Genomic DNA, 72,089 nt, shown 5'->3' with positions numbered 1-72,089 from the left:
ATTTCCTTTCCCTTTCTTTGTGCTATCGTCATCATGCAAATTATGTCTTTATATAGTCTGTGCCTATCAACAAAAATATATAATTATTACTTTATGCAGCTGTCATTTAAATCAAAATAGGAGGGGAAAAATGCTTTGCAAATGAAATATTTATAGTCTTTTTTATTTATTTACATAGTTACATTTACTGGTGCTTTCTATTTCTTCATGTGAATTCAAATTACTCACAAGTGTCTTTTCATTTATACCTGAAGGATTCTCTTTAGAGTTTAAAGTTTAAGTATTTCTTATAGGGCAGGTCAGCTAGCTACAAACTCTCAGCTTTTGTTTATCTATGCATGCCATAATTTCTCCTTTGTTTTTGAAAGATAGCTTTGTTCACAGTCTATTTCATTCAGCTTCCGTGTTTACTGATGAGAAGTTAGCTATCAATATTATTGACTATCCCTTGACCTTGATGAGTCAACTTTCTCTTCCTGTTTTCATGATTCTCTTGCTTTGTCTTTGTCATTTGAAAGTTTAACCCTGTGTGCATGTTGTCCAATTTTTCTACTTGGAGTTGATTGAGCTTCCTGGGTGTGTAGATTAATAGTTTTCATTAAATTGGGGAAGTTTTCAGCCACTACTTTTTTTTTTTTCCAAATATTCTTTCTGTCCCTTTCTTTTACTCTTCTCTTGGTATTCCATTACGTGTTTTTTGGTGTGTTTAAATGCATCCCACAGGCTTCTGAAGCTCTGTTCATTCTTTTTCATTCATTTACTTTCTGTTCCTCAGACTAGATACTCTCAATTGACCTATGTTTAAGTGTGTTATTTTCTTCTGCTGGCTCATGTCTCCTGCCTGCTCTTGAGCCTGTCCAGTGATTTTTTTTTCTAGTCATTGAGCTTTTCAGAATTTCAATTTGGTTCTTTTTTGTATCTCTATTGATATTTTCTATTTGGTCTAACATTGCTATCTTACTTTCCTTTAATTCTTTAGATACAATTTTCTTTAGTGCATTGAACTCATTTGTTCTGATTTTGAGTCTGTCTAGTAAGTCCAACATCTAGGATTCCTGAAGATAAAGTTTCTATTTATTGCTTATATTCTGGAATATTTTACATGCTTTTTCACTTCTTTATGTGTCTCATAACGTTTGTTAAAAGCTTGTCATTTAAAATAGTATAATGTGGAATTCTGGACATCAGATCCCATTCCCCAAAAGGATTTGTTGTTGTCACTCTTAGTTTATCTTGCTTTTGTTGTTTGTTTTAGTGACTTTTCTAAATTAATCTGCAAAGTCTGTATTCTTTGTTGTGTGTGGTCATGAAGTTTCTATATCATTAGCTTAGTGGTCAGCTAGTGATTTAAGAAAAGCTTCCTTCAATGCCTTGAATCAATAAATTCCCAGCCTTTGCCAAGGGGACTCTGTGTATATGTTGGGGCATGACTTCTATATTCTAGCAGTCATTTTATAAATCTGTGTTCACCTTCACTTCCTGCTTATGCAGAGACTCAAGTTCAGTTACAAATGAGAGATTAATGTTTCTCTTATATTTTCTGGGTATTTACATAACCCTGCACATGCTTTCTATATTCCCAGAAATATGTTTGATCTTTTCAAAGACTGCTCCAACTCTCTCATTCCCTAGATTTTCCTTTTATGTTTTTTGTTCAATCTCTTATTTGTTCCAACAGGTGTCATCACTTCAGGCAGCTAGAATGTTATACAGGTGTGGCTGATTGTTTTTAACAAATGTCCTAAGAATAGGACAATTTGCACTGGTCATGCTGTGAGTCCAGTCAAATTAAGACAAGTAATTTAAATGTGACTTTTTCAGGAACTACCAAACAGGTCGAATAGGGACAGTTCTTTATATGAGAGTATTTGGGGCCAGCTCCAAACTCTTTCTTCCTCCTTGAGTGACTGCTCAGTTGTTGGTTTTCACAGCTACTATAATTGTGAGGCTATTGAGTTTCCAGGTTACCACAAAACTGAGGAGAGGGGAGTGGGAAAAGGTCAAGATTAAACACTTCACAATTGTTATTTATAGAGATTTGGGTCTTTTTCTTGAATAAAGATTCCTTGGATTTTTGCAAGTCTTTAGTTAATTGCTATAGTTTCTAAAATGTTGATTTTGAATATTTTGTCAGTGTTCTCATTGCTTTTATAAAAAAGTTGATTATCCAAAGGTTTTTACCCTGTCATTCCAGAAGGACTTCCCTCAACCTAGAACACTTACTGAAAAAAAAAAAACAACAAAATATTTTTTCACAGATTATTTTTGTGTGAATGATAGCTAAACTTTTGATACCATATTTTTGAGTGAATAATGGTTTAATGCTACTTTTGTAAATAATAGTTTAATAGACTCTATTCTGTCCTATATAATCTGGGTTCCTTTTGTTGTTTTCTATTAAGTTTATTAAAATATTATTTCTACTGTAATAAGTTAATGGAATAACATTTATTCTCTCCATGTCTCTCTCTTCCTCTCCCCTCCTTCCTCCCTCTCCTCTTTATTTATAAAGAAAATACACAAATTATCATAAAACAAGAAGTATTTAGGTGACTTACTAGTATACTATTAATTTATGCATTAAAAAGTTGGCTGTAATTCAGGATAAAGGCTCCCCAATGACTCTACAACCTTGTCCAACTTTCTTGACCTTATTTTTGTACATTTGTTTCTCCAGTTGTAATAGGCAGATAATGAGACAATAAAATTTTACTAATTCTAGCTTGTTATTTTATCCTCCTACATTTTTCAAGCACTTCACAAAGATAGATAAAAAGCTCACTAGCCTAAGTTTTTATCCCATGCATTATATACTCTATTGTTATAAAAAAAATCGTGTTTTGAAATGTCTATGTTAATAATTTCCAAGAAACTAATATTCCTTCAATGCAACCATACAAAGGAGTCCAGTAGTCCTGGGCAAAGAGCACAGGATTTTTACAAGGTTTGCAACTGCATCACATATATCATTCAGCAAGTTGACCCTTTCTTACCCCTTATTTTGTGGAAAAACAAATAATTCCATCCCACCAATTGGCTATATCTGCATGATACCAACTGGAAGAATAATCATATTAGTTAATCAATTGTTTTGTTTCTGAAGCCAAACAAGCTCTTTGGAAAACTAACTCGATTGAAAGTGTAATAATTTGAAAGATAATATCAAGTTTTATACGTATTTCAGTGTCTACTTCTGTTAACAAAGAGTTTCCTTCATTTGATAAGGTTGTCTTTCCAGTCCAAGAAGTAGAAAAAAATGCCTTTTTTCCTCTACCCACCACATTTTCCTTCGCAGTAATCAAGTATATAGTTGCTATATATATATATATATATATGTATATGTATATATATATATATATACATATACATATATATATATATATATATATTCCAAATATTTATGTCCCCTCAGAATGCATATACTGAAATCCTAACCTCCAAAGTTGATATTAGAGGGGGGGGTACTTTGGAAGGTGGTTAAGTCTTGAGTATAGAATCCATATGAATGGGATTAATATCTTATTAAAGAGGCTCCAGAGAGATCCCTAGTCCCTTCCACCATGGAGGACATAGTGAAAAGTTACCAGCAATGAACAACAAAGAGGACCCTCACCAGACCATGCTGGTGCCTTCCTCTTAGACTTCCCAGCCTCCAGAACTGTGAGAAATAAATTGCTGTTGCTGAAAAGCTGAGGCATTTTGTTATAGCAGCCCAAATGAACTAAAACAGTAGTAATGGTTGCAGTGGTGATGACAGGGGCAGTGATAGCAGTTAATGTGTGATTGTCTACTGTGTCAAACACTGTTATACACTTTACATGCGTTATTACTCATTATTACATCACTGTTACTCAATTACTCATAATAACCTTGAGGTCGGTTTTATTATTATTCCTATTTTACAGATGAAGAAATGGTGAACTTAATCATAATTTCACAACCAGAAAATGACAAGTCCCAGATTCAACCTAGGGCTGTCTGTGTGCTTATGAAGCTTGAGCTTTTTCCATTTTTCCATTTCCATAGTGCATCTATAATCACCTAAATAAAGAAAAGGAAACAAATGAGGCAAAAATAATAAAAACAAAACCCAGGAAATTCACAAAAGGGAAGATAATAAACATAAAACCACCAGAGAAATTCCAATACATAATCACAATAATTCCCTATTCCTTGAGTTTCTGTACATGATATGGTAGCACGTATTCAACATGTCACTCTGGGAAAATCCAAGTAAGTGTATGTTCACATAGGCTGAAATCTTCTTCCAAATCACTCTGAAAATGTGATGTTCAGGGGCATGCATGTACAATGCTGGGGAGAGAGTAATGCAAGAGAGCTTCCATAATGGAAACATGAAAGGCTTTAATATTTGAGTGCATATACAAAGCCACATATAGGAAATGACTTTAAATTTAGCTGGTGAATTCTTTGCTACCAAAGGTTTTTTTATTTTCCTACCTAGTAACTGCCTTTGAGGGATAGGTGAGTGTGAGAGGAAGAAGTAATTTTCATCTGCATTGCAGACTTCATTATGAAAATCCTCTCTTCACAAGTTATCTACCAACAGAGCAATTGGGGCTGAATTTAGCCTGAAACATCAACTTGGACTATAAGGAAGTTATTTTCAATTTTTTCAGTGTATGTCACACACACATGCAGACACACACAAGCTTTAAACATTTTTAAAAAATCAATGTTGCATTTGCAGTGTGCATGAAAATAAAATGTTCAGAATTTTTAACTCTCCTATCATATTGCACATCGATATTTTTGAAATTATTCTTTAGTCTGGTAGCTTTAAGAATAAACTGAACATGATTTCTTTTTAGTCTATTGATTTCTCTGTGCATTTAAGTTTCTATTTGTGAGGCATATAAATAATGGAGATATCATCTCAATGGGCATTGTCATTGACCATCTATAAACTTTCCTTTTACATGTGTTATTGGCAATACTGTTATTATGGTATTGACAAAACATGGGGGAAGGGAGCTGCATTTATGGTTTACTGAATGTCTTCATTTCAAGATGTAGGCAATCTGGGGAAGGTTTAAAGTTCTATGCTAGACTATGTCTACACAATAGCAAGTAAATGCCTTTTCCTGAAATTGCTCAGTAAGTACAATTGTTCCATTTCTTTTCTATTGGATGTTATTTTCTGAAGGTGGAAATGTTCTAATTTGTCTCTCAGTCAAATTCTCACTTGGAGGTAATAGTATTACATGGCTCCCTAGATCTCTTCGAATAATTAAATTATTTATCCTTAAAGTATATTTGGGAATACTTGTTAAATTTGTCCACATAGACATGGCCTAAGCCTCTCCTTTTGACCAGTACTCAGAGCCTGGGCCCCTGTGGAGAAAGAAGAGCTAATAAAGCAATGATTCTGCAACCTTAGAAAGTCTCAGATCATCCAAGAGACATGATGCATACCTATCTGTGCTGATGGCTCCCTAGGACAGTGATTTGTAATGACAGTGCTGGGGAGACAATGATAACTTCATCTCCCCCACAGGTGACTTATTTGAATGGGGGAGGATGGTGTATAAATAGGAAATCCCAAGGAAACCATTCCTCTCTTAGGTTGCTAAAGGGAATATACATTTCTACAAATATTTTCAGAAATGGTCTATTAGGATCTATTAAACTGTAAAAACACCTAATTTTGGAGGGGGGGGCGCCTGGGTGGCTCAGTGGGGTAAAGCCTCTGCCTTCGGCTCAGGTCATAATCCCAGGGTCCTGGGATCAAGCTCCGCATCAGGCTCTCTGCTCAGTGGGGAGCCTGCCTCTCCCTCTCTCTCTGCCTGCCTCTACCTACTTGTGATCTGTCTGTCAAATAAATAAAATCTTAAAAAAAAAACACCTAATTTTTGACTTACCATTTCCACTATTGGGAATCTATCACACAGAAATAAACAAATAGTACATACACCTATGTCTAAGTGTGTTTTGTAGTGGCCAAAACACATATACACACAGAAGAAAATGAACAAAAACGACCTCCAAAAGAAATGAATTGGAGTTCCTGGGTGGCTCAGTCAGTTGAGCAGCCAACTATTGGTTTCAACTCAGGTCGTGATCTCAGTTGTGAGAGCAAGCCCCACATTGGGCTCCTCGCTCAATGGAGTCTGCTTGGGATTCTCTCTCTGTCTCTCCCCTGCCTCATACACGCTCTCTATCTCTCAAATAAATAAATACATAAATCTTTTAAAAATGAATTAGATATGTAGACATTAATTGGGATGAATGCCCTTGAAGTGTAATTGAGAGTACAGACTTCGTATAAGAAAAAGTTTCTTCCTGTACACACATACATAGATAAATGGACAGATGGAAGGACAGAAGGAAAGACAAAGAGATATCTTTATCTGTATGTAATCGTAGAGATAGTGTTTATAGTGAAAAGAAATGGGACTGTTTTTTTTTCTTTATGTATCTATGAATAGTTTAACTTGAGGTAAGAATATATTAATTTGAAATTGACAAGTAATTTAAAAGGAGGGTAGCCTCCATGGTATTCCTTTCTACCTCTTCTTCTAAACCTCTCATGCCCTATTGAGAATTACAGAAACAGAATGTGGTTGGAAAAGACTCCAAATGCTCAAAGGGCCTTTCACACAAGAATAGAGGATTTATCAGCACTACTACTGAAGGAAGGCTGAGAGGTGACTTCATGAAGTCCTCTTATTTTTCAGATGAGGATTTAGAGTTCTCTTTTTGGTCCAACAATCTCTATGATTTTTGAGGCATTCTCTCTCACATCTACTTTCAAGGCTTCTCTAGTGGCTATCTTCCAGTAGTATAAACATCCTGCCCATCCTTTTCCTCTGAGTTTTAGACTACTTTACAACTCCATTTATGTTACCTAGAAGACCTCAAAAGAGTTGTCTTTCTCTTCACAACTTCTTTCCTGATCCAAATCCTATTGGGTTTTTATTCTTCACAATACATGGAAGTTATTCCTTTTATGGTCACCAATGACTTCTTTAAACCCAATAGTCAGTTCTCAGGTCCCATTGTACTTGAGCAATGAGTAATATTTAGTTCAGTTTATCACTCTGTCCTCCTTGACATTTTCTTTTCCTCTACCTTTGATATGTTCATCTGTAGATAGCAGCTATCTTTTAACCACAACATTATTAACTACCACACGGAACATGACAGAACAGAAAAACAGAAAGAACTCTAGTCTTTATGATGTAGCTGAGTTGCTAAATATGTTAAATCTGAAACCGCTTATCTTTGAGCTTCCTGATGTATAAGAGAACTTCTGATTGTTAGAAATACTTTCAGTTGGCTCTTCTGTTAATGAGGCTGAAGTCACACCAATTGATAGATTCTCAAATATATACCTCTGGCCTAGACTTCTCTGCTATCATCTACAATCATACATTCTGCTGCTTCCTTGATATCTCTACTTGGATGTCTAATAAACATTTCCAATTTAATAAGTCCAAAGCTGAACTCCTATTTAACACAGGCTCTTTGAAACATGCTCCTCTGCCAGTTTCCCCAACTTAATAAATGGCACCAACCGTCACTTTGGTGTTATTGACTTCCTTCCTTTTTTTTTTTTTAATGTCCCACATGCAATTCATCAGCAATCCTGATGAATTTATTTTCATATTACATCCTGGGCCAACACATTTATCATTAGCATAATCTAATCAAAGTTACACCACTCTTACCTAGTCTACTGCAATGGTCTCCTGACTGGTTTTGCTTTCACCTTTTCCCTCTGCTATATATTCTTTGTACAGAAATGTGTGAATTATTTTTAAAAGTCAGTCAGATCATGTCACTCCTCTGCTAAAACCTCCCAATACCATTATAACAGAATAAACTCCCTAGTCCTTACCAAGTTGTGATAGATTAAGTATATTCCTTACTTCTCCCTGCATCCACATCCTTTCCATGGTCTCATTGTAGAAGGAGCTTATTTTCCAATTTCTTGGTTCTAAGCTTAAACCTGTGTCTTGCTCTATCCACTGGCATGTCGGTTGAAGTGCTAGTGTACCATTCTGAACACTCAACTTGAAGGGTCCTTCTATGCTTCTGCTCACCCTTTTGCTCATCTCGGAATGACTCCAGAAGAAAATGTCCAGTAATCCTGCAGGTCTCAGGCAAAAATGAGAAACTTGTGAAGTGGAGCCAATCATATGCCACAACCTAAAACAAAGCCACCCTGCCAGCCCACAGACCTGCCATCAAGAGCAGATCCATCTAGTTGAGACTAAACTCAATTGCATAGATGTGTGGGCAGTAGGAAATGAGTATAGGTGTAAATCACTGAATCTGAGGTGCTTTGTTGCTTGGTGCATTCGAGTTCTCCAGAGAAACAGAGCCAATAGGATATATGTCTATAGGTGGATCAATATGGATATAGATATAGGAATGCCATTATAGGAATTGACTCGTGGTTATGGAGGCTGAGAAGTCCCCCAATCTGCTGTCTGCAAGCTGGAGATCCAGGAAAGCCAGCAGTATAATTCAGTCTAAAGCCAAAGGCCTGTGAATTGAGGAGTCTGGGGGTTGATGGTATAAGTTCTGGTCCGAGAACCAGGAGACAAAAAGGGAAGGTGAACTGTTCATGTACTATATCCTATATACTACATTGGTATTCCAATGATAACATATAGGACACATTAAACAAGAGACATAAACACTAATTAGTCACTAACTAGTTTTGTGTAGTTTTGATAGTTTCTTACATCCTCTCCTTCCCTCCCCCAGACACACATATGTGTATACTGGTTTGGGGATAAAATAAGGAATTTGGTCAAGCAATCGCTTCTTCCCATAAACTTGCTGTACAGTTCCTAACTGGTTTTTGGATGTAATTGTTGCCTTCAGAATCCGTGAATGGCTGAATTTCTATTTTCCAAACTATCCTTTGCATGGGTAATCTCCATTTCACTTTAGTGATATTTTTTTGTGGCCATTTCTTCCTTTCTGAAAGTCACACCGTGTATCTCAGGGATTTTGTTGTTTTCTTTCCATTTTCCTTGCTACCCTTACAGTCCCTTGTCTAAAGCCCTGCACACAGTATATACTGTGTAAATGCCTGTTGCCTGTTAGTCAATGGCTAATGGTCTTTATTGCAAAGTAAGAGGGATAATGCAGTACACTGGCTAACAGCCCAGTCAGATCATCCCTTGGGAGTTGAGATGGCTTTATTCAGCAGACACATTGGCTCTGAAACTCTGTAGAGTCTTCTTGATAGGAGAATTACTTTGAATATGAGTTAAGATCTCAGGCACTGGAATCAGAGTCTTGAGTTTGAATGCTTGCTCTGACTCATAACTGGGTGAAATATGTCAACATACTGTGCCTCATTTTCCATATCTTTAAAATATGAATTACAACAAATAATAGCAACTATCTCTGAGGTTTCCTATAAGGATTGAAGGAAATAAGGCATATCAAGCATAACTTATCACGGTATCCAATGCATAATAAGAACTTATAAATAGTAGCTGTATTATTATTATTACATCTGAAATTAAAACTATTCTTACTTCCATGAGTCAACTAGTAGTTGTTGAGTGCTCTCCAAGAAGTCAGCATGGGAATTTTTTCTGACTTTATTTATTTATTTATTTATTTATCTTTTTTCTGTCTTTATTTAATTTTTTTAAAGTTTTTACTTAAATTCCAGTTAGTTACCTTACAACGTAATACTAGTTTCAGGTGTACAATATAGTGATTCAACATTTGCATACAACATCTGGTGCTCATCACAACAAATGTACTCCTTAATCCCCATCACTTATTTTACGCATCCCCCCATCCACCTCCCCTCTGGTAGCCAATAGTTTGTTCTCTATAGTTAAGACTCTGTTTCTCTCTCTCTCTCTCTCCCATCTCTCTCTCTTTCTCTCTCTTCCCTTTGCTTATCTGTTTTGTTTCTTAATTTCTGAATATGAGTGAAATCATATGGTATTTGTCTTTCTCTGACTGCCTTATTTCACTTAGCATAATACACTTTAGCTCTATCCATGTCATTGTAAATGACAAGATTCCATTCTTTTCGATGGCTAAGTAATATGTGTGTGTGTGTGTGTGTGTGTGTGTGTGTGTGTGTGTGTGTCTACCACATCTTCTTTATCCATTCGTCAGTTGATAAACCCTTGGACTGTTTCTGTAATTTGGCTATTGTAGATAATGCCGCCATAAACATGAGGGTGCATGTAGCCCTTTGAATTAGTATTTTTGTATGTGTTGGATAAATACCTAGTAGTGCAGTTGCTAGATCGTAGATCTATTTTTAACTTTCTGAGGAACCTCCATACTGTTTTCCACAGTGGGTGTACCTGTTTGCATTCCTATCAATCAAAGCAAAAGTGTTCCCCTTTCTCCACATCCTTGCCAACACTTCTAGTTTCCTGTGTCATTGATTTTAGCCATCCTGACAGATGTGAGGAGACATCTCATGGTAATTTTGATTTGTATTTCCCCAATGATGAGTGGTGTTGAGCATCTTTTCATGTGTCTATTGGTCATCTGGATGTCTTCTTTGGAAAAATGTCTGGTCATGTCTTCTGCCCATTTTTCAATTGGATTATTTGTTTTTTGAGTGTTGAGTTTTATAAGTTCTTCATGTATTTTTGATACTAACCCTTTATCAGATATATTATTTTCAAATATCTTCTCTCATTCCATATGTTGCCTTTTAGTTTTATTGATTGTTTCCTTTGCTATGCAGAAACTTTCATTTTTATGAAGTCCCAATAGTGTATTCTTGCTTTTGTTTCTCTTGCCCCAGGAGACATGTTTAGAAAGAAGTTGCTGTAGCCAATGTAAAAGAAGTTCCTGTCTGCGTTCTTCTCTAGGATTTTGATGGTTTTAGGTCTCACACTAACGTCTTTCATCCATTTTGAATTTATTTTTGTGTATGGTATAAGAAGTGGTCCACTGTCATTCTTTTGCATATCACTGTCCAGTTTTCCCAACATCATTTGTTGAAGAGACTTTTTCCCATGGCGTATTTGTTCCTGGTTTGTTGAAGAGTAATTGGCCTTCTAATTGTGGGTACATTTCTGGGTTTTCCATTCTGTTCCATTGATCTGTGTGTCTATTTTTGTGCCAGGACCATACTGTTTTGATCACCGTAACTTTATAATATAACTTAAAGCCTGACACTGTGATGCCTCCAGCTTTGCTTTTCTTTTTCAAAGTTTCTTTGGCTATTCAGAGTCTTTTGTGGTTCCATACCAATGTTAGGATTGTTTATTCTAGCTCTGTGGAAAACGTTGTTGGTATTTTGATATGTAAGACCAAGAAAGCCAAAGCCGATGAGTGAAGGGACAGAACTACACTGCATGAAGTTAGAGTTACAATCTGTTTTCTAAGTCTTATTTTAAATGACATGGAAGATAATAGCATTTGGTCTTATGGTTGGGTTTCTACAGTGGAACTTTATTTATTATGCACATATGGGACCCTGACAGACACAGAATATTTATTCGGGATGTGTCTCTTCGAAATTACAGAACTCACCAGTTTGGAACATCTTAATGAAATCACTTACAGAAAAATAGAATTGACTTTTTAAATTAAAGTTCAGGCCTGTATTCACTAGTTAGTTCCTTCCCCATACCTGGATGGCTGTCATCAAAATTAAGGCACCACTTCTCATTTTTTAAAAAATATGTTTCTATAATATTTTATTTGCAGTGAATAATTGGCCTATAAAGCTGGTGCTATATATTATAGTACTTTCTGTTTGATGTAGAATGTTCTTGTCAGTGAACCCAAAGAAGAGCCCAAAGGCCGTAGGTCTCTTCCCAGCTCTATATCTACTTTCTGAGTGATGCCAAAAAGTCATTTCAGCTTCCATTGGCTCAGTTTCCTCATCTGTCAAGAGGCTGATAATATCAGCTCTTTCCTTGAAAGGGCTGTTCAGGGAGTTAATTAGGTGTTGAACCAGCTTGTGCCAGCTAGAAAGCACTTTTATTTTTCCTGATTCTAAAGCTGGGCTAGTTTGTTCAGTTGGTTGGATCCTAGTGATAATGAGGGACATGACAAGTTTTCTGCACATAAGGGAATACTGAACTCTGCTATAAAGCCACAACTGTTAAATGCATGTCTTCAATCCCAAAGGCTAAGGAGGACCAGCGGAGAGAGCCCAGATGTTTAGCATGGCGTAGTGGAACAAGGAAAAGCTTCTGAAGTAACGACAGCTCTCTCCTAGTTAGCTGTGGAACCCTGGGCAAGTTACTAACCTCTATGTTCCTCAGTTATTTCATCTGAAAAATGAAGACAAAAATATCCACAGTGCTTGATTTTTTTTCTATATTAAAGTTTGGTACAGTATGTGAAGAACCTTGAAGAGGTTCCTCTGGCCTTTGAGGATTCTTAACAAATTTAAGTTTCTCCTGTCCCCAGATTTAGTATTATCTGCCATTCTATCAAGAATCTGCCTCGAATTTTTTATCATCATTATTATTGACATGATTGGTAGTATTGCCTATCACTTACATGAATGTTAATAGAGATTAAACATCTTTGAATATTATCCAAATTCTTTTTAGAGAAAAAAAGACTGAGAGAAAAATTTATTAGTGTTCTCTAAGGTAGTCTACATTCTTTGTCTGTTTCTATGGGAAGAAATAGATGAAGAGTGACTTACTATGTCTGGTAACTTTACCCTTTCTGTTCTGTGAGACTAACCCCACCAATTTTCAGCAGTAACCTCATTGTTATTGTAGTCAGTTTTCAATTATTCTAGCTAATGTGAGAGAATATTAGCAGATACAACAAAATTAATTAAAAAACCTGTTTAGAACTTTCTGCATTTCTACCCTACTACCTAAGTTCCAAAGGCCTCACAAACAATGACAGACTCGAGGGATCAAACCAAGGGTGATAAGAAGGAGGGACTGGCTGTGGTGAATTCTAATCTTTTCCTCTTGTTCTACTTGATAGAACTCTCTGGGGGACTTCTTTGTGCAATTATCCTAGAAGCCTGTGGGAGCACACTCAACCTGCTTTTCCTTTGGATTCTAAAAGTATTTATGAAAGGATCATGCTGGTAAAATGAAAGAAACACAAGCCAGTGAACATCATGGGCTGTGCTGAAAAGGAAGTGGCCTATAAAATGATGAGTGGACGAGAAGACACCCATTAAAGGGCTGATTTCCTCATGATCATATGTTGAGTCAGGAACAGAACTGACACCAGACCCTAGGTCTTCTTGTCTCTACACCAGTATTCTTAGAGAGTCATCATACTATAGGGAAAATGATACAAGATTTGTAAATCTCTTGCAAATCTTGGGGCAAATCCTATTCTCCTATTCTGGGCTGTGAGTTGGGTGAGTTACTTGACCTTGCTAATGATTCGTTTTCATATCCAAAAAATGGATACTATGGAATTAGACATTTAAAGTGCCTGGATTAAGATATTTTAAAATCTTCAAAGGAGGTACAGAATAAGGTGGTCATGTAACTCTCAGACAGCCCACCGTGCTCTGGTCATCTTGTCCTAGAAAGTCTCCAAATCCAATAATCTGGCATCAAAAATAACTGTATCTCTTAGGAGCCACATTACATGTAAGTCAAAGGGAGACATTGCACCTGTCAGATATAATAGATTCAAGACACGACCCCATACCACAAATATGTGGATTGACCTGAGCCACAGCTCTTCTCAAATGCTGTTTTCTGTCTTAAATACTCTTAAAGGAACGGTTAATGTGAAGCTTTTGCTTTTTTCCTTTAAAAAATGTTTGCAAGAATACAAGTTATCAAAAAACGCAAAGTGCTCTTATTTGCCAAAGTGCCCTCTTCTAATCAAGCTGATTTTCCCTTGCTTTTGCAGTGAAATGACAAGCACATGTTTCTTCCAGATATCTGGCACCTCTTGTGATTTTTTTTCTTTGTGTCAAAGTGACAGGCTCTTAATTACCAGGGCTACTTGATCCTTTCTTATAGCAATTCACCGTGACATTTTTATCCTCATGTCATTCTTCCCAAGCCATTATTTAGTGTTCAGTCAGAAGTCAGGATGCAGGTCTATGTTGAAGAGGTTTTACACTGCGGCTTTGCAGTTTGTTTCCCATCAGTTACACATATGTGATTCATTGCTCTCTAAGACCTATGGTATATTCTGTGTATTTTTAAGAGATTATTGTCTCTTCTATCACGGCCATTCAAGCTGTGTTTATGGTCTATCCTTTTGAATCCAGCTCCTGTAGGGAGCCAAATGATAACCCATACAGGACTCAAAAGTGTAATTCAGTTGTAGGTGTGCAGTGAAGCAAGGTGAAGAGCATTCAAACAAGCCCAGATGCCAGGTCGGGAAACGTGTGGATGCATTTCTTGCTAAGCATTTACATTATTGGCGTTTCTAAGGCTGCCTATGAGAATCCATTCTCTCAAGGCTGCTTACTTGATTAAAATGAACTCAATTTATTCTAATATGTCCTATGCTATTTATGAGTCAAAAACCATTTGGTTTTTGACTTGTTATCAAGCTCCCTTTACTGATCTGATCTTTGGAGATTTTCTTCAATTAAATGAATTTGCTTTCCATGAGATAAAACAGCAGATCTAAGCATTTTCAATGGACTTTGACTTAAAGAACTATATCTGTGCATTGCTTTATCTATTTCATTTCTGGATTTTAAAATAATATTTCAAAGCTAAAAATGCCTTAGGATTCAAGTGCAATCACAAATAGCTTTGAAGTCTTTCAAACACCTAGCAGCAATGTGATTTGGATGTCCCGAAAGACCTATGGCCTTACTCTTTGGGTTGGCTAGGAATAGGCCCTTGTATAAGGTGAAGAGCATATCTAATTATCACCCCCTTTCAAATTCCTATTAATCCTAAGTGCCAGAATCAAAGAATATGCGCATTTTAAAGGCTTTTGATACACCTTACATGGTTTCTCCAGAAACTCTGTTTGAATTGACATTCCTATAAGCAATCTATGAAAGTACCCTTCTCAGGACTCTTATGCCAGCAAATGGTGTTGGTGCTTTTTTATTTTTTGCCAATTTTTAATATTAAAAGTGATACATTCCTATGAACTCAATTTATATCCCTTTGATTATTATTGACAATTTTTTTTGAAGATTTTATTTATTCGGCAGAGAGAGAGAGAACACAAGCAGGGAGAGAAGCAGGCAGAGGGAGAAGCAGGCTCCCTGCTGAACAGGGAGCCCAATGCAGGTCTCCATCCCAGGACCCTGAGAACATGACCTAGATGGAAGACAGACCCTAGGTGGAAAGCAAATGCTAATGGACACCCAGGCTCCCCGAGGACATTTTTTCATCCTCAATAATCCATATCTCTTGTTCTGTGAATTATCTCTTAATTTCCATTTCTACTTCTGCACTTCCTGTGCTAATGAAATCTACTTATTCCCAATCTAAGGAGTAAAATATCTCACCATTATCTCTTTTTGGGATTCCATTCAGCTAAAATTAAAATTCACAGAAGAAAAAAACAATGGAGGGAGGACCTCCAGTTCCTGAGTCCATACACTCTCCATCAGGAGTCAGACCTTTTTCACAGCTTTTCTGACTCTGAGGCTGTGCATGCTCCCCCTTGGCATCTGCCAAAGCACCTCAGCAGATCTGCTAATAACTTGTCCGCTTCTTAACTCGTGTTCAAGAAAGTGCCATCCTTTTCTTTCTGAGTAGTTCAAAAGCACTGAAAGCAGCACACATTTGAAAGCAGGTCACTTAAAAACAGACATAGCCTAGAGTATTTCCTGTAACTGGCCTCACATGGAGAAAAGAAAACTGAACAAGCCGATTGGTTGCTAGAAGACAAATGTTCACTAGTTTTAAGGTTGAGTGTTTACCATTTTAAAATGTGTTTCTTAGTGAATCAGAATTAGGAAATATCAGAAAGCTAATCTTTCATTTATCCTCTAGTTCAGTATTTAGTATTTTTCAGTCATCCTCCAATGTACATGTATTTTATATTGATCATTTTTCTAGATCTTATGGGGTTTCTCAAGAATTACCCTGGTTTTTGCAAATGTGACAGGTCTTTTATTGGAGAAGCAGGCTACTGTAAGACTTTTCAGGCTCATAGATTTTGAAAATCCAATAGATAAGGGGCTATTTTGTCAATCTTATCTTATTGGCCACAAAAGACCAAGTGACTTTACCTGGGGAAATAATCTTGATTTTGTGGGTTTTATTAGTATGGCAGGTGGACAGAAACCCACTTCATTTGTCATTTCCAGGACATTCTTATCTCTCATATTTATTATTCTTTGGAAGATGAAGCAGGTAGTGATTAGCTTCTCTGGAAAATAGCTCTATTTTGTTTCAGCAAAATATTAGCCATCTGGAAAAGAAAAGAAGTAGAAAATTTAAAATTTCCTTAGTATAACTTGAGGAAAAAAATCTATAAATTTTATTTTTAATTTTATACTGGTGATATCTGAGTTGTAGACATTATTAGGAGAAATTTATTCAAGACTATTTGGAACAGTTAGATAATTTGTATTTACATATGAGAAATTAAAGAAATTTTGATCTAGATAATTCAGGCCATGCACATTTGCAATATCCAGGCTTTTGAAACAAAAACAATTGCATCACCAGAATTGTATTTTGCCTTCCATTCACTATACATTTCAATGAACACTTAAAGGTCAACTGTTATGAATAAATAGTCCATTCTATCAAATATTTGATAGAAGTATTGGTAATGGCAAATCATATGGGCTTTAAGTAGATTTAATTGGTGGAATCCTATATTCCTAAAAGGTTTTGCACTCTGTGTGATGGGATAGAAACAAAATATTTCCTCACTTGGAATTCTGTGATATACCACTGATAATTATTACCTTATTTCATTTTTTAATAATGATGTAATACAAAATGTGCTTCACATCCTAAAGAACTACTAGATTAGCTGAATAAAATGTACATTCTTGGACTGTCTCTTTATTCTTATTTGCCAATGTCTTTTACATTATCTCTCATTGATAACAGTGAGTCCTAGATCTTTTCACTGATTCATATGCTATAATTTTAGATAGACAAATCATGCAATTTGCCATCTGTCAAGCCATAGATAGTGAAAACAAAGCACACATATTAAGAGCCTTCTATATATTTGCTGAATTAACAAAATTTGAAAAAGGAGGGAGGAAAACAAGAAGTGAACAGTATTCTTTGTTACCAGGAAACAGAAAGTATTAATTAGCTTGTTCTTGATATAGTTTGATGGCTTCTATAACCTGTATGTCCCTGAGCTTTGAATCCTTTCTCCTTGGTTTCATCTTCTGGAAAATGATTACCATCTTTCCTTTATTAAGATGTAGATTTTGTTGATCACCAAATATTCAGAAAAGGGTGAACATTGCTCTACTTCTGGTAATAAATGCATTCAAATCTTTCCCCTATTACTTTTTGTATTCTTTTCCTGGTGACGTTGAAGTTCTGAGCGGTTATACAATGTGTTCTGTCTACTACTGAGTTTTACGTTGCCTAATTTTGCCTCTGGATAATGTGCAGATGGCATGATATTTGTTACACTGATTGATTTTTAAAATTTTGCCATATGGGATTGTGGCTTTCTTTTGAGAGCTTCTAATTCCAAAGGAAAGAGAGGCAGCATGGATTCAGTGGCTGTAACCAAAGCAACATCACAAATCCTATTGAAAGTTAAAAGAATCAATGACATTTTTGAGCAGGAACAATATGTCTTGGCAAGATTCTTTGACCCTTGCTTCAGAAAAAATCAAACAGAAAGTGTTCTCCTACCAGACTTTACAATATACAGCCAGAAAGTTATATTTTAAGAGGATATGTCTAACTTGGCTGTGTCCGGAGAGATCCCCCAGCCCCACACCCCTATGGTATTTTTTAGTAAGGGGAAAGTAGCTTATTATCCTAAACCTAGTTCTCTGCCATTGTTTTTTGTCCCAGTAAGTGGAATCACAATTTATCCAATTGTGCAAGCAAGATACCTAGAAGGTATCCTTGTCATCTCTCCTTCACCAATTCTCCTTAACCAATTAAGAATTAATCCCTACTGACTGTAATCCCTAAACTATCTTCAAAGTCAGATACCTCTCCCCATTTTCATCATCCAAATGAAATTTAAACAGAAGAAAGTAACTAATGAAAATTAATCAAATAAAAAACAACAAAACAATTGATAATTCTAAAAGCTGAATCAAAATATCAATAAATTTGGTAGACCAATAGGCAGAGTAACAAAAAAAAAAGGAGTAGACACAAATTACCAATGTCAGGAACGAGAGAAGTGGCTGAACTACAGATTCAACATAGAGAGGATATAAAGATTCAACATTATACAGATTCAACATTAAAAGGTTAATAAAGGAACTTTTAAGAACTGTATGCCCATAAAGTTGACAAATTAGATTGGAATGGACAAAATCTTTGAAAGACACAACCTATGAAAGCTTACTTCAGAGGACTCAGATAAATGATATAACTGTATCTATTAAATAAAGCTTATGGTTAGAAACCTTCCAAAAAAGAAAATTCCAGACTCAGATATGATTCTTTTCCAGAAAAATGAAGAGGAGAGAACATTTCCCAGTTTATTCTGGAAGGCCATCATTACCCTAGTATCAAACTAGTCAAAGGCATTACAAGAACAGTAAACTATGATCTAATACAATTATTCACATAATTTTAGTAAATCAAATTGGAACATTTATGAAAAGGACAATAAATCACCGTCAGGTGGAGTTTATCCTGAGAATACAAGGTTGGTTTAATATTCAAAAGTCAGTCAATATAATTCAGCATGTTAAATTAAAAGGAAAAACAAAACCCTTAAGATCATCATTAGACACACAGAAAGAAAGAAAAAAGTTTGACAAAGCATTTTCTTTATATGGTTCCTTTGAATAGACCCACCTGTTCCTTTTGAGCAGAGTGAGAATTTAAGCAATGGGAATGTGGAGTCTTTCTGGAAGCTTGACATTATTTTTATCAAGATTTTACACTTGTCTAAAACACATCTGATTCAACAGGGTTTTTTTCCTAAAATAATTCCCTTCTATTAGGTTTTTCCAAAGCATTTAATTAAGTTTCCATAGAAACAACCCCCTTTTTTCATAAAGCTAATGTAATAATCCATTAATTTATGTAATTATGAAAATAAAAACAACTCACACAGGTTTTAAGATCAAATACACCTGACTCTTGGCAGCATACAGCTGAGCAGTAGGGAGCACAAGTGCATATGTGCTGTCAGCATCAAGCAAGAATTGGAAGACTTTATGGCAGGAATGAAGAATATCAGTTAAACTAAAAAATTGAATTAATAAAAGGGAACATTTATATTATATTAATTTGTATACCTTTGTTGTCAATTTTTTAATTACTAATTAGCTTTTTGTTGATTTTTTCTCTCATCTTTTTTTCTTCATCTTTCCCTTCATCTATCCCTTCATCTTTTGTTTTTCCCTCATCACATTTCTTTTTTAGGAGTTCATTTTTCTTTGTATTGGAATAAAACTGTTTTTTGTTTTTATTTCATTTATTTTTTTATTTTTTCCACTCTTTTGGTTTCTGTAAATCTGCTGAAATTTTCATTATTCCCTCACTCTTCAATGACAGTTTAGCTGAGTATAGAATTCTACTGTGTGAGGTATTTTACCTCAGCAGTTTGAAGACATTGTGATTGTCTTCTGACATTTATTTTTGCTGATGAGAAAACTGCTATCAGTCCAATTGATATTTCAAAACCAATCTCTCTTGATGCTCTGCTAGCTTTAAAATTTTTCCATCCTTTCCACTTATTCTGCCATCTTGAAAAACAAAAGAATTCTAGAATTTCATTACCCAGACGTAACTACTATTAACATCTTGGCAATATGTTTTTTTCATGTTTTATATGTTATATCATAGTGAAGATCATTCTGTGCAAACCATCATGTCTGGTATATTTTATTTTATTTTTAAAGATTTTCCTTATTTGAGAGAGAGAGAACACAAGGAGGGTGAATGGCAAAGGGAGAGAGAGAGAAGGAGACTCCCTGCTAAGCTGAGCAGGGAACCTGATGTGGAGCTCGATCCCAGGACCTTGGGATCATGAACTGAGCCAAAAGCAGATGCTTAACCGACTGAGCCACCCAAGCACACCAGTATATTTTATAAAACATCTAATAGCAAACATTTTTTCATGCCATTACAATGTTAATGTTATGATGTGAGTTAATATATGTAACCATTTTCCTATGTTTTCATATTCTATTTTTTCTGATGTTTTTGTTTCATAAATAATGCTATAGTAACCAGCTTTGCCAATAAGTCTCTTCATTTCTATTTCTCTTGAATAGATTCATAAAATATGGCAAAGCCACCTTAAATAATATGAATTTTTTCTCCGATTGACTTATTTCGCTAAGCGTGATACCCTCTAGTTCCATCCATGTTGTCGCAAATGGCAAGATTTCATTTCTTTTGATGGCTGCATAGTATTCCATTGTGTATATATACTACATCTTCTTTATCCATTCATCTGTTGATGGACATCTAGGTTCTTTCCATAGTTTGGCTATTGTAGACATTGCTGCTATAAACATTCGGGTGCACGTGCCCCTTTGGATCACTATGTTTGTATCTTTAGGGTAAATACCCATTAGTGCAATTGCTGGGTCATAGGGTAGCTCTATTTTCAACATTTTGAGGAACCTCCATGATGCAACTATCATATGATCTCCCTGATATGAGGAAGTGGAGATACAACATGGGGGGTTAAGGGGGTAGGAGAAGAATAAATGAAACAAAATGGGATTGGGAGGGAGACAAACCATAAGTGACTTGTAATCTCACAAAACAAACTGAGGGTTCTGGGGGGAGGGGGGTTGGGAGAGGGGGGTGGGGTTATGGACATTGGGGAGGGTATGTGCTAAGGTGAGTACTGTGAAGTGTGTAAACCTGGCGATTCACAGACCTGTACCCCTGGGGATAAAAATATATTATATGTTTATAAAAAATAAAAATTAAAAAAATTAAAAATAGAAAAAAATATGAATTTTTTTAATATTCTTGATATAGTGTCATATTATTTCCCATGAACATTTTCCCAATTTATAGTCTCACCTGTTCAAAGCCTATATGTTCCCAAGGCTTACTATCATACTCATGATGATCCTATTTTTATTACTAAAAATGATATTGTTTTGTTTTCATTTGAATTCCTTTATTATAAATGAAGTACATTTTTTTCTTCAGTTATTAGATCTGAGTCTACACCTCTGGATTCTTCTTGGGATCAGTTCCTGGAGCATCCTCATATTTCAAAGGTTACTGAAGTGACTCATTACTTATGCTCTGGTTAATCATTTTTCTTTCCCTTATTTTTCTATGCATTGACATATTTCCAAAGAGTTCTGATATTATTATTTGATTTGACCACTTATTCACAATTTTCAGATTCTTAATGTTTCTATCAGGAAGCTTTCCTAAATTTCAAGGAATAGGTGAAAACACTTGCTTGCCCTTTCTAGGTATAAACTACTTGGGGTATCTGCAGAGATTTCCAATGAACTTTGGGGGCCACTGATCTTTGTAGATAATTCTTTATTGATAATTCTTTATTGGGCTTCTGGGAAACATATAGCTGAATTTATGTAATCAAAGTGGTTTTACTGTCTTGGATTCCATTTATGTTGCTTTACAGTTTTAAAATATTATATAATAGATCTTGCTAATGTTCAAGTAGGATAAACCATTGTAATCAGCTAGGCTAGTTTGTATTTGTATGACTCTGTTCATTGTAGTCTTATAATAGTTCTACAAAAGACTGATTTTTTTTAAAGATTTTATTTATTTATTTGACAGAGATCACAAGTAGGTAGAGAGGCAGGCAGAGAGAGAGAGGAGGAAGCAGGCTCCCTGCTGAGCAGAGAGCCAGATGCGGGGCTTGATCCCAGGACCCTGAGATCATGACCTGAGCCAGGACCCTGAGATCATGACCTGAGCCAAAGGCAGAAGCTTAACCCACTGAGCCACCCAGGCGCCCCCAAAAGACTGATATTTTAAAAACAGATATAGAGGATCATTTTTAGCAATAGTAGGGATGACAAACAGGTTTCATCTATTGTGTGAACTCTAATCAATGATATTAGCTGCCTACTGCACAGGATTGAGATGGATTCTGAGACTTTGTCAAGTCTCATTGGGAAAGATAGTCATGACCAATTAGCAGCATCAATCACAGTTAGAGGTATGGGTGAGAGAGAAAGAGATACTAAAGGTTATGTACTTTTCATTCCTGAATTAGAATTTAAACAGTCATGAAAATAACATCTTTTAAAATATACTAATTATAATTATTGCTGGATTATATATTAAGAAGACTAGCATATTATACCTTACCCATTACATGGCACTTATGAAGTGCTCAATAAATGTTGAATGGATATGTGTACTTATACTCACAAAAAATAACTGAGAGGTCCCTTATCATAAAAGTAATTCTGTATAGAGGATAATATGGATTTAAAATGAATCTCAAACATAAGCAAGGGATATCATTGATGTTTTGATGATTCTACATTGTAAGAATCACAAGATAAAACCACTTTAAATAACACTTGTATCTCTAAGGATACTTTAGCAGCCCATCTGAATGTACAAAGCGTGAAGTAGGTTGAAGGTGCTACTCCTTTAACATTATACATATAAAAAATATTAACTTTAAAATAACATTTTCCAAATACTTATTTCATGTACAGAAATACAGTTTTCTATTTTTCTATTTTGAAACAAGAGCCAAACAAGACATAGGATTGTTGCCTGATGTTGCCAGGAAGGAAGAACAGAAGTGAGTTCTAAAGAAGGTATTGGATTTTCTGCCTGTGGTGCTAGGGCAGGGAAGAAAAGGGGGTGGTTATAGTGCATGATGAGAAATAAAACCTTTTTGAAAAAGGAGACTTTTAAAGTTATTGTAAAAACAGCTAGGTCAGATGCCTGAAGAGAGAACTTCATGCAAGTCAATGGAGACTTCAGTAATTAGATCCATATAAAATAATAATAACATGGAAATTAAACTCATTTTAAATAATATTCTCTTAAAGAAATGTTACAACAATAAGAACTGTGCACTTGTTGTCCCAAGTAAGCTATAAATTTCCAGGATGTGGTATTTTCCTCTAGCCACTAATAAGCTTTGTAATGAATAAGGTAGAATGTGAGGACAACTTGTTGATATCCGACCTCAGAGTTTGCTAAAACTTAAAAGGAGTTCCTAGTTTGTTGCATGCAGGCAGGCAACAAATTGTGTTAAAATTTAAGATTTGGGGGAAAGCAATGTAGTTAGCACTGAGGTTAAGAATACAACTTCTGGATTCAAATTCTGCCTCTACCATTTAATAGCTCTGTGACCTGAAACAAGTCATCTAACTTCTTATTTCAGATTTCTCATCTGTAAATAAGAGATGGGGAGATGTTACAAGGGATCAGTGAGTTAATATGTAACAAGCACTTTGGACAGAGCCTGGAATGTGTCAAATGATCTCTAAATAATGGCAACACCCCCATCCCTCAAACGCACCACCACCCCCATATGCTCAGTTAGTCTCTTGAGCATCTCATTCCATAATATCCATAAATATTGGATGTTAGGGGGAATGACATGATAATATGAGCAAATAAGATTACCTCTGACCCAGTTATTATTATAACCATCTGACAGCTAAAAAACAAACAAACAAACAAACAAACAAACAAAAAACAGAGACTCAGGGACCTAAGTGATTTATTTGCTCATAGTCACACAGCTGGAAAATAGCAGAGGAGCCTTCTGAAACTATATGACACCCAAACTCAAGTTCTACACATGCCATCATGGTTTCTGCCTCCCTTGATCCTCTCAGTGCATGAAAGACTGATTATTTCTAAAGCCATTCATTATCATATGTGAATAACACTGGTAGGTGGTAGATATCCAGAGAGACACACTGGAGATGAGTGGAAGTATATTTTCAGCTTTTTCCTCTTTCTCTACTGCTTCTTACTCCCAGCCCTCTAATTGCTAACATACTTGGGATGTCTCTCCCAGTCTCCTTGTGGCTGGTAGCAGTTGTCCTTTAGTCATGGTATGTCCCCCACATGAGTCTTCCCTCCTTAGGGCATTGACTTACATGTAGATCTAACATTGAACCCTGCTTACTGCTGCCATTGGTGTCACAAGTGATGTTACTGTCTCTCTAGTGGCCGCAGAAGCAGCAGCTAAAACCAAAGCATTGTCCAATTGATGATTCTCTTTTCATATATTCAAATGCCTCTTGTCTCTTCCTGACTGTACCCACAACTGCAGAAAGGTCGTGTTCCTAATATGCACACTGGTCAAGTTGTGTCAAGAGGCCGATAAATCACCTAGCTAAATACAGGTGATCTTCATCATTTAAGAAACGGGGGAAAAATCAGTTTCAGATTTAGGTCTGGAGAGCACCTGGGTGGGAATCATGGCTGAGCCGCAGATTCCAGTCCTAGCTCAGTCAGGTACCGGGTATGTGATCAAAACTAATCACTGTCCCTCTTCTAATGTAATTTGGTTTCTCCTAATGAAAACCCCAAAAAAAGTTTGTTGTCAAGAATCCAGGTGCATTGTAAAGAATTATACCCCTGTAAAGTGTGATTGTGATTGTTCTAAAGGTGTTTACTGCTGTTCTCTAAGAATGTTTTCAGAATAGAATAGTTTGCTGCTTATTACCAGCCCATAGGCTGCTTTCTTTAAAAAAAATTTATGCACATAAAAACTGTATCTTAAACTCTGACATGGAAATTGGGGAAGAAACAGGCAACTCTGAGGAACACAAATAAGATTAATTTTCAATCAGTACTTGCTTCTTCTCTAAGGATAGCTAATACTTTATTATTACAATTCAAAGGTCTCCTAGGAGAAAATGCAGCTTCTCTGGGTAATTAAAGGAAAGTTGTCAAATAGAGGGGAAAGAAGAAAGGTGGAGGTAATTCAAAATGAAGCTAATTGGACTGCCTGAGTAGGCAGAAAGGTAAGGTGACAGACAGAGGAACTATTTTTAAATAGGCAAAATGTGATCTTGGCTTACCTTCTGTTAAAGTAATTATGCTTCTTTGACGTATTAGGTGCATTGTCCTTTAATAAAACCCTCTGGAATATACTTTGTTTTTTTCTTTTGTGTTTTTATTATTAATATATATCTTTTTCTCTCACTGACAACCAGAGTCAGAAATGCTCCCGTATTTCAGGCACATTTTCTGAAGAATTTTCTTTTCAATTTCGTCAAAATGACAAAATATATCAATGGCAGTGGCAACAATGACAAAAATCCCAGAAGTCCTGCCTTATCATAAATGTATTCTTTTTGCAATTTGGCTCTTCACCCAACTTTTGCATCTTTTTTAGGTTGGTTCAGATCAGCCCATCCTTATAAGCTATCACCTAATTCCTTGTGAACACTCTTAATATTCATAAACTTAAATTCAGCCAGGCAGTCAACCACAAAAGATATTTCTTGGTGTGAAAAGACTAAATGCATTATACTTTCTGATAATAGATGATTTATGTCCACTAAGTATCACAGTTGCTCTAACTATGAGCTGTCAAAAACAATGGGGTTCAAGTCTTACTGTTTTGTTTTTTATGGTGAAGATTCTTTACTTCACACCTGCTATCACTGTGTGCACAGACATTGTAATTATGATATATTTCTGAGCAAATTGAATCATAAGGGTATGCTGTAAGTTATTGGAATCTAAAATCAATCTCAAGAAAATAGTTCACACTTAGAAAAAATTCTTATCCTTTTATTCAACTCATCCAATGATAAACTCCTCTCCAGTAAAATTTTCAGATTTGTTTGGATCTTAGGTGGAAATATAAAAGCAAAATAACAACAAAAATTCTGTCTTCCAGCATCACCAAGCCCTTCCCTACCCCTCTGATTGTCCTGAATAACATTTTTTTAAAGTTTATTTCTCCCCTGCCCTCTATGAGAAATTTACATGTCGAAGTTCTCTGGAGTTCTGTCTCTCACCCGGTTCTCTCCTTTTGTTACTCTCATCCAGTTCTGCAGCACCAGCCACCACTCACACAGGATGCCTCCAGGATCTTTCTCTAATGACCAGACCTCTTCCCTGAGCTCCAGGCTCATTTCTATCAGCCTACTGGGACAATTAGCAATTTGATCTAAACAGAAAAATAAAGAGGGGGCTTTGGGGTTAACCAAGGATGTCTGATTGCAAAGCAAAAGACATCTAGAGTGATAAGAAAGGAATTTCTGAAGCTAGCAACAGCACAAACTATGCAGAAACTAAATGCTGAAATCAAGTAATGGAAGGGAGGCCCACTGATTTATCTGCCAAATGCATAGGATTAATACATATGCTCAGACAGCTGTAGTCTTTGTTCCTATTTCTGGGAGTATAATGGAAAGTTTTGTTTTCATGGAAAGAATTCTATATAAACACATGTTATTGAATAAAACTGTTCTTAGTAAGTTTGCATTTTTATGTTTATCAAATAACAATTGAAATATGTATAACTTTGAAATATATAGAATGAATATGCTTAAGCATATATAACATGTGATGTGAAACATATATAATATATGAAATATAGATATATATTTACCTTGTGTTAAACTTTTCTTAGCTTCTCTATGGCAAAATACCTTTTGATGGAAACAAAACACCCATGAAATATTTCACTTACATAAGTCAATAGGCAATGTATATAAGTAGTTTTGAAAGAGTATGATCTTATGCCAGACATTGTTCTAAGTGCTTTATATGCAGTTATTTATTTAATTTTCATAACAGTTATGTGAGATGGGTACTTTACTCTCATCCTCATTTTATTGATGATATTAAGGCATCATAGCTAGTAAGTAGTAGAAGGAGGAAGAGAATTCATGTTGTTTGGTGAGAGAGTGTACTATTCTCTGATGTGTAAATTCTTCCAGAGTACAAAAAAAGGAGGCAAGTTTTCTAATTCAGTATTATAAATCTATGAAATACCATAATAATTACAAACATTTATTGAGCACTTACTCTCTGCCAGACACTGAGAAATTACATGGGTTGTCTCATTTAATCCTCATCAAAATTTTATGAAACGTTAGTATCTGGAAAATGAGTGATCAGTATCTATTTATTGAAAGAATGAAGCCAATATTATCTCAAATTTACAGATGAAAAAACTGAGGCTTTTAGCAGTCAAATGAATTTATCTATGGTGATCAGCTAATAAGTGGCAGAATAAAAATGACTTTGATTATGCAATATACAAAATCAGTACATCATGAATGGATGAAGTTCTTCATCCAGAAGGATATTTTTGGGATCCAGATCTGATCATAACAGTCATTCTTGTAAGCCCATGCTTGAAAGATAAAGAAAAAAAGTCCTCTTCATGTTTTTTAGGGTTCTGGACAGTTTGGACCCTGTCTTTTTTCTTTTTTTACACAATATCATAATATCTAGGACAATGGAGAAGAAAACACGATTATATGGATAAATATTAGGAGACATTAAACTTTTTACTAAGCCAGGAATAAAGTGACTTAAAAATTAATCATTCTCTAGAAAAACTACAGACATCCCCATTCAAGATGTGAAATAAGGCAAGAACAGACACAACAACTATAATTTGGCATCACCTCGAAAGATTAAAGCAAACACAATTACATTGACATGGATGGAACTGGAAGGGATTATGCTAAGGTAAATAAGTCAATCAGAGAAACACAATTATCATATGGTTTCACTCTTATGTGGAACATGAGGAATAGCACAGAGGACCATAGGGGAAGGGAGAGAAAACCGAATGGGAAGAAATCAGAGAGGGAGACAAACCACGAGAGACTCTGGACTCTGGGAAACAAACTGAGGGTTACAGAAGGGAGGGAGGTGAGGGGGTAGGGTAACCAGGTGATGGGTATTAAGAAGAGCATGAGTTGTGATGAACACTGGGTGTTATACAGAACTAATGAATCATTGAACATTACATCAAAAACTAATGATGTACTATACCTTGGCTAATTGAATTTAAATTTAAAAAATAAAACAGACACAAGATATAAGGAAAAGAAAATTTTAATTGTCAGGCATCTGGAAACAATATTATTATTAATTGAAAATGATCTCACTCCTTACCAAAACAAAATGGAACTAAACCAAGAGAATCCATTGATAAAGTATAAGAAATAAGAACTAAGAGTCCCACTAAAGGCAGCAATTCATGAAGTGTGGTCCCTGGACCAGTAGCATCAGCATCATATGGGAGTTGTTACAGGGGAAATTCTCACACTTATGGAATCAGAGACTCTGAGGTTAAGGCCCAGAAATGTGTGTCTTTTTTTTTTTAAGATTTTATTTATTTATTTGACAGAGAGAGATCACACACAGGCAGAGAGGCAGGCAGAGAGAGAGAGGAGGAAGCAGCCTCCCCGCCAAGCAGAGAGCCTGATGTGTGACTTGACCCCAGGACCCTGAGATTATGACCTGACCTGAAGGCAGAGGCTTAACCCACTGAGCCACCCAGGCACTCCAGAAATGTGTGTCTTAAGAAGCCCTCCAGATAATCTGGTTCATGTTAATGTTTCCAGAAGAGTTGCTAGAAGGAAATAGAAATAAAAGTTAAGGAAAGCCTTCTCTATTTCCCCACAATCACTAGCTAAAGCAACAGTATGAAAATATTACATTCCCAATACTGTAGCATTGCCTTGTTTAAACAAAAAGGAAAAATTATTTAGGTGGCTTAGTTAAATTTGAATTTGAGATGAACCACAAATAATTTTTTAGTGTATATTCCAAGTATTTCATGGAACATAAATTATTCTCTCTTTTTTTTGCAATTTAAGATTTTATTTTATCTTGCAATCTTACCAATAAAGGCAAAAAACAAAATTCTATAAGTAAACATAATAAAAATATGTAGGGAATAAATGAAGAAAACTATCAACTTTTCCAGAGGAAATAACAACAAAACCAACTCATTATATGATTGATGCTGTTCAAACTACTTCAAACTGCATGTTCAAACTACATGTATTAACTCATCTAACGCTTCCAATAATACTATGAGCTGTGCACAATTTTATAGTTAAAGGAAATACAGTCACACAGAAGTTAAATACCATTCCAAGGCCACATAGTTATAAAATGTCTTGCATTAATAAAAAGGTATATCACACCCCCAGATTAGGAGGCTCAATATTATAGAAATGTCTATTCTCCAAAAATTAATTTATAAATTTAACATGATTCTGGAGAAATATGTAAGTGGAATTTCTATAACTTGACAAAAATTTTCAGGTTTGTCTAGAAGATGAAACATATCGAACTTAGCCAGAAAATGTCTGAAGTTGAAATAATAAATGAGGAACTTATACCATGAGATATTAATACCTAAATTTTATTGTAACAATATGATGCCTTAACAAGAATACAGATGCATATCAATAGAATAGACTGTCATAGAATAGGGGGAAGATGGGAAGAAAAACATCAAAATGTTAGTAGTGAGTTATATGTGGTGAGAGTTTATATAATTTCAATAATATTTCCTTGCATTTTTCTGTTTTAAATATTCCGTGAATATTTTGTATTATATTTAGTGAGGAAAATATAGTTTACCTCAAATAAAGAAAAACTATTTAGAAGCAAATCGAAGAGCCTTGATTTTTATGCTGTTCAGTGTCCCTAGGAAGGCAACATATGCCTGGAGCAAAGTGATCCTGATTTTAACAGACCTCTATGTCTACATATTTTACTGGAACCTCAAACTCTCAGTAAGTCCAACCTATGTTGTTGTTTTTTTTTTAACTTCTACTAAATGAACCAGCCATTTTGCAAACCATGTGGTAGACATTTTCTCACTTGAACTTTTCAACAATGCTGTGTGATGCTGAAGTAAGTGCTTTAATTAGACAAGTTATGAATGAAAAAACAAACAAAACTCAAGGTGATTAAATAACTCAACCAAGTGTATGTGGCAAAATTGAGATTCAAGCCCTATCAGGTTCTGAGTATGATTCCATTCTGCTCTCAAAACTGCACTCCCACCACCTCTGGACCCACTCCTGTTCATGTATTCTCTCTCTGGACAGCTGATGCCAACATTCCATCTGAAACCCAAATGAGTTTAAACATCACTCATTCTCAATTCAGTTCTCAATTCCCCCTCCATCTTTGCTCCAGATTCTATCAGTGACCAGGTCTTATTAATTCTATTGAGATTTTCCAAATCCCTATTCTCTTTGCTTCTCTCCATTACTTCTGCTACTAAGTGAAATAAATCATTTCTCTGCTCTTGTCTTTCTAAATTTTGCTCCTCTCCTCTTTGTTCTCTGCACTGAGGCAGACATCCCCAAAATACAGTCCTTAGATTTCATTTCCCTGACCAGAACCCCTCAGTGAATCCCATTGCCTAGGGAAATGAAACTCAGCCTAGCACATAAGACCTTTTGTGGTCTAATCCTTATCAATATTGGTAGCCCTGTGAGGCACCACTTTCCCATGTGCAACACAAACTTTGGTCATACCAGTTACTTGCACATCCTTGAATGCGCACACCAGATTGTTAGTCCTTCTTGCCTTTATACATGTAAAAGCACACATGTATTTAAAATACACCAATTCTAAATATCCTTTCCTGTTCTGTTCTCTTGAAAAATGCCTCTTCATTCTTCAAGAGTTAGCTCAAATGATACTTTCTCCTTGGAGATTGCCCTAACATCTTCAAACAAAATAAGACCCTTCCTCTCATATGTTGTACATCACCTGTCAGTTCTGTCTTGCAGAGTATAATGGAAAGAGAGTAGGCTTTGGAACCACAGGAGTAGGGTCTGCATTCAGAGGGTACTACTTACTAACTGGATGACCTACCACAGATTATACCAACATGGGATATAATGAAATTCTTCAAAACCAATTTGACCAAAATGTCTGATTCATTACTGGCCTATTTAACCTTTTTCAGTTTAAAGACATTTCCTTATAAAGATGCATTCATTCCCATTCCTGATGGATATATCTTTTCAACAGTCTTTTAGTGAATACTCATGTACCAGACACACAAAAATGAAAATACTTTGATAAACACCATAAAGAGAAATAGTAATAGGCAATGGGGAGTAAGGAGAGCACTTGTCCTGATGAGCACTGGGTTATTTATGGGATTGTTGAATCACTTTATTGTACACCTGAAACTAATATAACACTGTATTTTAACTATACTGAAATTTAAATTAAATTAAATTTGAAAAAGAAGTACAGTTTTCAAGAAGTCTAATAGAAGACTCTACAAAATTTTAGTCTGATGTATTCCTATGGAATATTAATAAGCCAAGAAGGTTGTGTTAATATTAATTTACTCCCATAACTCAGCTGCCCATCTTCCCTTGTGGTAGGTGTAAGTTCAATACACATAGTTCTTGGTTATTCTCTTGGAGATTTTCTTCTAATAACCAACGCAGTCCCCACATCAGAGGAGAGTTGTTTCAGGAGCTATCAGTATATTTCCCTTCATTTTCCAAGGAGAGAGTTTCTGAGGGAGAATGAGGCAGTATTTAGTTAAATAACACAAACTGTGACTTTTATTTCATCCATCAGTGTTTCTTTGTTTCATTTTTTTCCTGTAACTGAAGCATACTGATTTTTCTTTTAAGAATGTGTTTGGTAAAATACTGAAAAATTCCATCTAAAAATGGCCATTTCAAAGTCAGCTGTATACACACACACACACACACACACACACACACGACACACCACTTATATTGACTAGTTTTCTTACATTGGCTTGATTAGTTCTGTAATCTCTTAAGTATGTGATCATGTCTCAGGTTGAGACTTGGTCACTTGCTCTGTATTCAGACATTTATAATATGTCATAGTGGTAGAGAACATGAATTTTACAGTCATTCAGACTTGGATTCAAATTGTAGCTCTGCAGTTGGAATGCCCATGAGGAGGTTACCTAACTTCTCTGAGCCTTCACTAAACAAAAATCTTTACAGTATCCACCTACTGCATATTAAAGTCAACAAAGATTAAGTTATTGAACCCAATGCATGACTTACTAATGATGATAATATCTAACATTTATTGAGAGATTAACATTATTATCTTGTGTTTGGAGATCACTTGCTTAAGGCTTAAGTACTGCATGGGGAGATAAGAAAAAATGGGGATATTTCCAATACAGGGTATGTTATTAAATGGATCTAACATCTCACTTAGCCAATATATGCTGTGAATGCTGCTAATTTTATATATTTGTGGTGTAAGATATTTTAGGCTTGTGGGGGAAATATAGAGCATCATCAGTCTTAGAGGTAAGGCTGATTGGAGCCACTGGAGGGTAGAGGTAGAATGTGAGAGGAGACTAAGCTTGGCCCTAAGGCTTTGGGTCTGGGTTTGTACACCTCTGTTAAGACTTCTATGAAAGCAGGGTAAATCATTGTGTAGGCAACATAAGGCCTGATTCCTTTGGAAAACTGACTTCCAATTGCCTAGTAAATAGGAAGGGGGGGAGAGGATGATTGACATCAAGTTTGGGAGAGGAGAAAGTTGAAAACCAGGCCCTTAGCTGGATCACTGTACAGAAAACAGAAAAGGAAATCAAACTAATATCCACAGGATGATTGGGTAGAAGTTGGGTACAGGCAGGAGCATATAGGTGCATGTCTGATAGAAAAGCAGTTGATGGATGCTTCTGTGGTAAAATCATCCTGTGAGTGAAGTATTGGATGCATTGGAATAAGCTGTTTAAAACATGTACTTAGTGTGAGGTTGCTGCTATATGTGCTGTCTGCAGGGTAAACCAAGAACAAAGTAGCCAAACCCAAGCTTCTACCTGGTACAAAAGGTTGCATTTGAAATGTCTAATAATGGACAGAGCTTGGAGAGGATGCCTGACATGCAATGCTTGTTATATTAACAGGGACTCATTCTTCCTTGGGTGTTAGGCAGAGCTATTAACTTGGAAGAGATATCCCAATTATGTTCTTCATAAGGGCTGCTGCTGTGAGAGCTGGAAATCAGGTAGATAAATTATAAAGCTGCCAACTCCAGACTTCTCTTTTCAGAAGGTGGACTTCCAACTGCTAGGTACAGATATGTACAGCCTAGAAAGTATGAGTGACAGTCAGTGACAGTAAGCAGACTTGAGAAAATATGAGCATTTGGGTTGGACAGTTCAATATATTGCTAGGTTTTATGTAGGGAGGGGGACATTATTGAGTTGGTGTGTGTACAAACAAAACTGATGTCTAGAAGATTGTCCCATGGAAACTGAAATACATACGGGGTGACAAGTTAGGCAGGGTTATAGACCCTCTGAGCCCAGTCTGCTGAGTCAAGGCTTCTCATCAGTGGGCAACAGACTTCATGGGATGTCCTCATATTAGCCTAAAGAAGACTAACTAATGTATTTCAGCGTGTAAGGTTCATTTCAACATTACATATTTTTGCATGTACATTACAACTTTTTTCTTCCCTCTTATAATTTTTATGGGTTGAAGAAATTGTGTTGGATGTCCCCCAAACCACCTTCTAGCATGTTAATTCCATCACTAGAACAACTCCTAAAACTCAGAGGCTGTTGTCTTCACAGTTAAAGTTTATTATATTGAAAGGACATAGATCAAAGTAGCAAAGGGAAAATATGTCAGTAGCAAAGTCCAGGAGAAACCAGGCAGGAGCTTTTAGTTTTTCCTGGAATAGTATTGAATTTCAGCAGTATGATGTTGCCTACATAATATATTGTTTTTCCACATAGTTCCACAGATGTTGAGAGATAAAATTGGAGAAAGGATTTATGGGGTATGAAAGGGAAGCCACACCAATTTCCTGGCTATTTTACTTTCACATGCTTTGACTTCTCCCTCTGCTTGAGCTCTCTCCCCTTTAAATGATCAAGTTCCACACTTTACCTTAAGTTTTCTTCCAATGGTTGTCTCCATAACTTAGTGATTCCTACTTCTGATATTTCACATTTTTAATACAAGTCTTGATTCTGTTTGATGTGTTTTTATTAGTTGTGTTCATATCCATTTCCCCTACTTCCCTAGTAGTTAATGTCTTATTCTTCTTAGGATAATAATGATAACAACAATAATAATGTAATTGGTACTTAAATGATACACACTATGTGGCAGATATCATTCTAAGTGTTTTACATATGATTACCTACTTAATCCTCACAACGACTCCATGAAGTACTATTTCCTATGGCTGCTATAACAAATTACCACAAAATGAATTGCCACAGAAGTAAATAACACAAGTTTATTAGCTTTCAGTTCTGGAGGTCAGAAGTCTTAAAAGGGCCACTCATCTTAAATCAAGGTGTTGACAAGGCTACATTCTTTCTGGAGGCTCTAGGGGATAATTAGTTTCTTCACTTTTTCTAGGTTCTAGAGATCACACACATTCCTTGGCTTTTGGGCCCCTTCCTCCATCTTCAAAGCCAGCAATGGTGGGCTGAGTCCTTCTCATGGTGCCATCTCTGATTCTCTCTCGCTCTCTCTGAGCACAACTCTCTACTTGTCAGAACCTATAGAATTACATGGAACCCACCCAGATAATCCAGGATGATCTCATGTCTTAAAAGCCATTAACTTAATCATGTCTGCAGTGTCCCCTCTGCCATGTAAAGTAACATATTCCCTGGCTTTGGGGATTTCGGCATGACATATTTGGGGGGATATCATTCTACATTCTGCAGATGCATAGTGTTATATTGATGAAAAACTGGGGCTCAAGGAAGTTTAGTAACTTACTCAAACTAGTAAATACTGAGGATGGGGGTCGAGCACACTCTAGCTCCACAGGTCTTCTGCCTATGTATTACCCGCTTATCAGGATTCCCTAAAGGAGACAGTATTGTGTCTGCTTGGAGCTGTTGTTAATTGTGTATTCATGAAATTGTTTCTAGTCAATATGCCCACCTACTCTCATTCTTCCTTGTTCCTGATTCTTGTCACTATAAAGAGTTATTTCAGTTTTTCAACTCTTTTAGTTTTCTAATGTGTGTATTTTCCTGTACTTTACCATTACAGCTTAGTGTGAATTCCATTCTAGCATGACCTCAAGGATTTGAGTAAGCTAAGAGTGGTTCCTGAGGAACATTTCCAATGCAAGCAAGTCTAGACAGATACAAAAGACCTATTTGGGGGATTCAAAATAGGTTGCCAACTGCACACAGATCTAAGAGGCCCTAGAAAAAAATAGAACACAGGCTCTGGCTTTGAGTTTCCTGGAGCTCTCAGCTAAGAGTCTCAGCTTTCTTTACTCTATCCTAATACCCCTGTTGGAGTATTGAAGTAGAGGAGAGAAGCCTGGAAAGCCCTTGACTATTATAGTATGTTTTTAAAATATGTATTATTCTTTACATGTATCTCTCTACTTAATATTCTTCAGGATCCTTTTACCACCAGGATACAAGCTCTTGGGTGTCTTCTGCATAAAAGCTGCAATTAGAATATTTATGTATTTTTAGGCAATAAAGGAAAAATTGAATATCCATATCTAGAAAACACAATATTTGCATAATGAAGGCATGTCTTTCTCTCAGTCCCTGGACAGCCTTCTTTGTGTCTTGACAGTTGCGTTCCCCAGAGGTCAGTCATCATTATAAATTTAAAGTGACTTTTACAAGAACTCAATTAAGAGCAAACTCAGAAGAAGTTAGTGTACATGTAATTCATGTGTTTACTTGGTTGTGCAAGTAGCATAACAATGACCAGCAATGTGTAACTTCAGAGGATATGGTTCTACATAGTCATTAGCAGTTCCAGGAGCTGAACAAGTATAAAGAGAAATTAATCATAAACTCTTCATCCACAGAAGGCATCCCAGGCCTCCTTTTCTGTCTTTATTATAGTGCTTGAAGTGTGCAGGATCTCAGATCCAAAAATGACTTAACTGAGTACCTATGTATGGATACAGGGAAAAAACCCTACTACCATTGAGAACTGATGGAAGAATTACAGTTAACATACTTGCTGTGGAATATCTACATAGTAAAAAAGTACTTTCAAAATCAGAACCTATAAAACAAATCTGATTTTCTCATTGGTTCCCATTATAAGGTCTATGGGGAATAGAACCGACAAGTAAGTGATCTTTCGGTTTTGTTTTTGGATTTTTTTAGATGATGAAAAAGATACACTGTCCACCTAGTCCTTCATTTTCTTTTCTTTTCCTTTTTTTTTTTTTGCAGTGTTTTCACAATTGGCAATACATTTCAAAATTCTCCTTTACCTCTTTCCATCCCTCTAGCATGTCTACAAAAAAATCAAGTAAAATTCAATGCAGTCATTGTTGATGCATTTATTAGCTCAGATAAAAAAGAAATTGAAATAACTAAAATTAAGTATATAGATTTTAGTTAACCGTTTAGTTAACCTTACATAAAGAAAAGAATCTCTATAAGAGAACCAACTATCTCTTATATCTAACACTTGTTTTTTAAATTAAGATGATCTTTTAAATCATTCATTAATATGTGTCTCAATGTGAAATATTGTAATCTAATTAACTATATAAAATAAGAGCAAAATATATGATGGAAAGCCAATATACAAAATTCCCATTTAAACATAAAAGCAGGAAATATCAAGAGGTTTCCCTAATATAAATGGCTTGCTGCTCTTGCCTTTTATCTTACTATGGAGGCAGAATAAATTGCAACTTGAGAAGTTGAGATCAAAGAGTCTGATTCCCTGAAAAACGAGCCCATAAATGAGGAGCTATAACATGAGAAGGACTGTTGTGGAGCACTTTGCCTCCTACAGTCTGCCACAGGGAAGTGCACTGCTTCCATATATGTCCTGCATATCCTTGTAAATCTGTGGCTCCACAATAATTTTCTCACATTTTAATGCTGGTTTAGAATGAAAACCCTTCTCATTTTTCAGATAGGGTCATGAAGTATTGGAAGTCACAATTAACATGCAGGATAAGTTAATTGCTAAAATAATCATAGCATTTTAATCTAAACTCTTCAATTTGGGGAAGTATTTAGCCCTGAGTCATAACTTTTAGAGACATGGAGAAATAGAAGTCAAAAATCCTAACCTCCTTTTCAGTATATAATGCAGCTGTCTTCTAAATTTGCCTTCATTTTATTTGGAAGGGCTGGTACAGCATTCCATCTGCAAAATTATTGGCTTCCCCACCACCACCCAGCTTATTACAAAGGAAAACCTGTGGTCTTCTTCCTGGCTTGTCTCCTGAGTTTTTGCTGGTAGAGCTGCCAATAGCAAGATGTCTTCAGGAAATGCCAAAATTGGGCATCCTGCCCCCAACTTCAAAGCCACGGCTGTTATGCCAGATGGCCAGTTCAAAGACTTCAGCCTATTTGACTACAAAGGAAAATACGTTGTGTTCTTCTTTTACCCTCTTGACTTCACCTTTGTGTGTCCCACGGAGATCATTGCCTTCAGTGACAGGGCAGAATTTAAGAAGCTCAACTGTCAAGTGATTGATGCTTCTGTGGATTCTCATTTCTGTCACCTGGCATGGATCAACACACCCAACAAACAAGGAGGACTGGGACCCGTGAATATTCCCTTGGTATTAGACCCCAAGCATACCATTGCTCAAGACTATGGAGTCTTTTTTTTTTTTTAAAGATTTTATTTATTTATTTGACAGACAGAGATCACAAGTAGGAATAGAGGCAGGCAGAGAGAGAGGAGGAAGCAGGCTCCCCACCAAGCAGAGAGCCCAATGTGGGGCTTGATCCCAGGACCCTGGGATCATGACCCTAGCCAAAGGCAGAGGCTTTAACCCACTGAGCCACCCAGGCGCCCCAGGATTATGGAGTCTTAAAGGCTGATGAAGGCATCTCGTTCAGGGGCCTCTTTATCATTGATGATAAAGGCATCCTTAGGCAGATCACTGTAAATGATCTACTGTCGGCCGCTCTGTGGATGAGACTCTGCAACTGGATCAGGCCTTCCAGTTCGCTGACAAGCAAGGGGAAGTGTGCACAGCTGGCTGGAAGCCTGGAAGCCTTCCTCTGGAGAGAATGGCCTGAGCTGTGTTAGGGGACAGGCCAACTGTGATGTACAGCAGTAGGGCATCACTTTTGATCTTTTGTTGTTTCTATTAAACTTGAACTGAGGGGGGAAAAAAAAAAGGAAAACTTGTGAGCAATGGAGTTTCCTGAACATGGAGTTTGTAAATATTCAATACATGTTTGTTTGATAAATGAGTGCACTGGTTTAGGCACTGGGCTAAAAACTGTAAGTATGGAGATGCATATAGCATAGTTCCTATTTTTTAGTATACATTATGGTGAAGAGAGGAACATAAAATAAAATCTTTAAAAAAAAGACTCCATAGTCTTTTTATTTCATAATGCCTTGCTAGGGACATAGAATGTTTCAGCTGCAAGGAGAAGGAGCACTAAATCTTGATTTGGAAGGAAAAGGGACAGTTTTTAGGGAAAGTGAAGTAGATGAGGTCATTAAAGTATACTAGAAGTTTATATTTTCTTGAAAAACACCTAGTTATAAATAACCTTACTTGGGGTAAAGGTCAAAGATAAGATAAAATAAGACTGAGGACATGAGTTATATTACTGCTGCTCTTAGTTTATCTCTAAATATTATCTTTATGAAACCAAACAGGTATGACAAGTGTGTTGTAGTTGTTGTTGTTGTTTAGTCTGTGTGTGTGTGTGTGTGTGTTTGTGTGTGTGTGTATTTTGTTTTGGAAGCGCTGTTGACACAAACCTATTCAATTATTCAGTTATGATGATTTTATTAATATACCAATATACACTGATTAATATACTGACTGGTGAGCTGACCCAGAAAACATAAAATGACTTGTTTTTCCTTTTACTACTTGTGTTTTTATGGCTATATCCTTTGATCCATGCCTTATATTCCTCCTTAAATGACTAGATACTCATACATATCCCTCTCTGGTTCTTCTTCCTCTTCCTAAAGGATTAAAGTTGGAGTGCTCCAGAGCTTAGAGCTTGGTTCTCCTCTCTTTGATATCTACTGTCACAACTTCGGTGATTTCAGATCTACAGATTGAACTATTCTCTGTATGCTATTGTTTGCCAAACTTATATCTGTGGCTTTCACATCCCTTTTGAGCTTCACACTCATATATGCTATTGCCTACTTGACATTTCCTTTTTTCCAAAACTGAATTCTGAAATTCTTCCCAAGAACTATTTCTTCGTGTCAGTAAATGGCATTCACCCAGTTGCTCAGGACAAATGTGTTGTCATCTTAGATTACTCTCCTCACCCTTGCCACCATCCAGTGCATCAGCGAATCCTTTTGGCTCTACTATCAAACCATATCCCAAATTATACTATGTCACCAAAGATTATAAACTAATCCAAACTTTGTCACTCTTATAACCATTTCTTCTACTAGTTGGAGCAATCATCATTTTTTTTTTGACATAACTATTGTAATAGCCCATGCTGGGTAGTTTGTATTAGTTCAGTCTTTGTGGGTCAGTTATTGGGATAACAACTTTAAGGGTAGTATTGTGCAATGGGTAGACAAGATGGAATGGAGGCCAAGACCATTGGAAGTGAGAAGGTCAAGGAATTAAGAAGTCAGGGTGTAGAAGAATCATCCATGTGAACTTTGAAATTGCCAAATTAATAACAAGCATATGGCTAGAAAGCAACGTAGGGATTCAGGTGCTAAAATCTGAAACATGAAATGAATGAGAGGGGCATCTTTAGTTCCATGTATTTCTACTGTTCTCCACTTATAATTTCTGCTTTCTCATGAATCTCATAACTCTTAGCTGTTCATGGGTTCTCTGTGTAGCCTGTGTAGCTCCTGTTAACAATGTCATTCCCTGCACTGTTTTTCAGTTCAGATTTTTAAGAACAAGAAACAGGTTGGCTCAACCTATTCCTGTTTGGATAGTCATTTTTTCTTTTTTTTTCTGTGTGTGGTAGACCACATCATAGTTTACCCTTTAGTCATGCTCCTGCCTGTGATCTGATTACCTGTAGCCAGAAGGCATATGAGGAATGACAGCTGCAGGAATAAAGGGATCATGACCACCTAGGATTGTAACTTCAGCAGAAAGTGGGTTGGGTGTTTTCTCTTATATGCTAAGGCTTTGAAGGCACTTTTGGACATGGAACACAATTACTGCAATCTCTGTATGGTTGTGTCAGAGATTGAAGTAGGGAAATAACAGAGAAGATGTAGGCAGTACCAGGAACTCATTTTACAAATTACTAATATAGGTGCACTGTCATTTCAATTGACAAAAGAAAAACTAACACTGTATATGACTTTAGTTAGTGTTTGGTGTATCCTAGATATTAAGGTGTATTTTATTGTCTTTCATTCATTCACCCAATAATTATTAAGTAGCCCCTCTCTGCTGGATAGTGGTATGCAATGAGTAGAAGGTCCTAGTAAGAAAAGCTTGGAATTCTATGAGGTTGCCCCTGATACCAATAATATCCTACTTGCTATCTCATGACTCAGGCCACTTTAACTAGCTCCTAACACATCAAGAATGATCTGCAATGCTCCATAAGTGATTTCCTCTTGTTACCTCGCTTTCCTTTAATGTAAATTACAAAAGAGGATAGCACACTTAGTTCATGGAAAATTAGAAAGGCTAATTAAGTCAGGAAGCAGTGTTTTGAAGATGAAAATGGTTTCTGTGTATTAAAGTGTTAAGTATGCATGCAACAGTTGTTGGTACAATACAGTCTGCAATACTGGTGCCAGGAATGGAAGGCATACCAAAATGCTTTTAGATAACAAAAGGCCTTTGTTGAAAATTCAAGTGGCACAATAAAGTGCTTGATAGCCTCTGGTTTCTAGTAAAATATTACTCTATTATCAAGTATATATATACATATAAAAATACAGAGATACATATTCAAGATAAAAATGGGATTTAGGTGGAATGAAGTAAGGAACCCCATCTTGAAGCACATCCCAAAATTCAGAATGTATGAAGTAAAAATCTCCTACAACATATCTTGAGTTATAGATACTAGAACAAAGGAGTTTGAAGGCAGAGTCCACTGGACATCAAAGATGTTCCTGGTGTTGTGAGGAAAAAAATTCTCAACCATTCAAAATTCTTCTGCCTGGTCTAAGAATTAAATTGATGTGAGACAGATTAATAGGAAAAAAAATCAATGGTTTAATAACATGCATTCCTGCTGTATACATGTGAGAGACCTAGGAAAACTGAGTAACTCCTTGAAATGGCCCAATCCATCACCTTAAATACCATCTTTAAAGATGGAAGATGCTGGGTGTGGCAGAGGCCAGTTATTGGAAATTTTCAAGAAAAAGCACTATAAACAAGGACATGATTGCTATGCAGATTTAAGTCATTGCCTTCTTCATTGATAAGGCTTCCTAGAGATTAAGTCATTCCCCTCTTTCTGGTATACATTTACAAATGGAGATTCCATTATAAATGTAAATGTCTCAGAAAAGTGTAACTTCTACTTGGTTCACAGAGCTTCTCATGTGCCTACAATTTCTCGTTAATTATAAGCTTAAAATAATCAGTGTGCCAGAAGCATATCATGGAGTGGCAAAATTTTGCTCCCTACATCAGGATCTGAGAAATTAGGTAAGATGAAGGTTGAAAGTAGGGCTGAGAATATTGATCTGGAGAAGTCCTATAAATACTTCCTGCACAGCTTGTGGTCTCATCAGAGATAGAGAAAACAGACTGAATAAAGACATAGGATTATAGATTATAGATTTTTGCTAATTTATTTGCTTGCTCACTACATATTTATTTATTGTATTAAGTGTTATGGGTTGAATTACCTACCCCCCCCCAAAAAAAGAGATATATTTGCTTATTTGGAAATACAGTCTTTGCTGATGTAATTAGTTAAGATGAGATGCTAGAGCAGAGTGGGCCCCTAATCCAGCTTGACTGGTATCCTTAATATCCTTAGAAAAATTGGCCATGTGAAGACAGAATTGGAGTTACACAGCAGCAGAGCAAAGAGCGAGTGGCAAAGATTGCTCACAAACCACCGGAAACTAGGAAAGAGTCATGGAGCAGATTCTTCCTCAGAATTTTCAGAAGGAACTAACCCTGCTGTCAGGCTCCTAACCTCCAAAACTGTGAGAAGATACATTCCTGTTGTTTTAAGCTACCCAGTTTGTGGTACTTTGTTATGGCAGCCCTAGGAAACTAATACATCAATATCCAATTAAGTATACACATGATCGAGCTGTGCTCACTGACCAGTGTAGGACAGGGGTTGGAAAACTTGCTGCAGAGGATTAATATTTCAGGTGGGTGGGCCACATGGTGTCAGTTGCAATTACTCAACTCTTCTGTTAGAGTATAACAGTAGTAACAATGAGTAACAAATGGGCATGACTGTGTTCCAACAAAACTTTCTTTATGGACATGAATTTGGAATTGTATGTAATTTTCATGTCATGAAATATTATTCTTCTTTTGGTTTTATTCAACTATTTGAAAGTGTAAAAATGTGATGCCTGGGTGACTCAGTTGTTCAAGCATCTGCCTTCTGCTCAGGTCATGATTCCAGGGTTTTGGGATTGAGTCCTTCATCAGGCTCCTTGCTTAGTAGGGAGCCTTCTTCTCCCTCTGCCTATGGCTTCCCCTGCTTGTGCTCTCTTTCTCTTTCTGATGAGTAAATTAATAAAATCTTTAAAAATTTTTAAAAATAAAAATGTAAAAAAACATTTTCAGCTTGTGGGCCAGATTTGGCCTGTGTGACAACCTCTAGTATAGGAGAAAAAGATAGGTTTTCAAGATAGATCGATCTGGCTCTACCACTTCCTGTCTGTTTATCTATCTATCTATCTATCTATCTGTCTATTTATTTGAGATAGAGAGAGTGTGAGAGGGAGAGAGCACAAAAAGAGATAGGGTCTTAGGGAGAAGCAGGCTCCCCGCTGACCAGGGAGCCTGATGTGGGACTCAATCCCAGGACTCCAGGATCATGACCTGAACTAAAGGCAGTTGCTTAACCAACTGAGCCACCCAGGTGCCCCCTAGTTTTCTAATTTTTTATGTTACTTACTTCTCTTAGTTTTGGTTTCTGCCCTTTCAAACTAGAAATAGTTATGATTTCCTCAAAGCGCTATTAAAAGAATAAATTTGCTTTTAGCAGAATTGGTTTCGTGGGCACATGATCTGTGTGATCACCCAGAGCCTTAAACTTAGGAGGGCCCTGCATTTAGTTTAATGCTCTGTTATCATCATCTTGAGGTTCTTAATAATTTTGAATAGGTTCCATATTTCCATTTTGCACTGGGAGTCATGTGGCCAGGGTGGCTCCTAGCACAGAGAGCCCAGAAAAAGTAATGATTTTTATTACTATGCATTGTATTGTATGAGTAAGTGTATATTAATGTAAAGCTAAACCCTATCTTTGGTTAAGGAGCTATGGCTTCTTCGGGAGAAGGCAAGGATATTCTCTTATAAAACAAAAGCCGTAATTACTAAAAGACAGATATACCTGCATCAGATGAGTAGACTGACGTGAAAAGTAAAGATACAGTGCCCCAATTCTGTAGCATGACAAATTAGCACCCAACTGGAGATGCTCCAGAGACAGCCAATTCATAGGGCTGGGTGGGGGTGGGGGGAACCTAACTATTCTCTTGTAATGAAGGTTTGTGTTATGAAGTAACTTTGGAAATGTGCTGGCTTTGCAGGGATATGTGCACGGAATGTTAAACAAATCCTTGCAGTTGGGTCTTGCGGCAGTCTTTATTTTGAGCAGTGACATCAGAGCATTTATCCAAACACTTGTTTAAATAGAAATGCAAAAAGAGGTGCATTGCAGTGGCTGCTGAGCAGTGTAAATCTTACATTGGTAGAAATCTGGGACTCAGGCTGTCTTGCCAACACAGCACGGAGTCTGACCTACTATTAATTTCTTTGATCATTGTACATGACCAAACTGGAGAACTCAGAGCTCCAAATGAATTAGTTGATCACCCAACTGTTTTTTCTCACTTTTCAGAATTATTGCTCAGGTAGAGGCAAGCACTATGCAATTCATAAGTTAAAAATCCACACCATTCTTTTCTTTATATCTGGGAAGACACCATTATTGGTGAGCAAGTTCCCTTTGACAGTTTTCCAGCATGTTTGGGTTTGTGTCAAATAGCATTTCCAAATCTTTTGGCCAATATAAGAATTCCAATTGCAGGCTCATAAGCTAAATACAGCCAGATCTTCCCAGCTTCTGTGAGCTTTGGTATGGCTCTGGTCATGAGGGCCTATGTAGTAGGAAGTGAATGTGGTCCAGACAAAAAAGGCTTCTACTCAGAAATCATTCTACCAGTGCCATATATCCAGTCTGGGGAGTGGCTTCAGCCATTGGTTAAATACGTCTTGTTCAGAATTGATGAAATAAAACCATTATGAATGACAACATTTACTAATGTTTATATTAGGAGTTTATATTATACAGCAATGCCAATAGTGTACAAACCTTACTGCACTATGGAATTGATGTGAATTTCCACCCTCCCCACCCCCACTAAGGTATTGGTGAATGAAGTGTATTGGTCCTAAACTTAGACAGCTTGGTTTCTTTTGTTGTCTAGATGGCAGGGTTGGCCCTGAGCCACTTTTCTATCTCTTGCTGATTCCCATTGGGCTGATCATCTCCCTCTATCAGCACATATTCAGGAGTAAGTATACCAGGCTTTACATATTCACGTTCCTAGCCAAGAAAGTGGATGAAAAATACAAACCTTATTAGCCAACAAGTTAGGAATCTCTGTTCTCTTCTTCCTCTGGCCTCCTGTGATTTTGCATTGAGACACTTTGTTGTTCCTTAGCACCTCCAGTATGCGTTGCTCAGGGATGGAGAGAGAGGTGGAGATCAAATCAGTCAATTTGGTTTCTCATTAGTAGCTCTGGCAAAAGACTTGCAGGAGGTTTGCAACTAATGGCCAAAATGAGAGGAAATCATCCATGCTATTCCTACTCCTGATTCCCGAGTGAGCACAAGGCTGGCTGATTTCCTCTTTGCTAAATAGTGTCCTGAGGGTATGAATGCTTTGTAAAAATGCCTGCCTTAGACTGTTTCTACATTGGAAAACTAATCAGTTGGCTGGGATCAAATGGATATGCTAGTTCAGTTTAAAAGATAATATGAATTTAACAGAAATTTCCCCCTTCCACTTAAATATCTGTGTTTTGGGTTTGGTTATTTTTTTTTAAGTTGATGTTTTTGTCTTTGTTTTGTTTCATTTTTTATATTGAAAAAGCATGACTTTTGGGGGAATAGGATGGGACTGAAAATAAACAAGTAAAAAAATTAAGTAAATAGTGCAGTAATTTTAGATAGTAGTAAGGACTAGGAAGAAAATAAGATAAGTGAAGAGTCTATAGAAAACTGGGGCTGTGATGCTATTTTAGATAAGGTGGTCAGCCTATGGAGGAGATGACATTTGATCAGTGATCTGAGAAAGGATGAGAAAGGAGAAACATTGTGAAGATCTAGTGGCAGCATCTTCCAAGCATAGGGGTGGCAAATGGAAAAGCTCAGAGGCAGCAAAGAATTTTGGCTGCATAAGGAGCTGCAATGAGGCCTCTGTGATTGAGAGGATGAACACGGGGAAGAGTTAGAAAAGACTAAATCAGTGGTGCAGGCAGAGATGGGGGAATACAGAGTCCTGAGGTCTCTGCTAAGGGTTGGGTTGGAATCTAAGTGTGATGAGAGCCATTGATGAGTCAAGCAGGGAAGTGGCATGGTCTCATTTATGGTTTATCCTGTTGATTGTGTCAAGAACAGAGAAGATAGCAGGTGAGAGGTGAATTTGGGGGGGGGGCAGTTAGAAGGCTGTTGAACTAAGCTCAGTAAGCGATAAAGTGAGAGACATAGACTGAAGTTGTTACTGTGGAGATGGTGACAAATAGCAGGATTGCAGATCAGATTTAGGGCAGATCTTGCTAATGGATTAGTTATCAAGAGGGTGGAGGACTGAGGGGAAAATGAGAAGTCGTGAACATCTCTTTGGTTAATGGCCTGAGAAACTGTGTACTTTGGACGAGTAACTTGATGTCTCTCAATCTGGTTTTTTGTTTTTTTATTTTTTTATTTTTTAAAATTTTTTCAGTGTTCCAAGATTCATTGTTTATGCACCATACCCAGTGCTCCAGGTAATATGGGTCCTCCTTAATACCCACCACCAGGCTCACCCATCTCCCCACCCCCTTCCCTTCCAAAACCCACAATCTGAATCTGTTTCTTAATCCATAAAGTGAGAATTAGCACAGCTACATCCCACAGTCATTCTTGCATTGTATACTTAATGAATACTATTGAAGCCCTCTCACATGTCAGGTGTTTTGCTGTTGCTTTTCATTTTTATCATTAAGTTGGCCCTTCACACATATTCTAGAAGGTTATTAAAGGATATTGTTTCTATTCTACATACAAGGAACTCATGTGCAAAATTGTAGAGGTTTGATATCACGTTGGCAGGTAAGTGGCAAATGCAGGACTTAAATCCATGCCTGTTTGCTTCAAAGCTCATGCTCTTTCTAGTTAAGTGTTACTCAGAAGTCTGATGGCAGACTGACCTTGGAGACCTGATTCTGTCTTAAGGACCTGCAATGCTATAATTGGGAATCTGAACAGGAAGTAAAACTCTCAAGCTTTACAGAAAGCCACAAGTTCAGAGTTGCCCTTTAATCCCCTGGAACTCCTTCAAGGAGATGGAATAGAGAAAGGCATTCTGTTAAAGTTTGCCCAGGATTGTCAACATTTTTTAAAAATTTTTCCCAGTGTAATTTTAAATGCAATGTTATTAAGCAGATGGGAGCCCACTAACAGTTTAGCTTAGCAATGCAGAATGCCTAAAATGAGCTGACCCAATGCACCCACTGCCTATTGCATTGTCAGGATAGTACAAATATTACAAAAACAGATGTTTAGAATGTGAGAATAGCCAAAAACCCGAGAGTCAAATGATGCTGAAAATGGGGATTATATCCTTCTCAAGGCAGAGGTTTCCCTCCGTATAGACTTTGATATGGAATTTAAGAGAGTGTAGAAATGTTCAATCAACCAAGTTGGTCTTTATTTACAGAGAAGAAGCTGAGGATTTTAACACTTTTAAGTTGTCCAAACATTCCTCCAACCGAGCTCTTTAGCATATATCATGTATTTTTTTCTCCATCACCATATTTTTCCAGCTTCTAGAAGACAAAGGGAAGATATGCTGCTCATATCTACCAGAGCCTGGTGCTGCATAAAATGAGGAAATGATAAAAGCTTTTAAGATATAACCTTATGCTTCCCTCTGTCTCCAGGGCAACATTCACATGACCCCAGAAACCAACCTCTCTTTCTTTTCTCCTGCCATCATCCAGAGGCAGAGACTTCCCTGGCTAATACGGCCCTTTGCCTTTCATGCACATTTCCCCTTGCATAAATGTCTGTGCCCTGTAATTACTTTCTGCTCTGCTGTGCACTGGTGTGCTGCAACACATAGCTGAGAGCATTCCATAGATTGTTAATGGGCAGAAGTATGTGTCATTGGCCCTGGGTTTCAGCTTCTCATTTGTTTGTTAGTGAAAGACTACAGGTTGTCTGATTCAACTGCTTGACTCAGCTACTGAAAAATAAAAGACAAGAGAAATGAAAGGATACTTTTTCTTAAAGTAACAACCCAATACTAGTATTAGAAACTGCCTTAGTGGAGATATTAAATCTACTGGAACATTTGTTGCAGGTAGCAATTTGTATTTTTTTGGTATCCTTTTGGGGCAATAAACTTGGCAAAATGAAGACAAGTGATCATTCTAGGGCAGAAATAACATCACAGCAGAAGATTCAACAAGATTGCCTAGTTATTACAGTGTGTTTTTTCTTCTAAAAATGAAATACTATAGTTTAAAAGATGACTTAGCTGCAATTTGGAGTTACATTAAACGAACATTCCATATTTAAGTTAAGTCGATCTTCAGGGACTGAATTTTAACTAAAAGGCCACAAAATTTGGCATAATACCGCATCAACAGTATTGGCTAATGAAAAAGCTACTGAAAGGAAAATTATGAAAGAGATTATGTAACCACTCTGCTTGCTGTTAATTCTCATCATTACTTTTTTAAAGATTTTATTTATTTGAGAGAGAAAGGGAGAGAACATGAACAGGGGAAAGAGCATGTGGGGAGGGACAGGAAAAGGAAGAGAATCTCAATGCCAGGCCTGACACGGGGCTCGATCTCACAACCCTGAGATCATGACCTGAGCTGAAACCAAGAGTTGAACCCTTAACCAACTGAGCCACCCAGGTGCCCCAAATTCTCATCATTATTGGAGACAGAATTTACAACCTATTGAACCTCATAAATGTTTTCTCTAATGGTTGTTGTGTAATTTGAGGATGAATTTCTGAATGATTCAGGTTTGTGAGTTCTTTCTTGAAGACACATGGCATTGACAGTGTTGTTAAAGTTTGGCTTAGCGTCTTCACAGTAACGTTCTAGCTCTCCGACAACAAACAGGCTAGAGAAAAGCAGTGAGGAAGTCTGAGGGCTATGCTTGCCTCACTGAACTAGTTGAGTCTGTTATAGAATTTGAGATCTCTCAACATGTAGATGAGGAAATTGAGATCCACACAAGGGTAAATTCAGTGTGTCTCTCTATCCCTATCCCTGTATAGATTGACTACCTCAGTCTTTCATCATCAGGTCTACTAGACAGAAGAGAGTTGATCAATTATATTTGCTTAGCAGGTGTTTTTGACTATTGTCAGACTTGTCTAGGAAGTGGAAAGAAGAAAATGCTAGTAGTGATGTGACAAGGCAAGACGAAGGTAGGGAAGAGGAGCATTTTTCAAAAGTAAGTAGGCAAGGTAGTCCATCCCTTGTTTTAAAGACATTGCTGAACCCGGTGATGGGTATTAAGGAGGGCACATATTGCATGGAGCACTGGTGTTATAAGCAAACAATGAATCATGGAATACTACATCCAAAACTAATGATGTATTGTGTGGTGACTAACATAACATTAAAAAAAAGAAGAAAAAAAATTGAAAATAAATAAATAATTAAATTACACTGAGAAAAAAATAAAGACATTGCTGATTATCATACATAAAATGGAAAAATACCTTGTTTTCATGACTACAATACAAGAGACATTATTTTTTAAAAATCTTTTGCAAGTGAGTAGTTTACAATGTTGTCAAGGAACAATGACATGAACTTCAGAATCTCCAAAGGGTATTAATTTACAAAAATCTGTTTAAACTTGCAACATGATCAACCAGATATTGTGGTGTATGCTAGATATGCAATTTCTAAAAATTTAGACATACCCTCTCCACAAATGAAGGAAATCATAAATCTTAATTGTCACTTCACACATTTCCTTTTTCTAAATAAAAGCAAAATCTTGAAAAAATGTAATCCACATTTTTTAAATTATTGAATTAACCCTCATTTCAAAAAGAGTGCCCCAGTTCTGTTAAAGCACTCTTCTGCTATATGTTTTCCTCCTTTTGCTACTTCCAGAAACCTTATAACATGCTAAGGATTTGAAATGATATTTCACAAAACAAAGCAAATAATAATCATACAGAGCATTTTATTCTTATGGGTTTAAAGAAAAAAACTGAATTAAAATAATAATAACAATAATAATGATCGTAAAGTCCAGTTTGTATCAGCAAGTTAACAAAAGTAAAGTGAAATTAACTGAGGCCCCTGCTGTTAATACGGAATTGGGTCACTCAGATTTTACTGGTGGGAAGGGAACAAGGGCACACCCTTTTGGAAAGTAATTTAACAATACATCAAGACCCATACAAATATTTTTATTTGGCCCATAAAGTTTGATCCTGGAATTCTGTCACAAATAAATTATCTAACTGGAGGAACAAATATGTTTTAAGACAGTGTTCTCAACCAAAGACAATTTTGTGCCACCCCCCCAACCCCTCCCCACCCCACCCTACCCCCCACACCCACCCAGAGACATTTGGCAATGTCTGAATCTATTTTGTTTGTCACAACTGGGAGAATGTTACTGGCAGCTGATGGGTAGAGGCCAGAGATGTTCCTCAACACCTTATAATGTACAGGATAGCCCCCAACAGCAAATTATTGTTACTAGTGACAAAGTGGGAAACCTTTCTCTAAGACGCTCCTTGCAGAACTTTGGGTATTTAGTGGTACGTTGAGAACAACCTTGATGCTGCTCCCCCAAACAAAGACAAGGCAGTTTAGGGTGTCAAGGTGCATGCATCCACTTGATAGAGTATTTTGTAGACACTTAAATTGTTGAGGTGGTTTAACCAAAAAAAAAAAAATGAAAAAAAAAACATTTTTAACTTTTTTTTTTTAAGTTTTTATTGTAACAAAAGTGGAACCAAAAAAAATCCATGGCAATCAGAGCCATACGAGCAGATCATTTAATCAGGAAAGAAAACCCATTGTCATGTTTTAGATTTGTTGAATAAGAATCAGTCTCTTATTCAGGTAACATCATAAACTGTCCCAAGGGGATCAGACATGTCTATTCAGGGCAAAGGCTTCATCTTCTCTCCTACTAATAAATCTGGTCTGAAAAAAGTGCAGATTACATGAAGAGACAATGCACCAAATCAAAGAAAACACCTCAAAAATCTTTATGGATTTTGAGGACATGAAATCTATCCCCATCAATTGTAAACTGAAAGAAGCTCACCTCATTCGGTCTGTTCAAAGAACCAATTAGCAGTAACTCATCCTCAGCAGGATTTAGGACAATCAATTTCTTGTCATCCAGGTCTGCATATCTGGGTAGTACTAGGTCAGAAGAGAAAAAAGGGGGAGCAACATAATTTGGATTGACATCTGTATAGTATTGGAAAATAAAGATGCCCAAACTGAAAACTACTTACAGTGTGTGTGTGTGTGTGTGTGTGTGTGTGTGTGTGTGAAGTAAGGTGAAGTTGGTATTATGTTTTTAAACTGAACATAAGCAATACAAAAAAACATATGGTAGTGAGCAGAATAATGGCCCCAAGCATGTCCTCCTACTAATAGCTGGAACCTGAAATATGCTATGTCACATGGCAAATAAAAATTAAGGTTGCAGATAGAATTAAGATGGCTTCTTAACTGACCTTGAAGTGGGGAGATTATCCTGGGTTATTCAGGAAGTTATTACAAGAATCTTTTTAAAAGAGCAAGACAGGAAAATCAGTCTAAGAAGGACATGTGATGATGATGGAAGCAGAGGTTTGAGTAATATAATCCTTGGCTTTGAAGATGGAAGTGGGGCATGAGACAAGGAATGGAGGCAGTTTCTAGAAGCTGGAAAAGGCAAGGAAACATTCTCTCATTGAGCTTCTAGAAGGAATGTAGCCCACTGACACCTAATTTTAGCCCAGTGAGAACCGCGTAGGACTTCTGAACTGTAAAATAATGAATTTGTGTTGTTTTACATTACTAAGTGTGCGGTCATTTTTTACAGACACAACAGGAAACTAATACAATTACCCCTTTTGCAGATATGTGTGTACTCTACCTGCCCATGTGTGTGTGTGTTAGGGAGCTCATGGGTCCAGCTTTACCTTCTTTTTCTCATGATGGTCTGTGCTATAGAAAAATGTCACTTTTCCAAGTAATTTTTGTTCAATGACTGGTTATGTGCTTCCCCTGGAATCAAGATGCTCCTCTGGTCACTATGGGACCCAGTATGCAAATGTCCAGCAAAGACACAGAAAGAGTAACTTTTGAAACTCCTCACTAAGGGTAACTTCGCTAGACTCAGAGTGACGGAAGTACTTGTGTTTTGTAATGAATTGTAGGCTTAAACTGTACAGTGTACTAGACAAAATGTAAATTTTTGGAGTCAGACATATCGGAGTTCCTATATCCTTCCATGACTATTTTGAATGACTAAAGGCAAATTATTTAACCTTTGTAGATCAAAGTCACATTGTTTCTTACAGGAAAAGTGACCTGCCCACTATCTTGCTATGGCCTGGACATGTTTAATGTTTGTAATACATAAAAGGGTGTTTTTCCAAATATAAGATACCCTGCACAGTCAGTCTTTGTAAATAGTCATGAGGAGCACAGCCAGAGTCATATATCTAATCTTCATATTTGACCATGACCCTTCTTCGCTTTAAACCCTTCAGCTGCTTTCTATCATTTATGGCAGCAACTTTCAAAACTTTTCATTTTAGGATACCTTTACACTCTTAATCATTATGGAGGACCAAAAAGATCTATTGTCTATGTGGGTTGTATCTAATTGATATTTGCCATATTAGAAATTGAAATAAAAGTAACTATAATAATCCCATGATAAGTGAAAATAAATATTTTATAAAAATAACTTTTTCAAGACATAAAAAAAATGAGCAAGAATAGTAATGTTGCTCCATTTTTTTAAATAATTTTCTTTAATGTCTGGCTTAATAGAAGACAGCTGGATTTTCATATCTGGTCTTGTGTTCATTCTGTTGCAATGTATTGTTTTGGTTGAAGCAAATTAAAAAAAATCTCCAGCCTCCCACAGATACATAGTTGGAAAAGGGAGGATTATTTTATTTGCTTCTTCAGATAGTTTTTCGTTATTCTTCTTTGATACTCGAAAACTGAACAAGTGGTAGGTACTTAAAAGCTAGTTGCCATATGGACTCTTGGGGCATGTCAGTGAACTTCTGTATTCTGTTTAGTTAAAATTCCTTGGTCTGTTACCACACTTTAAGTAAACACTTTATCCATGCATAGTTTTTTTTTTTATTTTTACTGTGTTATGTTAGTCACCAAAAAATACATTAGTTTTTGATGCAGTGTTCCAAGATTCATTATTTAAGTACAACACCCATTGCTCCATGCAATATGTGCCCTCTTTAATACCAACCACCAAGCTCACCCATCCCTCCAATCCCTTCCCCTCGTTTTGTCACACCAAACACTGGTCATTTTTTTTATTATTACATTCAGTTAGCCAACATACAGGACATCATTAGTTTTTGATGTAGTGTTCAGTGATTCATTAGTTGCATGTAACACCCAATGTTCATTACAACACATGCCCTCCTTGATACCCATCATTCAGCTACCCCATTCCCTCACCCCCTTCCTTCTATAACCCTGTGTGTTTCCCAGAGTCCAGAGTCTCTCGTGGTTTGTCTCCCTCTGATTTCTTCCCATTCAGTTTTCCCTCCCTTCCCCTATGGTCCCCTGTGCTATTGTTTGTGTTCCACATATGAGTGAAACCATATGATAATTGTCTTTCTCTGTCTGACTTACTTCACTTAGCATAATCCCCTCCAGTTCCATCCATGTCGATACAAATGGTAGGTATTCATCTTTTCTGATGGCTGAGTAATATTCCATTGCATATATGGACCACATCTTCTTTATCCATTCATCCACTGAAGGGCATCTTGGCTCCTTCTGCAGTTTGGCTATCGTGGACATTGCTGCTATGAACATTGGGGTGCATGTGCCCTTTCTTTTCATGACATCTGTATCTTTGGGGTAAATACCTAGTAGTGCAATTGCTTGGTCGTAGGGTAGCTCTATTCTTAACATCTTGAGGAACCTCCATACTGTTTTCCAGAGTGGCTGCACCAACTTGCACTTACACCAAGAGTGTAAGAGAGTTCCCCTTTCTCCACATCCTTGCCAACATTTGTTATTTTCTGTCTTGTTAATTTTTGCCATTCTGACTGGTGTTAAGACAGTATCTCATCATGGTTTTGATTTGAATTTCCTTGATGGCTAGTGATGTTGAACATTTTTTCACGTGTCTGTTAGCCATTTGTATGTCTTCTTGGAGAAATGTCTGTTCATGTCTTCTGCCCATTTCTTGACTGGAGTTTTCGTTTTCTGGGTGTTGAGTTTGAGAAGTTCTTTATAGATCTTGGATACCAGCCCTTTATCTATAATGTCATTTGCAAATATCTTCTCCCATTCCATGGGTTGCCTCTTAGTTTTGTTGACTATTTCCTTCACTAGCACTGGTCATTTAAAAATTTTTGGTTTCACTAAGTTATGCAGATTTTTAAAATATTGGCCTTTTACATTATAAACATCAAAAATTTGCATTTGTTAACATCATCACCAATCTCATTAGAAAAATATTTAGGTATTGGGAAACTGTCAAGCTCACTGTGTTGAAAAGTTTTCCAAAATTTTAAATTTCACCAAGAGCTTTCCATTTTTATTTATTTATTTATTTTTAAAGACTTTATTTATTTATTTGACAGAGAGAGAGAGAGATCACAAGTAGGTAGAGAGGCAGGCATGGAGGGGCGTTGGTGAGAAGCAGGCTCCCCGCTGAGCAGAGAGCCCAATGTGGGACTCGATCCCAGGAACCCGAGATCATGACCTGAGGCAAAGACAGAGGCTTAACCCACTGAGCCATGCAGGCACCCCAAGAGTTTTGAATTTTTAAAAGTTCACCAAGAACTTTGAATTTTTGAATTTTATTATTGGCAATAAACACTATCAGTTGTTTTCCTTGAAGCAATAGGCTTATTTTATTCATTCTTGAGAAAATATCTGCCAAATACCCAATCTGAATGACCATTTTGTCAATCATTCTTTCAAGTAAAAACAATGTTTCATGGACAAGTCAGATAGCTCAGCTAAGAACCCAGTCACACAAGTGCTTTTCCTAGAGATAACCATCAGACTTCAGTTTACAGAAGTCACATAGAATGTTAACGATATGTATGCTCAAGGTTGAGATTTAATAAAATTAATGATTTTTACTACTTTGTTAAGGACATTCCTCAATGCAAGTGGCTCTTCTTCTTTCTTTCTTTTCTTTTCTTTTTTTCCTTTTCCTTTTCCTGCCTTCCTTTGTCTTTCTTTTTCCTTTCTTCTCTCTTCTACTCTGAGTATTTGACAGTGAAGAATACAAGATGACTAGTGCATTTTGTAGTACACTCTAGTGTTAGTTTTGATTTGTGCTGAGATGATAAGAGTTTTACCCCCATCGCTCTTGCACCGTCAGTACAAATGTCAACCCAGGGGGAAAGGCAAATAATGTCTACATATAATTCTGAAAATAGTTCTGGCCTTGCAGACCCTTGAAAGTGTCTTGAGTGCTCACATGTGCCTGAGGACCACAGTTTGAGAAACATTCTCTACTGAATAAATTGTAAGTTCAATAATCCTGAAATGCCTCTAGCCCTGAACCATGCTCATTCATGTGTCCTTGCTTTCTCTGATGCCTTTCAGACTCTTTGTGATATATAATGCCATTACCCTTGCCTTTCAAGCACCAGGTCATCCTTTGAGATGCAACTCCAATGCCAGTTTCTTCACATAGTCTTCTTTAAACTCCTCCCCTTTACAGCCTTCCTCCTCTATACCCCTTAGTACCTCCTGCTCATCCTAATCACTCATATTTCCTACCCCAATAGTCTTCAATCTCCCTCTTCCTCTGAAGATTCTGAGCTTCTTGAGGGTATTAATGGTGGTTGTAACCCCACATCATTCCCTGCTTAGACTAGGTATTCAATAAATTCTGTTTGAATGGATGCAGTGATTGATGTGACTACACTCAACCAGACAAGCTTGGAAAAAAATGAACAATCCCAAGAAAATATGTTTCTCTTAAAGTTTTAGCACCTGCACCACGAATAGATTTTCAGTTTAACATAGAATTCAACCAAACAACAAAATGATAGGGTCTTCCTTTTATTTGGCATCTATTCAACAAATTCACCAAGTGCCTACTTTTCTCTCATCTCTATATCTTTTTCTAGAGGAGATGAGAGTCATTGGTTATACAATGATAATTAAACATCACTATAATTGAAAATATACTGAAATCAAATCATTTGTTTTTAGTCTGTGTCCTCCATTTAATAGCTATGTGAACTTGGACAAATATTTGATGTTTGAGACTCAGTTTCCTTAGCCGCAAAATGGAGATAAGTGTACCTACTTAAGGTCACTGGGGCCTTAAAAAACCCTTGTTACTCAAACTGTGATCCAGGGGCCAGATTTGGTATCACTTGGGAGCTTATACAGAATCATGGGACCCATCTCAGACCTCTCAATCAGAATTTACATTTTACCGAATACCTCCATCAATCTTTTGAACATTAAAATTTGAGAACCACTTTTATAGAAACACCTCATGTCATTAAGACTCCTTACAAAATGATTAATGCTGTATGGATACTTGGGCTCTTTCTTCTTACTGTTCTAAGGGTTCACTTAAATTTTGTGAGCTTTTTTAGCACTTTACTTGCTGTTGATTTCACCTTATTCATATTACCATGCATGGAAGTTAAAATCCCAAATTATCTTACTTGCCTGGATGAAGCTAAGGACCAGATAAGTCTCCTTGTAAAACCATTAAGTGAACTTTGGCCTGCAGATGCTGAAGAAACACACATGACATATTTTAGCCTACTGTCAACCTTAAAAGAGAAACCACCGGAGGACAATTCTTCCTTGAATTAGCATAACAGACTTGGATTTAAGTGTTTGGGCAGGGATTTCATCTGTTACAGTCTTTTCTGAGTATTTGATAAACATAGATGAATATTTACCAAAGATATGCTCTGGCACATAAATGTCCCTATATGGCAAGAAAGATAGGTATAGGAGATGCATTGCAGTGGTTCCGAAGCTTTACTCTTTGTATGAACCATTTAAGAAGCATTAAAAAACCATATTCCACAAATAAATAAATAAAGTCTTAAAAAAAAAAAAACATACTCCAGGGCCTTACCCCTAGAAGTTCTGATTCAGTAAGACAGAAATAGGGCCAGGAAGATTTTGTCAAGGTTTCTAGTTGAATGATTGCAACCATGCTTTGAGAAATGCAGAAACACAATCAAGTCAGAATATTGGATCAGAACACCTGGAAAATGGAAGAGGCAAAATGAATTAACTGGAGTGTTTAGTATATGCTAGGTGTATTAAGAACATGGTCAAATTTCATCTTTACAGCTTCATTTTATGGAAGAGCTCTTATCCCTATTTTACAGATCAGAAACTAGGTCACATAGCTGGAAACAGTGGAACAAGCATATGCTCCTAAATTTCTCTGACTATAACTTATGCTCTTCTCACTACCACACTGTGTAAACCCTTAATCTGGGTTTTAATTGTGACTCTGTAACAAGTTCTATAATTCTGCACAAGGTACTTAATCATGAGTCTTAATTTTCTTATCTGAAAAATAGGGATTATAATAGCAGTTCTGTCAACATGGTATGATTGTTGTGACAATCACAGATGATCATGGATGTGATCACAGATGTGAGCTATGGACCTTTTGTTTCCATAAACTATGTCTCTTGGTCTTGGTTGGTCATCAAAAGGTCCAACCCAAGTTTGAAATCTGAGATTAGTGTGGACGTATTTTATTTGATTTCATATTGTTGTTTGCTTGTTTCTGGTGATAAATCAATACATAATCATTGCAGAAACTTTGGGAAATATACAAGCAAGAATGAATCAAAATATTTTATTTCTCTTGAGTTAACATAATTTTATCTCCAAGGCTTCTTCCTTATGTGTTGGCAGAAAATTCTATCATTTATGGGCTCAATTTCCCCTCCTTTGTTAGTACCAGGATTTAAGGGGCTGTCAAAAAGGGAAATGAAGGATTAACCACTAACCTCTCCTCTGGCCATCAGAGTAATGGAGGTTGCTAGTCCACATGTAGGATCTTGCCATCTTCACAGAGCTCCTTTTCTAAGAGATGTACCAGTCCTTGTTATCTTAGACCTGTAGATCTATCTTTCCTAAACTAGGAAAATCTCCCTCCTCTCCCTTCACTACTCTTAAAGGCACTTTTCTTTCTCTCTTTGCCTGACTCCACTTATGTAAACCTAGTTATAGCTTTTCAGTGAATTTAGGCTTTAATAAACAATAGAACATGTCCATAACTATTAATTTGCTTTGGTATTGGATTTTACAGAAAATACTTGAGGCAAAAAACTATAGAGGTCCTAACTACCTGCTTGGATCATGAGGAAAGGGAAAACAAATATATAAGAGAAGCCCACATTCATAGGTAATAAAAGACCCACCACATGTAGCAACATATAAGCAGAGAAACCACTATTGATTGTCATTTTGGCATATTTCCTTGTATCTTTTGTCAGTTTGGCATATTTCCCTGAACTTGGCATTTATACTCTATTCTTTTTTTAAATTCCAGCATAGTTAACACATAGTGTTATATTAGTCTCAGGTGTACAATATGGTGGTTCAACAGTTCTATACCTTACTCAGTGCTCATCATGATGAATGTACTCTTAATCCCCTTCATCTATTTCACCCATCCCCCCATCCACCTCCCCTCTAGTAACCATCTGTTCTCTATAGTTAAGAGTCTATTTTTTGGTTTGTCTCTTTTCTTTGTTCATTTGTTTAGTTTCTTAAATTCACATATGACTGAAATCATATGGTATTAATCTTTCTCTGACTGACTTATTTCACTTAGCATTATACTTTCTAGATCCAACATGGATGGCTGTATTTGCAAGATTTCATTCTTTTTACCACTTACTAATATTCCATTGTGTATATATATACCATCTCTTCTTTATCCATTCTTCAGTCAATGGACACATTGGGTTACTTCCATAATTTGACTATTGTAAATATTGCTGCAATATACCTAGGGGTGCATATATCTTTTCAAATTAGTGTTTTTGTATTCTTTCGGTAAATATCCAGTACTAGAATTACTGGGTCATATGGTAATTCTATTTTTAATTTTTTGAGGACCCTCCATGCTATTTTCCAGAGTGGCTGCACCAATTTGCACTCCCACCAACAATGCAGGAGGGGTTCTTTTTTCTCTACATTCTCACCAACACTTGTTTCTTGTGTTTTTGATTTTAGCCATTCTGATCAGAGTGAGGTGATATCTCATTGTGGTTTTGATTTGCATTTCCCTGATGATCAGTGATGTTGAGCACCTTTCATGTGTCTATTGGTCATCTGTATGTCATGTCTTCTTTGGAGAAGTGTCTGTTCATGCTTCTCCCCATTTTTGATTGGATTATTTGGGGAGTTTTTTGGTGTGACTTGCATAAATTCTTCATGTATTTGGGATATTAACCCTTTATTGGAGATGTCATTTGTAAATATCTCCTCCCATTCTATAGGTTGTCTTTTAGCTTTGTGGATTATTTCCTTTGCTGTGCAGAAACTATTTTTGCTTTTATTTACCTTGCCTCAGCAGACATAGCTAGAAAAATGTTGCTATGGCCAATGTCAGAGAAAATACTGCCTGTGCTCTCTCTTAGGATTTTTATAGTTTCAGGTATCAGATTTAGGTCTTTTATCCATTTTGAGTTTATTTTTCTGTACAGTGTAAGAAAGTGGTCCAGTTTCACTCTTTTGCATGTGGCTGTCCAGTTTTCCCAGCACCATTTGTTGAAGAGACTGTCTTTCTCCCATTGCATATTCCTGCTTCCTTTGTCAAAGATTAATTGACCATATAATCCTGGGTTTATTTCTAGGCTCGCTATTCTGTTCCATTTATCTATGTGTCTATTTTTTTTTTTTTTTTGAGAGAGAGAGAGAGAGAGAGAGAGCACACAAGCGGGTGGGGAGGCACAGGGAGAGGGAGAAGCAGAATCACCACTAAGCAGGGAGACCAATGGACTGGAGGCTCCATCCCAGGACCCTGGGATCATGACCTGAGCCGAAGGCAGATGCTTGATGGACTGAACCACCCAGGTGCCACTCTATGTGTCTATTTTTGCACCAGTATCATACCATTTTGATTACTACAGTTGTGGAGTGTATCTTGAAATCTAGGCTTGTGCTATCTCCAGTTTTGTTCTTTTTCAACATTACTTTGGCTATTCAGGGTCTTTTGTGGTTCTATACAAATATTAGGATTAGTTTTTCTAGTTCTGTGAAAAATGCTGCTGGTATTTTGATAGAGACTGCATTAAATCTGTAGACTGCTTTAGGTAGTATGGGCATTTTAGCAATATTTCTTCTTCCAATTCATAGGCATGGAATATCTCCATTTGTTTGTGTCATCTTCAATTTCTTTCATCAGTGTTTTATAGTTTTCAGAGTACAGATTTTTCACCTCCTTGGTTAAGTTTATTCCTACGTATTTTATTCTTTTTGGTGCAATTGTAAATGGGATTTTTTTTTCTTAATTTATCTTTCTGCTGCTTCGTTATTAATGTATAGAAATGCAACAGATTTCTATACATTGATTTTGTATCCTGTGACCTTACTAAATTCTTTTATCAGCTCTAGTAGTTTTTCAGTGGAATCTTTGGAATTTTTTTTTTCTTTTTTCAAATTTTTATTTAAATTCTAGTTAATTAACATATAGTATAATATTGGTTTCAAGAATAGAATTTAGTGATTCATCACTTACATATAAACCCAGTGCTCATCACAACAAGTGCCCTCCTTAATACCCATAACCCTCCTTAATAACCATCACCCACTTAGACCATCTCCACCCATATCCCTCCGTCAACCCTCAGTTTGTTCTCTATAGTTGAATCTTATAGTTTGCTTCCCTCCCTCTTTTTTACTTTCCCATATGTTCATCTGTTTTGTTTCTTAAATTCCACATATGAATGAAATCTTATAGTATTTGTCTTTCTCTGATGGACTTATTTCACATAGCATAATACACTTTAGCTCTATCCACATTGTAGCAAATGGCAAGATTTCATACTTTTTGATGGCTGACTAATATTCCATCATATGTATACAATACATCTCCTTTATCCATTCATCAGTTGATGGACATTTGGGCTCTTTCCATAGTTTGGCTATAGTTGATAATGCTGCTATAAACATCAGGGTGCATGCACCCCTTCAAATCTGTATTTTTGTATCTTTTGGATAAATACCTAGTAGTACAATTGCTGGGTTATATGGTAGCTCTATTTTTTAACTTTTTGAGGAACCTCTATACTTTTATCCCAGAATGGCTACATCAGTTTTCCTTCCCACCAACAGTGTAAGAGGGTTCCTCTTTCTCTGCATCCTTGACATCTGTTGTTTCCTGTGTTATTTTTAGCTGTTCTGACCAGTGTGAGGTGGGATCTCATCATGGTTTTGATTTGTATTTCCCTGACGATGAGTGATGTTGAGCATCTTTTCACATGTCTATTAGCCATCTGGATGTCTTCTTTGAAAAAAATGTGTATTCATGTCTTCTGCCCATTTCTTAACTGGATTATTTGTTTTATAAGTGTTGAACTTTGTAAGTTCTTTATAGATTTTGGATACTAACCCTTTATTGGATTTGTCATTTGTTAATATCTTCTCCTATTCCATAGGCTGCCTTTTAGTTCTGCCAATTGTTTTCATTGCTGTATAGAAGCTTTTCATCTTGATGAAGTCCCAATAGTTCATTTTTGCTTTTGTTTCCCTTGCCTCTGGCAACATGTCTAGTAAAAACTTGCTACAGCTAAAAACAGAGAGGTTGCTACCTGTGTTTTCCTCTAGGATTTTGATGGCTTCCCATCTCACATTTTGGTCTTTCATGCATTTGAATTTATTTTTGTGTATGGTGTAAGAAAGTAGTCCAGTTTCATTCTTCTGCATGTTGCTGTCCAGTTTTCCCAAAACACCATTTGTTGAAGAGACTGTCTTTTTTCCATTGGATATTCTTTCCTGCTTTGTCGAAGATTAGTTGACCATATAGTTTTGGGTCCATTTCTGGGTTCTCTATTTTGTTACTTTGACTTATGTATCTATGTTTGTGCCAGTATCATACTGTCTTGATGATTACAACTTTGTAATATGGCTTGAAGTCTGGAATTGTGATGCCTCCAGCTTTGTTTTTCTTTTTCAGGATTGCTTTGACTATTTGGGGTCTTTTATGGTTCCATACAAATTTCAGGATTGTTTGTTCTAACTGTGTGAAAAATGCAGGTGGTATTTTGATAGGGAATGCATTAAATGTGTAGATTGCTTTGGGTAGTATAGACTTTTTTTAAAATTCTAGTTTCTTTCTTTTTCTTATTTTTTAAAAGACTTTATTCATCTTTGAGAGAGAGAGATCACAAGTAGGCAGAGCAGCAGACAGAGGGAGAGGGAGAAGCAGATTCCGTGCTGAGCAGGGAGCCCCATGAGGGACTCAATCCCAGGACTTTGGGATCATGACTTGAGCCGAAGGTAGATGCTTAACCAACCCAGGCACCCCCAGTATAAACATTTTAACAATGTTCTTTCTTCCAATCCATGGGTATAGAACATTTTTCCATTTCTTTGTGTCCTCTTCAATTTTTTCCTAAGTGTTCTATAGTTTTCAGAGTACAGATCTTTTACCTCTTTGGTTAGGTTTATTTCAGTGTATCTTATTGTTTTTGGTGCAATTGTAAATGGGATAGATTTCTTGCTTTCTTTTTCTGCTGCTTCATTATTGGTGTATAGAAATGCAACAGATTTCTGAACACTGATTTTATATCCTGTGACTTTGCTGAATTCATGTATTAGTTCTAGCAATTTTTTGGTGGAGTCTTTGGGTTTTCTACACAGGGTATCATGTCACGTGCAAGTAGTGAACATTTGACTTCTTCTTTGCTTTTTGTTGTCTGACTGCTGAGGCTAATACTGTTAAATAAAAGTGGTGGGACTGGACATCCTTGTCTTGTTCCCTATCATAGGGGAAAACTTTTCAGTTTTTCACCATTAAATATGGTGTTAGCTGTGGGTTTTTCACATATTGCCTTTATTATGTTGAGGTATGTTCCTTCTAAACCTACTTTATTGAGGGTTTTTATTACAAATGGATGTTGTAGTTTGTTAGATGCTTTTTCTGCATCTATTGAGATGATCATATGTTTTTTATCCTTTCTCTTGTTGATGAGATGTATTATGTTAATTGATTTGTGAGTATTGAACCATGCTTACATCCCAGGAATAAATCCCACTTAATCATGGTGAATGAGTTTTTTAATGTGTTTTTGGATTTGGTTTACCAATATTTTGTTGAAAATTTTTGCTCCTATATTCATCAAAGATATTGTCCTGTAGTTCTCTTTTTTTTTCTTGTGGTGTCTTTATCTGATTTGGAATCAGGGTAATGCTACCTTCATAAAATGATCTTGGAAGCTTTCTTTCCTCTTCTATTTTTGGGGAATATTTTGAGAAGAATAGGTGGTAACTCTTCCTTAAATATTTGGTTGAATTCACCTGCAATGCTGTCTGGTCCTGGGCTTGTGTTGTTTGGAAGTTTTTTTTAATTAATGATTAAATTTCATTTCTGGTAATCAGTCTGTTCAAAATTTTTATGTTTTCTTTATTCACTTTATACATTTATGTTTACATTTAGTTTTTTATGTTTTACATAAAAACATCCTTACATTTAGTTTTTTATGTTTTCAGTTAACATTATACAAAAATTATTTTCCATGTTGCTTGAAACTAGTAAACTTTTAGGTTGTATCCAAATTTGCACAATTATGAACAGTGTTGCAATAGATATTGTTATATAAAATCATCTGCATTTTGACCTATTTTCTCAGGAAGTAAGTGTAGAAGTGGAAATATGAGACTCTAAGTTATGGAGCATTTTTAGACATGAAGAATCCGTTAATTAATTCAACAAAGCTTTAATTAAATACCAGTCACTGTTATTATTTATTTTCAAGCCAAAGGAGAAATTTGGCTTCCCATGAGTATACCTATATAGCCTGACTAGATTGGGTTTCAGAATACAGGTGAAGACAATGTCAAGGACCAACAATAACAGTTGGTCCCAGTGGTCATGTCCCACTTTAATGAGGAGAATATGGGGGTAAAACTTGCAATCTGGATTGAATGAATTTTGATTCCCCTCTGGTTTTGTTAAACTCCCAGAGACATTACAAATTTCAGTGTGCTTGTTAGCATAGTTGAAGCATTTGCAAGATGATTGTATAAGAACAGGTGTGGGCATGGCTGGCTTTATGAATACATGACTGTTACAGTTGCAGTAGGCTTCATAATGCTCTACTATTATCATTTTTCAATTTGTAATAATTTTTGAAGAAGGTACCTCACATTTCCATTTTGCACTGGGTCCTGCACAATAAGATATTACTGTCATTAAAAATAGCATAGACAGTGGATGAACTGAAGGATCTTTAGGGCTAGTTCTGATATTTTGTAATGTTGTCTGTTCTCTAGGGCTCCCTTTAAATTCATTGGACCCCCTAGCACAATCTCTTATTAAAAATTCCGTAAAGATCAGCCATAGGCAGTTGTGACATTATGTTAGTAATATTGGCTCCATTTGTCCACTGCCCTGTTATGATCCATTCTCCTTCACTTTTGTTTTCCTTTGATCTCTGATCTCTGTCATGTGCCTGACTTCCAGTAGTTCTCCTAATACCAGTTTTGAAGCTCCATTTGAATAAGCTTTGGTTCCCAGCACTGTTTGTTAGATACAGTGTGGAAAACGTCTAGACCTATTTGTTTGCAGGTAAGAGGCATTCACAGGCACCTCTTATATTGAATTAGACCAAATCCAGGAACCCAAAAGAAACATGCGAGCTCTTTAGGGATAAGGAGATGTCTTGATTTAGTTTAGATACAGTGGGTTCCTGAAGTTACTCCTTCCAGAAAGACTTCTCTTATTCTCCAACAATAAAATATGTGGTCCCCTAGCATTCTGTCATCACCTCTATGTAGTACTTACTAGATGCAGTGTGAGGGCATGCTTACTTGACAATATCTGACACTATGATACAAGCTGCTTGAAGGCAGGCACATGCTTTGTTTTCTTGTGCAGCCCCCAAGGGCAGATATTGTGTCTGGGATATAGTATTTGCTCAAAAATATTTATTCAATGAATTAATGTGTGGGAAAGTTAGTGATGCAGTTATTTGATTTATTTAAATTAATAGGCTATATTTTTGAGCCATTTTAGGTTTATAGAATAATTGAGTGGAAAGTACAGGGTTCTTATATACCCCCTCACTACCCTCCCACAATTTCCCCTATTGTTAATGTATTAAATGTATATGTAATGTAATAATGTATAAATGCAACTTTATTATGCTACATTTATTATGATTTGACTAATGTTGATACATTATTTGTAATGAAAGTCCATAATTTACATTAGGTTCACTCGTTGTATGCTACATTCTGTGGGTTTTGACAAATATATACATTTGGGTTCACTCTCTGTATGCTACATTCATTGGGTTTTGACAAATGTATAATTACATGAATCTACAATTACACTATCATACGCAGTGGTTTGCTGCCTTAAAAATCTCCCCTGATCCACACATTCATTCTTTTTCCCCACCCTTCCCATTTGAATACCTGGCAATTGTTAATCTTTTTACTGTCACCAAAGACTTGCCTTTTCCAGAATGTCACATAGTTGGAATCATACAATAAATAGCCTTTTAAGATTGGCTTCTTTCACTTAATACTATGTTTTAAAGATCCTCCATGTCTTTTTGTGCCTTGAACGTTCATTGCTTTTATTGCTGAATAACATGTCATTGCATGGATATCCCCAGTTTATCTATTCACTTATTGAAAGACAACTTGGTTGCTTCCAAGCTTGGGCAATTATGACTAAAGATACTATAAACGTTCATGTGCAGATTTTTGTGTGGACATAAATTTTCAACTCATTTGAGTAAATACTTAGGAGAGTGATTGCTGGGTCATATGGTAAGAGTATATTTGGTTTTGTAAGAAATCATCAAACTGTCTCTTCCAAGGTGGCTGTATCATTTTGCATTCCATCAGCAAGGAATAGGAGTTCTTGTTGCTCCATATCCTTGCCAATATTTGGTGCTTTGGTGTTTTTTATTTTGGCCATTCTAATAGATGTATCATGGTCTCATTATTGTTTTAATTTGCATTTTTCTAATGGCATATGATGTTAAATATTTTTTAAGGATTCTATTTATTTATTTGTCAGAGAGACAGGAAGAGAGAGACAGAGAGTAAGCACAAGCAGAGGGAACAGAAGGCAGTGGAAGAAGCAGGCTCCCTGCATAGCAAGGAGCCCAAAGCAGGACTTGATTCCAAGACCCAGGGATCATGACCTAAGCTGAAGGCAGCTGCTTAACTGACTGAGCCACCCAGGTGTCCCTGATGTTGAATATTTTTATATAATTTTTTGCCATCTGTATATCTTTGGTGAAGGGTCTTTTCAAATCTGTTGCCCATTTTTTAGTAGGATGTTTGCTTATTGTTGAATTTTAAAAGTTCTTGGTACATTTTGGACACTAATCCTTTATCAAATGTTTGTTTTGCAAAGTCCCAGTCTATGACTTGTCTTTTTCTTGTCAGCGACTTAAAAGTTTTAATTTTAAGTACATTCAACTTATCAATTTTTTCTTTTATGGGTGGTGCTTTTGGTGTTATATCTAAATAATCACCATCAAATTCAAGGTCACCTAGGTTTTCTCCTATTATCTTCTAGGAGTGTTGTAATTTTTTGCTTTACATTTAGGTCTATTGGCTATTTTGAGTTGATTTTTGTGATGGGTTAAGGTCTGTATCTAGACTCATATTTTCACATTGAACGTCTAATATTTCCAGCACCATTTGTTGAAAAGACTATTCTTTCTCTGTTGAATTGCCTTTGCTCCTTTATCAAGGATCAGTTGACCGATTGTGTGAGTCCACTTCTGGACTCACCAGTCTAATACACTAATCTGTTCACTTATTATTTCATTAACATCACATTAGTTTGAACTCTGTAGCTTTATAGTTAACTCTTACAGTTAGATAATGTCAGTCCTTTGACTTTATTCTAATTTCAATATTGCGTTTGCTGTTCTGGACCTCATGCCCTTCCATATAAGCTTTAAAAGCAGTTTGTCTGTATATACTAAATAATTTTTGAATTTCGATTGGATTGCTTTGAATATATAGATCAAGTGGGAAAGAACTGACATCTTGACAATATTGAATCTTCCTGTCCATGTACATGATATATGTCTCCATTTATTTAGATCTTTGATTTCTTTCATCAGAGTTGTGTAGTTCTCCTCATATAGATCTTGTACATATTTTTTAGATTTATACCTATTATATTTTTTCATGTTTCATTCCTTTTTTATCACCAAAAATCCATGTCCTATATGGAAAATATGAAAAGCAAAACATCATTAAATATTTCTATAATCTCACTGGCCCTGGCATATATTTTAAAAGATATCTATGTATGCATTTTGGTGAGGGGAATTTAATTAGTTCCAACTAATCCTCTGCTGTTAGATATTTAGGTAGTTTAGCTTTGCAGTATTACAACTTAGACAAATAGGGATAATTAAATTAATATGGATTAGAATTTTAGAAACAAACTTTAACAACCTTTAAAATTCTCAAAACCTGACAAAACACTTGGATTCACAGAAATTTACAGAAACACTCTGATGTTTACTAAGATTTATAATAATCTAATGGTAGCATCTAGGAACCTTAATTCTGATCAAATCAGTGTTTTTATCTAATTGTGATGTTAAATATCTTGCTTTGTACCAAATGCTTTCAGTCAAGTACTTTTAAACTACATTACATGGAACCCATGAATGCTGGAACAATGGAATCTCATCAATTTTAACTTATTTTCATAACTTTGACTATACAGTCTTTCTAAATTACTTAACCTGACATCTGTTCCTCATTTCATGAGAAGTATGGAATAATGTCAATCAGGGGCTTTAAGCCATCCTCTGATAAATTAGGTAAATAATTATCCAAAAGCAAAATATATCACAGTCAATTTGCATTAGTATTAGCACACTGGGCCATGGTTTAGCAATCCATTATCTGCTACCACTCTTCTCATAAGTGTCCCCAGTTTTCCTTGTAGAACTAGTCTATGCTTAGTCCATGTGGTTTGGAGGGGGAATCCCAAGGGATGGAATGGCTCCTAAACCTGACAATCAGATCATCATATAACCCAACTATAATGACTAATTCAAGTGTGGTCTTGTTATATAATAAATGCTAAAATTGGGGTACTTGATGAGGGAAGCTAAGTAAGTTTTACACTTTTCAAATACATGTGCAGCTTATAAATGTGCAATAATGGATCTACTGGACAACCTGCAGATGAGCAGAATCTGCATGAGATATTGGCAATGCAGAGGAAAGTGAAGCTAACACTTGGGGGAGGGAAAGGTGTAGGGAGAGAAAGGGTGGAGAGGGAGGAATTGGTCCTGATGAAGTATGCAGCCAGAAGCACTCCTGGACATTTCATCTCTATTAATCAAGAAATCGCCTTTTTTGCCTAGGCCATTTTAAGTGGAGTTTTTTGCCTTCCTTATATCCAAGAGTTGTGAATAACAACAATTTAGGATGGTTCAAGCTCTTTCAGATACAGTTTCTCTTTCCAACTCCCATGGTACTACAGATTCTAGGTTTAATGTGCAGATTGTAAGTAATGAGAGCACAGTGACTGTGGAGAAAAAAATGACCTGAAGATGCTTCAATACCATCATTTCATTTGACTACTTGGAGTTTCTAATTTGTCTTGAAGTTTTCAAGTAGTGAAACTGTGTAGTTTTTGTTGTTTGATAGTTTGAATTTTAGATGATACATGAAATATTTTACTGGATTTTAAGAGCATCTTGAACATTAAAATCTCTTCTTTTAAAAGTTGTTGGTAAATTGGCTTTAATACTAAAGGACAGATCAAGAAAATAATAAGTATTACTGATTTATGCATGATTATTATTAAAAATAATTTGTCACATAGTTGTCGGGAGGGTTAAAGAGTGATCTGCTCTACATGCTAAATACTCTTGGTTTGACACTATCTCTTTGCTATGGGGAATTAAAAGAAATTTCCAAAATGGCACTGTCAAATATAATGCTCTTCTTAAATGTTCAAAGTCCCTCTCAGATATTCCTCACTTTTAGTTTATCACAGGAATCTCTTGGTGCCTTTCTCCATAGATTGGTTTGTGGTCTATTATCTTCTCCATGACTTCAATTGATTAGGTCATGACAGTATCTCCCAGAGATACTTACTCTGAAGTGATCACATTGCATTACCTTCATGCCATATGGTGAGGCTGCTGTTGTAATGGGAGAAAATGGGGACTTCTGTTTCATATGCACTTCTGATTGCCTAAAGGAATTTTGTTCATATTCTGGTGGTTGGTAACTTCCTGTGTTGCTTCTGGTTCTTTAATTTTCTTGTCCATTTCTATCTGTTCTCTTGTGTTTTCTTTTGTCTCTTTGTTTTTATATCAGCTTCAAATCTTTCTTTGTTCTTAGAGAAATGAAACATTATAGATAAAACTAAATGTTCTCTTCAGTATTATTTCTTTTTTTTACTTTCCAAACGCAAATATAGTCATGCAGATCTTTTGTAAATTTTTACTACACAAGTATTACCTATTTATCATCTATCTATAAAGATATATATTTGGTTACATCTTTTCCTGTAAAGTCTGCTGTGACTCTATAAGACACACTATAAAAACTGAGAAGACAAATAACACATTTCAGCCATTCACAGAATTCTATTCCCCTACCCTCTTCTTAGTCATCTTCCTTATTATTTTTTCTGGGTTTCAGTTCAACTTTTTGTTTTACCACAAAAATGAGCTATTTTATAGGTGGTAGTAATTATTACCCATGTATTTCCTTATTTTATTTGAGTAGCATTATTTCTCATATCCTACTCATTCTCTATGGTTGAAATATATCCTTTCTTTTGCTCTTTCTCTGTGTCTAGTAGTTTTGTGGTTGTCTCTACACAGACCCCTGGGAACCATATGTCTAGAAATGGGCCTACTATTGGCAGCTCAGGGGTCCTGTTCTGCACCAATATTGGAGATAACACAGGTTCGGTTCCTTGGCTTATGGGACAGGGACTTGTCCTAGTTCCTTGTACTTGAGCTGGGTTTCCTTTAGCTGCTAATATATACATTTTCAACCCTAGGTTGTGATCACAACTTTTTCCAGTTTCTGTGGCAATGGAAGGGTGGTTATGAGGCAAGCAGGAGGGTGGGTTTGCATATTTCTATACCTGGAGCCCAAAGGACTACATGTTCTGTACCAGTTCTGGCTGATGGAGATGTATATCTTGTGTTTAAGCAGTGATCTGGCCTTTTTAAAATATTCAACATTGTTGTGTTTGTAGCCAAGTTGGGGATTTACTGAATGTACTACACAGAACTACCTTAACTGGAAGTTACGGTTAGGGTTTTGGCGCTCTTTCAAACAGTTCAACTATTTATGTAATAAGGATACCTAGGTTGACCAAGGGGAAAGGACTGTGTGAGCACTTTTTCCTTATTTTCTTTGTTCTTTCTTTATTCCATGCTGTTTTCCTGAGTCTGAGGAGCAACAAACCCCAAACCCAGAAATGTGACCGACTACTAGACAATTCTACATGTGTGTCCTATAGGAAGACCAAGGCAAAAAAAAGTACAAAGTAAAGTCGATATCACACTACAAAAACCCTGTTCCTCTGCATATCCCACCATTATCCACAAAGAAGCTTGGGTCAGAAGCCTTGGGATCTACCATGACTCTTCTTTCTCCATTTTCCTTCACTGTGGCCTTTTGATTTTCCTTCCTAAATATCTCATGAATCATGAAATATGAATCTTCATAGCAAGTATTGATTTCTTAGTTTAAGTCATGGTTTAAGAGCCTTCAATAGTCCCTGATTGCCTACAGAATAAATTCTAACGTGGCATACTTCATAATCTAGACCTTGCCAACTATGCAAACCTTATTTGTAGACATATTCCCACCTTAGCACCAAATGTTATACTATCAACTATACCAAACTAATCTTTGCACAATTAATTCTGAAGAAAGAGGTCCCAGGAGAGAAGTATCACTTATAAGTGAAGAATTACCACCACCTTGAACATAAATGCCTCTCACTATTTCTAGACAAAAATCGCAATGATAGAAAGGGACCCCTAATGAAGATATTTCTGACCTGGTTTTTAAAAAGTCATTGCCTGTGCTTATTTTTCTTCTGAAATGGACTAAAAAATATCTGTCAAAAACTATTGTAAAGAAAACCTCTTAGATTCCATGATTTCAGCAAAGGTGTTTCTTCACTTTCAAGTGTATTATTTACAGAAGGCAGAAATTGGGAAGCCATCAGAGAAAAAAAAACAAAAGCCCTGTATAATGAATGTATAAAGTATTATAGTAAGTTGTTTCATGTCTCTGCCAGTTATTTTTTCCCTATTTTACTGACTGCTATATGTGCTGGAAAGCCTTCATTTTTCCAACACATCATTTGCATTTCTGTAATAGGTTATTACATATGGATTTGTGATTGTTTTTGTACAGTTGTGGGTCAGGTTTCTAATTAACTACATGGTAGTGTTAATACAGAAAATCAAGATCAATCTATATCATTATTACTTAAACACAATTATTTTTTTAAAAAGTAGTAGTATATACAGGGAAAATAGGAGAAAAGTGCAACTTTAAAGAGATAGACGCAGAAAATGTATCCTTAACACATCAGGTTTGAAAATGTATTTTAGGGGTATCTGGGTGGCTCAGTCAGTTAAACATCTGACTTTGGCTCAGGTCATGATCTCAGGGTCCTGAGATCGAGCTCCCTGAAGGGCCCCATACTCAGCAAGGAGTCTGCTTCTTCCTGTCCTCTCCCTTTGCTCCTCCCCCCGCTCATCTGAGCACTTGCTCTCTCAAATAAATAAAATCTTGGGAAAAAAAAAGAAAATGTATTTTTAATCATAGTTCAGTTTTCATTTTCATGCAGTTGGAAAGTATGTTACCAAACAAAATATTCCCCTGTACTGAGCCACTTTGTAATATCATGGAAACTTGTGGGAACTGGAAAACATCTTGTTTCATCTTGTTTTTCATAAAACTGATGGGCTAGTTCTTGATACAGCATTACCAGGAGTATTAAGAAATATAATCCCTCTCAAAACTTCCCCAAAACATTATTTTATTAAAACCACTTATTTTTTAACCTATAGCTCTAACTCTTAAAGAGTTCCAGATCCTGTGTTCACAGTACTCAGCATGTAGCTGAAAAGAACACAATTAGGGAAAGATACACAGCACTTGACAAATCATAGTTTGGGAGTTTGTTTCCTCTCCCCAAGGTAGTGTGGAATCCTGTGGTGGGTTTGAATTTGTTAAGCTTTGTTTTGGTTTTGAATTCTTAATAAGATATAATGTTTTAATATATGCAGCCATTTTAACACCGTGTATTCCTAGAGACTGTAGGAA

The sequence above is a fragment of the Lontra canadensis genome, unplaced genomic scaffold (genome assembly GCF_010015895.1).
Source record: "Lontra canadensis isolate GAN:19392208 unplaced genomic scaffold, GSC_riverotter_1.0 scaffold123, whole genome shotgun sequence".
NCBI lineage: Eukaryota > Metazoa > Chordata > Mammalia > Carnivora > Mustelidae > Lontra > Lontra canadensis.
This window is presented reverse-complemented; position numbering follows the sequence as displayed.